The 72,089-nt window shown below is 45.4% G+C and overlaps 1 protein-coding gene across 1 annotated transcript; it reads left to right on the top strand.

Moving 5' to 3' along the window:
- Positions 1-15,700: 15,700 nt before the first annotated feature.
- Positions 15,701-56,084, top strand: LOC141100654 (5-hydroxytryptamine receptor 3A-like). The gene is made up of 6 exons (XM_073589268.1): positions 15,701-15,765; positions 23,000-23,169; positions 48,833-48,993; positions 51,195-51,405; positions 51,792-52,073; positions 55,688-56,084. The coding sequence occupies exons 2-6, from the start codon at positions 23,073-23,075 to the stop codon at positions 55,954-55,956; spliced, it is 1,020 nt and encodes a 339-aa protein (XP_073445369.1). The 5' UTR covers positions 15,701-15,765; positions 23,000-23,072; the 3' UTR covers positions 55,957-56,084.
- Positions 56,085-72,089: the final 16,005 nt, after the last annotated feature.

Genomic DNA, 72,089 nt, shown 5'->3' with positions numbered 1-72,089 from the left:
AGAATAGCTGCTACTTCTCCAAGCTTTGTCAGAGCTGCAAGGAACTCTCTCTAGCTCCTTCCACACCAGGACTCTGACTGAGCTGCCAGGAACTCTCTCTAGCTCCTTCACCAAGGATGGTTGAAATGACCAATATCACCAACAGTGATTGCAACCACCTGAAACTCTTTTATAGCAGAGCCAGAGCAAACACACCTGTTGGTGATTCCCGTGTAACTAAACTAAAGAAACCAGAGTGTAATGACCCTACCAGCCACCAGGGGCAAAACTAGAACTGAAATCACCACAGTGCAGTGACCCTAATGGCCACCGGGGGCAAAACTACCTTAAAGCCAAAGGCTTGAAGGAAAAAAAGGTTACTAGTGCATTTATCTGTCATAATCCAATCTGGATCATGACACCAATCACCTGCAACAGCTCTGGAAAAAGCCAGCCAAAAGTGGTACTGGGCAAGTCTCAGCTCTGGCTTCGGTCCCAGGCCAGATATTATAACTATAATTTCTCTGAAACATTCCAGCATTTCAGAAAAAATATACCTGCTTGCAATCGTGCAGTCATGCTCATATTCAGGCTGCTTGCAGTTTAGGCTGCATAAATACCCTGACAGTATCCCTTAGATGCCTTATGGTTAAAAGTGTAGAGAAAAATTAAAGAGTAATATTATTGATAATATATGTAAAGTGCTGTGGAATAAGACAGCGCTCTATAAGCAAGAGCATAATACTATATAATCAGTCAATCATAATTATAATATTCAATAAAAAATTCAATAGTTTTAACTCCACTTTGAATTTGAAAGGGAAACAAGGAAGTGACATACATAAAATATAATAAGCATATCAAAATGCAATCTAGGAATTAATACCGTGACGCTGAGTCACTTCTTCCGGCTAAGTTGTGAGTCAGGGTAGTCAAGTATTTCAATGTCAAAAACCAAGAGGGTACATCATAAACAGAGGGAAGAGACAAAGGAGTAGTCAGGTAACGTTCCGAGGTCAGAATACCATGAGGAAAGCGGATCAGAGCAGAAGGGGTTAAACAGAGATGGTCAGTACGAGGTCCAAGGTCAGGCAACTAAAGATCTATAAAAGAATGCAAGGCAAAGAGAGACAAACCACACAGTAGCTGAACGTACATCTGGCAGTGGTTTGGGAGAAACAGCCCAGTTAAGTAGCCCGGCAATCACCTGGGATAATGAACAGCTGAAGACAGTGCCTAGCAGTCTCAGATTGGACAGCCAAGCTGTCAGTCAACACACTGACAGTTCAGCACACCCCTGCACCAGACTGGATGACTGAGTCAGTAACAGCATCCCAGACACAATGAGGGGTGGAATTGTGACAAAAACATTGTATGTGAACAATACAACAGAATTCTAAGTGGTGTATGTTTTCAACATTTCCTTGGCCAGAGTGTGAAGAACACAATAAAGAAAAAAGAAGGATTAAAAAAGAAGACTCTCTTATAGGAATAGGAAAAATTGATTTGATAGAGAAGAGGCAACTCCACTTAACTCACCAACCAGACATCTAAAGTTTGACCATGTTATCCAAGACATTAGGCTTTTTGAGTTCTCATGTGTCAAGCAGGATGCTAGAACACTTGCACTATGAAGGCATTATTCAGGAGTGTTAAATCGTACATGAGTCATTCATACATTATGGGTCGCCCTCCCAGGGCTGTGGGGTACTCGGTACCGGGCCGGTCTCTCAGAGGGGAATGTCACAGCAGCGGTGACCCGGTCCGTGGCCCTGGGCACCCATGTAAAAGGGATTAAGCGATGGAATAAAGTTTATGAGTGAATGATTCGTGACGCCACCTGTGGTGTTCGGCAATGAAGATGTTAAGCCGACGCTGTGGACAGATCCCCTGGGACAGATGGTGTGGTGCAGCTATGATGTTGTGGCCCTCCACAGGTAGGGCAGTAATCCCAGGGCAGTGAGGATAGGTGTTGAGGAAGAGGGTGCAGTGTTTGGCACAGAGATGTAGCAGTGCTGGAGGGTTTGCAGGAAGAAGGCAAGGACACAACAGGGTGCAGTTTCTTTACCTTTACTTTGCTTGGCAAATGCAGTCCAGGGTCCAGATTACAGATGGCATAGGAGCTGGCTAGCCTGGAAGCAACTTAGGAGTCTCTCTAGGCAGACGGGTTGTATAGTCTCCTTCCTAGCGCTTAGTTTTAGGTACTTGCAGTACTGTGTTACACTGAAGTTCCACTTGCTTATTCTCTTTAGAACTCCCTCGTATAGCAGACAGCTGTAGTCTTCCTCTTCTGGCTCACACGTTGTGCCTCCGAGTCCTATGTGGGAATAGAGCATTTCAGCTTCCTATTCCTCCGGTTTCTGTTGCAGGACCATCAGTGTCCGTACAGCTTTGGAGACCGGGCTCCAGATCATGCGCTATAGCTGGGAATGAGCTTGAACTCTCTGCTCAATCTCCAAGCTCTACTCCTCACATCCACACACGTTGCCCTCCTCACACGAACTCCTCATTCTCCCTTCCTGGACCCCAGAGAGTAGGTCGTCCCCAGTTTTGGTTCAGAGCTCCCTCTGCTGACCTGGAATGGAACTGTGTTGTGTGTTGTGGTTAACTGCCAGAGAGACCCTTTATTGCTTCCAAGCATGACATCACACTCCCTAGGAGGAAGGCAATGCCATTGTGGTGACCATACTCCTGGGGGCGCCACATTCCCCCCTGGTGCAATTCAGTACTCCCAGACTGAAGGTAAACATGTAAACATATAAACAATTATAAATATAACAAGATTTCCAAAAGTGAAAAATACAAAAAAAAACACAAAAAAGAAAAACCCAAAAGCTCAAAAATAGTCCTGATGACGATTAGTCCATGCGTGAATGTCCATGGTGCAATTCCTGAGCAAGTTGGTGAACTATTTACAAATAGAGTTTTGATCATACATAATCCTGTGGTCCAGCTGTCCATTGAAACAAAATAAAATATCCAAAAAGTCTTACAGCGTCTCTGTAGGCACAAAACTTGAAACGTTGCATATTTACAGATTAACATTTACAAAACTTATCTATATGCGGAACCTTAAGGGTGGAATACCTTGGGTACTACGGACAGACCTACGTAGCACTGGTGTTGTTAGGGATCTTACTGGATGCCTTGTGTTAACTACTACTGGTGTAGTGTGTGTTGTACTGGCTACATGACTGTTGGTTCTGCGTGGCACAGGGATACTAGATTTCCTAGGACCACTTCTACTCACTGTGGCATGACAGATTCACCACTGGCAGGGTGAGAATTCTCTTTTTCCACTGCTGGTGTGGCATCCACTGCTTGTACTTGCTGGTTTTCAGGGTGGTCTTGAATCACTTCTTCTTGCACTGCCAGTTGGGGAAAGGTCAAAACTGGCACCACTATGGCTTGATTCGCTCTAGTCCAATTTGCAGGGTATTCTCCAAGCAAAACCAAAGGAAAAAACAATGTGTGCATATACCCTAATAAAAATAAATAAGTAAAAAAGCAAGTGCATTAAATAACATAGGGTACTTGGTAAACACTATTTTGATCAAAAAAGTATAAAGCTGTCCCACCACGACAAGGTGTACCCATTTGAGACAGTAACTACACAACGGTTAAAACCTACCTAGTGTGAATAGTAGCAGAGTCTCTGGGTCCCAAACGGACACCCAGCTTCAGAGGGACTAAATAAACTACACAGCTCAGTAGAATGGAGGCCACACCCTATTTGTACTGAATACAAAAATGCTGAAGAAAAAACAAAAAAACTGAACTGAAGTAGAATTGAATGACATGCATGATGTAAAAGCATGTTCACATTGGCCATAAAAGCAAGCAAAACCAAAACACACATTGTTTTTTCCTTTGGTTTTGCTTGCTTTTAAGGCCAATGTGAACATGCTTTTACATCATGCATGTCATTCAATTCTACTTCAGTTCAGTTTTTTTGTTTTTTCTTCAGCATTTTTGTATTCAGTACAAATACGGTGTGGCCTCCATTCTACTGAGCTGTGTAGTTTATTTAGTCCCTCTGAAGCTGGGTGTCCGTTTGGGACCCAGAGACTCTGCTACTATTCACACTAGGTAGGTTTTAACCGTTAGTGTAGTTACTGTCTCAAATGGGTACACCTTGTCGTGGTGGGACAGCTTTATACTTTTTTGATCAAAATAGTGTTTACTAAGTACCCTATGTTATTTAATGCACTTGCTTTTTTACTTATTTATTTTTATTAGGGTATATGCACACATTGTTTTTTCCTTTGGTTTTGCTTGCTTTTATGGCCAATGTGAACATGCTTTTACATCATGCATGTCATTCAATTCTACTTCAGTTCAGTTTTTTTTTTGTTTGTTTTTTCTAGGGTATTCTCCAAGTACAGTGCTGACCTTTTCTTCTTCTTCTATGGGCTGAAGGTTGTTTTGCTCTTCCATTCTGTCTTATAGTTGGTCAGGGCACAATTTCAGATGATTCCTCGATACTGCTGATGAGGTTTCTCCTCCATCCTTACTGATAAGGCACACTTTAGTGTTGTCAAAGTTTGATGGTAAGACAGTGTAGGGTTCAGCTTCCCATTGGTCATCCAATTTATGCATCCTCCTTTTCCTCTTTAGGACTTGTTCTCCTGGTGACAAGGGAACTGCAGGTGCATGTGTAACAACCCTGCTGGCATCACTGCATGGTCTCCCATCCCCCGCACACCAACTTACTTTCTGCTTCAAGCCATGCTGTGAATTCTGTCTGTTGCCAGCTCTGTGCCTCTGCTCTCCATGTTTCCAGACTGTGTGTATAGGGGGGCGGCGCCTGAACTCTCTGGTTCTTATGCAGTCTGGGAGCACCTGTGTAATCTGTCCCTGACCAATCACCTGGAGCCCTTGACTATTTAGTTTCGCCACTCCCACTGAAACATTGCCTGTGCAATGTCTAAACTCAGTTAGCTCCTTGCTGCTGAGCCAGCCAGGCTCTGTTCTGTGTCTTGCCCTCTCTGAAGGCTCTTACTGTGTACTCTTGTGTCTTGGTACCTTGCCTAGCATTTCTCTGTCCGCCTGCCAGGAGGCAGAATATCCTGGCCCTTGAGTCTTGTTCCCAGTGCCTTGTCTGTTCTCTGTCCGCCTGCCAGGAGGCTGAATATCCTGGTCCTTGTGTCTTTGTCTGTGTCTCTGTCTGAACTCTGTCTATCAGACTCCCTTTCTCCTTGTCCGTGTCTCCCTTCCTTGCTGTGTCTTTCCTTGTGTCCTCCCTGTCTGTTTATCTGTGCATCTGCACTCTCGCAGCTTTATCTGTGCATCTGCACTCTCGCAGCTTTATCTGTGCATCTGCACTCTCGCAGCTTTATCTGTGCATCTGCACTCTCGCAGCTCTGTCTGCACGGCTCCTGCTGCCGCTGCAGAACCTCTTGCTGCAGCTTCTCTCCAGACCTTGTGGTTCAGCTTTGCTCCATTCCTGCTGCCACTGCAGAACCTCTTGCTGCAGCTTCTCTCCACAGACCTTGTGGTTCAGCTTTGCTCCATTCCTGCTCCTGCTGCTGCTGCAGAACCCCTTGCTGCAGCTTCTCCACAGACCTTGTGGTTCTGCTTTGCTCCAGTCCTGCTGCCGCTGCAGAACCTCTTTCTGCAGCTTCTCTCTCCACTCCTGCCTTCACCTGCACCTCCTGTGTGAACAGGTCCAAACCTGTTCCTTCATATTCCACGCCTGCATCCATACCTGCACCTCCTGTGTGAACAGGTCCAAACCTGTTCCTTCTTATTTCACTCTTGCCTGCATCCATACCTGCACCTCCTGTGTGAACAGGTCCAAACCTGTTCCTTCATATTCCACTCCTGCCTGCCTGCATCCATACCTGCACCTCCTGTGTGAACAGGTCCAGACCTGTTCCTTCTCAAGCCGTGCCCGCCTGTCCTGTGTCTCAAGCCGTGCCCGCCTGTCCTGTGTCTCAAGCCGTGCCCGCCTGTCCTGTGTCTCAAGCCTTGCCCGCCTGTCCTGTGTCTCAAGCCGTGCCCGCCTGTCCTGTGTCTTAAGCCGTGCCCGCCTGTCCTGTGTCTCAAGCCACGCCTGTTTGCCCAGTATCTCCAAGCCACGCCTGCTTGCACTGAATCTGTCTTACCTTCTTGCCCTGTGTCTCAGTCTGCCTGTCAGTCACATCTGTCCAAGTGACTCGTCTCCAAGTGGGATCAGCAGCCACAGCCAGACACCACCCTGGAGTGGCACCCGATAGCTATCTGCCGCACAAGCCTGACCTCACCATCAGAGGCTCCAGTGAAGACCAAGGTAGCTGTCGCAGTCACGCCCCTTCCAGGGTAGTCTGGTCTGTGGCACAGTGGGGCTACAACCCCCGGCTCACGCCATTCAGCCAAGGCGCGGGCGTGACAGCATGTTGATTGTAGTTCTTCTCTTGTTTTTGTCTCGCCTGAGCTAGACTCCTTTCTACGCACTCTTGTACTCTACGGTACTGCTGCTGCCGTTCTGTATCCCAGTCAGCATCTGATGATGTCACCTTAGGTGTCAGGACTCCCATATCCAAATCAATAGGCAGCTTACCAGGCCTCGCTCTCATTAGGTAGGCTGGAGTGCAGTTGGTGGAATTCACAGGAATGTGATTGTAGAGGTCAACCAAATCTGACAACTTCTCTGGCCACAGATTCCTCTCTTCCAAAGGCAAGGTCTTCAGTAGATCGATCACCACCTGATTCATCTTTTCACACATGCCATTGGTCTGTGGAGTGTACAGTGTTGTCCTGATCTTCTTGCAACCATACAAGTTACAGAATTCCTGGAACACTTCTGCCTCAAAGGCTGGACCTTGATCTGTAAGCACTCGCTCGGGATATCCGTGTGGTCGACAAAAGTGCTGTTGGAATGCTCTGGCTGCTGTTCTGGCTGATTGATCCTTGACAGGCACGACTACCAAGAATCTCGAGTAGTGGTCAACAATGGTAAGAACATAAATGTAGCCTGAACGGCTTGGAACCAGCTTCACATGGTCCAGGGCAACCAACTCAAGTGGCTGTTTGGTTATTATTGGCTGCAAAGGAGCTCATTGGCTGTTGTGGTCCTTCCTGCGCATGTTGCATTGTCCACACTCCCGGCACCAATTTTCAATGGCTTTCCTCATACCAGCCCAGTAGAATCTCTCCCGGAGCAAGGCCTCCAACTTCTTCCATCCGAAGTGTCCAGCTCCATTGTGGTATGCTTCCAAGACCATGGATGCCTCCCTCTTTGGGACTACCACCTGCCAGACCAACTCATGAGTGCGGGCATTGATACTCCTCCGGCACAGCTTTCCCTTATAGATGAACAGCCTGCCTCTTTCCTTCCACAACTGCTGGGTTTCTTCAGGAGCATCTGGATCTGGACGTGAGTCAGCTTGTGACAGTAGCTCCTTTACCAGGTGGACTGCGGGGTGGCTATCCTGGGTTTCTGCCCAGTCATGATGAGGCAATGGATTTAGGGTGGCCTCTTTCATGACAGACCGTCTGTTTCTCACTCCTTGGGCACGTTGAGCCGCAATTGGCCGGTGGAAGGCAGGTAACTCTATTTCTTCGAATGCCTCAGAGTCTTCTCCTGCATCTGGCAGATTTGGCATTCTGGACAGCGCATCAGCATTGGCATTCTTGTGCCCCGCTCGGTACTTGATGGTAAATTCATAGTTAGACAGCCGGGCCATCCATCTCTGCTCCAGTGCACCTAGTTTTGCAGTTTCCAAGTGAGTCAACGGGTTGTTGTCCGTGAAGATGGTAAACTTGGCTGAAGCTAGGTAATGCTTGAATCATTCAGTCACAGCCCAGACTATGGCGAGGAACTCCAGTTTGAAGGAGCTGTAGTTGTCAGGGTTCCTTTCAGTGGGACGAAGCTTCCTGCTGGCGTAGGAGATCACTCTTTCTTTGCCATTCTGTACCTGTGACAGTACTGCTCCAAGTCCCACGTTGCTGGCATCAGTATACAGAACAAATGGTTGGTCCAAATCTGGGTAGGCCAGAACTTCATCTCCTATGAGAGCCATCTTCAGTTGAGTGAAGGACCTCTCCAGTTCCTCATTCCATTCAAATGTAGGACTCTTCTTTCTGGCTTTCTTGGGCTGGCCCACCAGAAGATTTTGCATAGGCGTGGCTATCTCAGTGAAGCCTTTGATGAACCTTCGGTAGTAGCCTACCAACCCGAGGAATTGACGTACCTCATGGAGGTTGCTGGGCTTCTGCCAGTCTCGGATGACAGTGACTTTGTCTGGATCCGGTGCCACACCTTCTGCACTCACTACATGACCGAGGTACTGTACCTTGGGCTTCAGGAGGTGGCATTTGGATGGCTTCACTTTCAGGCCAAAGTTGGACAGGGCTTCAAACACCTCAGCCAGGTGCTTCAGATGGTCTTCATATGTCTTGGAGAAAAAATGACATCATCAAAGTATAACAGAACTGTCTCGAAGTTCTTTTGTCCAAGACTGCACTCCATCAGCCGTTGAAATGTCCCAGGGACGGTGCAGAGCCCAAACGGCATGTAGTTGAACTTGCAGAGACACATTGGTGTGGTAAACGCTGTTTTCTCCTTATCTGCCTCTGCCACGGGAATCTGCTAATACCCACTAGTGAGATCTAAGGTGGAAAAATAGTTAGCAGTTTTAAGGGCAGCTAATGACTTCTCAATTCTGGGTAATGGGTAGGCATCCTTATGTGTAATGCTGTTAGTTTTTCGGTAATCAACACACATTCTCATAGTACCATCTTTCTTTTTCACAAAGACTATTGGAGCTACCCAGGGGCTACAACTGTCTCTGATCACCCCAGCCTCCTTCATTTCCTGCAACATACTTTTGGCACATTGATATTGTGTTGGGGGTATAGGCTGGTACCTTTCTTTAATGGGTGTATGATCTCCAGTGGGGATATGATGTTGAACCCCTTTTGCCTTCCCAAAGTCTAGAGGGTGTTTACTGACTACCCGCTCATACTCCTGAGTCACTCGGTAAACCCCACTCTTTTGGTATGAAGGGGTGGAGTCAGTTCCCACCTGCAGCTGCTGACACCACTCCTCCAGCTGCTTTACAGAGCCATTGTCCTCCACCTGGTCGGATGAGACCAAGGGCTCTGCGGCCTGTATAGCGTTGTTACTGACAGTAAGCAGCTTAGTAACTGTGGCATACCGAGATATTGAGGCCTCCTCATCCCCACAATTCAAGAGGCGTACAGGTACTCTCCCCTTGCGGACATCAACTACCCCTCTGGCTGTCAGGACAGTGGGCCGGCTATCAGAGTACACTGGCTCTACCAATGCTTGGTAATCTTTTCCTCTGAGGCCTATGGCTGCCCGACACCAAATTAACATTTCACATCTGGGGGGTATCGCAATGGGGAAAGAATCACTCACTCTGATGCTGCCAATTTCTCCGCCAGTGAGTTCTATCTGCTGTCTTTGCATCAGGGCCTTGATCTCCTTCTGCAGGACTCGTTCACTGGAACCAGCAGTCTCAGCCACCTGTTACAACAAAACAATAACCTCGGCAAGACAATTTTCAATCACATTAGTACAAGGGTCATCATTGGGTTACGTTCTCGTCGATCAATGTCTACAACTATCAGACCTTGATATTTTAACTCTACTCGCCCCACTTTAATAGTAATCTCTTTACATCCTACTTGCGGCAAAGACTGACCATTGCTGGCAACTACTGTCAGTTCATCACTTGGGCCACGGGTAAGTTCAGAGTCAGCCCAATACCGCTTGTAAAGGATATATGGCATAGTTGTCACCTGAGAGCCAGTGTCCAGCAAAGCGTTCATGGGGATGCCGTCAATCACCACTGGAAGGACCGGTTGCCCTCCAACATACTTGGCTTGCCAGTTCTTTGGGCCTTGTGGTCCTACTCCTGGGGGTTGGCCCTCTGCCCCAGGGGTTGCTCGTTTAAATAACTGAACCTTGCAATGTGGCCTGCCTTGTGGCAGTGACGACAGATGGGACGTCCGTCCGGGTCATAACGATCATTGTCTCTCCCTGGCGTGGCGGGATCCTCTTCTTCCGTAGCCATGGGACATCCTCTGGACTGGAGGCCAGCTGGATCTTCTCCTTGGAGGACACCTGCAGGGACTGCACAGTTTTGGCAAGAGCAGCCATATTTTTGGTCAGCTCCTGGACCTGAAGACGCAGTTCGGCAGATGGGTCTTTGTCCAGAGTCTGTGCATCAGCCTCCACAGGGCTGAGAGGGAAAGATGCTGCTTCTTGATGGTATGTGATCGCTGGGCGCCTAGGGGGCGCTGGACAGCAGACATTTGGTTCATGCAGCACCCGAATAGCTCTGTCTTTGAAATCTGCAAAGTCTAGGTCAGGGTTTTGTAGGGCTATGATGCGCAGCTGTGCTCTGTGGGTACTGGATAGGAGGCCCTCAATAAATTGCTCCTTTAACAGTCTGTCTCCATCTTTCACAGTGTCTGGATCAATCTGCTTGATGGCTCGCAGCGCCTCCTGCAGGTTAAGAGCATAGTCCCGTATACTGTCCTGCACTCTTTGCTTACACCCAAAGAATCTCATTTTTATTTCAACTGCAGTATGGGTGTCAAAAGGTGCTTCTTAGCTTAGCCAGGATCTTTTTAACAGTCTCTTTATCAGTGTCCTGCCAGTCTTTTACTTCCCTTTGCGCTGCACCAGTTAGCTGCCCAATAAGGATGTTCACTTTCTGGCTTTCAGACAGAGGATACACCTCAAACAAACTGCACAGTCTCTCTTTAAATTCACTCAGGGTATGTGACTCCCCTGAGTACTGCGGTAGCTAGGCTGCTCCCGGTATATAGGGCATGGACAGCGGCATTATGGGGACCGCTGCGATGGGAGCTGATTCTTGCGGTGCTGTGGAGGCAGCGCTGGCTGCTGGATGCAGCGGCGCTATGGGAGCCGCAGCTGCACTGGGCCCTGCAGCTTGCGGCACTATGGGGTTTGCAGTGGCGTCCGCCACTGCGTCTGCTCTTTCTTCAGACATTCTCTTCCCCCCCTAGTTAACGTTTGCCAGGCCCTGGGTTGCACTGGCTTACCGGTTACCACTCCACCGGCTGGACGATCGGGAGACGCTGGGACTGCAGGCCTCGTCTTCTCACTTCTCGAGGGGCACTTCACTTTTCGCGCTCACCGGCTGGATCCGCCCATGATGGCCCACCCCTTTTGCTTCCCGCGCGCGCCAAGCAGCGTGGCAATGGCGGCAATTGCACAGATAGTCTATAGCACAAAACACAGTCTCTGGCACACAGGACCCGGGGGTACCAGGCTCCGTAAATCCTGTTCGTAATGCCAAAATGGGTCACCCTCCCAGGGCTGTGGGGTACTCGGTACCGGGCCGGTCTCTTAGAGGGGAATGTCACAGCAGCGGTGACCTGGGCACCCATGTAAAAGGGATTAAGTGATAGAATAAAGTTTATGAGTGAATGATTCGTGACGCCACCTGTGGTGTTCGGCAATGAAGATGTTAAGCCGACGCTGCGGACAGATCCCCTGGGACAGATGGTGTGGTGCAGCTAAGATGTTGTGGCCCTCCACAGGTAGGGCAGTAATCCCAGGGCAGTGAGGATAGGTGTTGAGGAAGAGGGTGCAGTGCTTGGCACAGAGATGTAGCAGTGCTGGAGGGTTTGCAGAAAGAAGACAAGGACACAACACAGTGCAGTTTCTTTACCTTTACTTTGCTTGGCAAATGCAGTCCAGGGTCCAGATTACAGATGGCACAGGAGCTGGCTAGCCTGGAAGCAACTTAGGAGTCTCTCTAGGTAGATAGGTTGTGTAGTCTCCTTCCTAGCGCTTAGTTTTATGTACTTGCAGTACTGTGTTACACTGAAGTTCCACTTGCTTATTCTCTTTAGAACTCCCTCGTATGGCAGACAGCTGTAGCCTTCCTCTTCTGGCTCACACGTCGCTGTTGTGCCTCTGAGTCTTATGTGGGAATAGAGCATTTTCAGCTTCCTATTCCTCTGGTTTCTGCTGCAGGTCCATCAGTGTCCGTACAGCCTTGGAGACCGGGCTCCAGATCATGCGCTATAGCTGGGAATGAGCTTGAACTCTCTGCTCAATCTCCAAGCTCTACTCCTCACGTCCACACACGTTGCCCTCCTCACACAAACTCCTCATTCTCCCTTCCTGGCCCCCAGAGAGTAGGTCCTCCCCAGTTTTGGTTCAGAGCTCCCTCTGCTGACCTGGAATGGAACTGTGTTGTGTGTTGTGGTTAACTGCCAGAGAGACCCTTTATTGCTTCCAAGCATGACATCACACTCCCTAGAAGGAAGGCAATGCCATTGTGGCGACCATACTCCTGGGGGCGCCACATTTACATAGAGAGTCATTCATCTGAATGGCCTACATGTAATGCTTCATTTTCTTTGAAGTAACCAAAGTGAATGTGTAGCTGGTTGAAATGTCTGCTGGAAATATAAGCTTTTTTTGCCAGGAGAAGGGTCTCAATTTAAACACAAGATAGACTTCAGAGTTAATTTTGCAGTCCTAGGTTCAAGAAAGATGGGTTCGTCTCTCAAAGTACAGGTGTATTGCTTAAAGGGAACCTGTCACAAGGTTTTGGCAATATATAGTACGGTCACCAACTTTAAGGCCCCTTTTACAGCAGTAACCTGGATGTAAGTCCCCTATCCCCTCTGCATAGCACAAAAATTAGCATTTATTATACCCCTATACGGTGTGGTCCAGTCCGATGAGTTTCACTGGTCTTGATCTTGGTCTTGGCACCGCCTCTTTTGTCTCAAGCAATATCCTCCTGTCCTTCTTCATGTGGAAGATACTGTCACAACAGGTAACCTGGGACCAAGGGCTCCTTCTCTGTCCCTAACCACTAGGGGGCACCCTATAACAGAGCAATGCACCGGGGCATGGAGGTAGGAGAATAAACCAAAATAGAGAAGGATAGGGAAATACCACATATACAAACCAAGCAACAGTCACAGATAACGCCTCCAGTTCTCCTTCTCATATGTACTCTTCTCCCACCATTAGACATGCAGCAAATGATTGCTCTGACAAGGATTTGTAACAAGAGTCCAGATTATAAAGGGGAAAGGAGTGGCTAACTGAGCTCAGCTGTGAGCACAGGGATTTCCAACATGGCCGATTAACCTGTTCTGCCAGAAGAAATAAACACCATTAAAATGAAGGAAAACTGCTTGTTCTCAGTGCCGGAGTAGGAGCAATCAGACACTGCGGTCTACTCGCTCCACACTGTCAACCCCATGACAGATGCATCCTACATCATCCACACAGTGTCCCACATTTGTGCTCCTGCACAGGCGTACTTCAATTTAGCCTACAAAGGACAGATCAAAGTACTGCATTGTTCATACTAAATACTTTGCTCTGCACTCAGTAGGGTAGAGCAAAGCACACCTGCATAGAAGTGTGATTTAGGGACACTGTGTGGATGATGTAGAACATGACATCCACAAGAAGCAAGCAGGAGAATGGCAAATGTGACAACAGAGGAGCCACGGGATCAAGACCAGCGACGTCCATGGGACGGGACCACACCTTATGTGGGTATAATAGAAGGTATTTTTTGTGCTATACAACCACCTCTTGTTTCTTCTTTTTCAAACTTCTATTTCTCTATTTCTTCACTTTAGAATGAAAAGACTCAGATCCTAACCACTTTCCTTTGGCTACGGCTGGTAAGTTGCCATACCCATTTTAATTTAGATATATTAGTTATTACATGTTTCATGAAATTTGTAGTAATCAGGTGGTCCTGTTTTCAAAACACAGTAGTAATTGGAAGCTCCCACTTAAGGAATTGCACACGGGAGGTAAACCCACTTTAGTATGTTTGGAGGACCACATATTTGGTTTTAATCTAAAAAATATATATAGATACATACTTTATCTTCAAAAGTGTGGAACCTGACTAGGTAAGCACCTGACTTTTCATTAGAGCCCCTGATGGTGGGGTTAGGCTTTGTTTCCGATGAACACCAGATGTGTCATGATCCAGGACGGGATTTCGCTTTGACCCGTCCTGGTTAGACTATGGGTTAATTGTGCTGCCTCTCTCTGGCAGCAGGAGGCTACTTAGTGCTCACTGGACCTGGGTCCGGTGTCAGTTATACTCCTGCCCTCGGCTGAGTTAAGTGACCTCTTGTATACGTGTGCCTTGTGCCTGATATCTTGCTTGCTTGTTCGGTTGTGATCTGGTTCTGTCCCTGTTACGAGTTCTGCCTGACCCTCTTGTACTGCGCTACCTCTCGTGTATGACTCTCTGCTTATGACCCAACTCCTCTCTGCTCTTCCCTTTGGTACCACATCGCCCTCTTGTGTATGACCTTTGGCTCTGTCTGACTACCCGTCTGTTTGTCGCTCCTGTGCCTCGTTTGCCCGTACTGCTGTGACCTCTGTTTTGCCTGACTCTGAGTTGTTGTATGGTGTCCTGTCCTATCTGAATACAGGACGCTAAGCCCCGCCCCCTTGCAGTCACATGACCATAGGTCCCGTGCAGACTATTCAGTTTCAGTGTCCGCAGGTCCTATACATCTTTACTTTCCAGCACTGACTGGACCCTGACACTATTAGCCTGAAGCACGCCTGGTCACCTCTGCTGCCCTGCTCCCCAGGTAACTTTTAGCACTGCTTCTGTACTCAGGACACGCGCACTGGCTCTATGAGCAAGTACAGTGCGGTGTCTTTGACAAGATGCTAGTCCAAGACAGACTTCGGACGAGCGGCAGCTGACCTCAGATGAGCGACAGCTGACCTGCAGGGGACAGGGAGCTGGAACAGCTCACCAGAAGAGTACAGCTGATACAGGCTGGCACAGCTGGAACACATGAACCACGGATGCTGACAGGTATGGCTAGTATACAGATAAGCACTGGCAGGTGCAGACTGATTCGGCTGATATACAGATATCCAATGGCAGGTGTGGACTGGTTCGGCTGGTATACAGATAAGCACTGGCATGTGCCAGTTATTTCAGGCTGGTATACAGATAAGCACTGGCAGATGCGGACTGGTTTGGCTGGTATACAGATAAACACTGGCAGGTGCAGACTGGTTCGGCTGGTATACAGATAAGCACTGGCAAGTACGTGCACACAGACACTGGACAGGCAGATTGACTGGCAGGTATTGGGGACCTGACAATTAGCAAGTATGCAAGGACTAACACTACACATTGCTCACGCACCTTCATTCAGGGGGAAGTGCCTTAAATAATAAGTATCTCCCAGCCATTGACTGAGGACATTATATGACCGCATGCGCAGCCCCTTCAAAAGGGGCACAGTGCCTGAGGATCTGCATGGCATGCCTGCTGGGGGAGGAGAGAAGCGTGCAGGTATGCCGGCGCTACAGGCATATATGGTTTTAAACACTTCCATATTATTGTGTTTTACTAATGAAAAATCACATAGGGTATGACCGAATGCCAAATTTTTGTTGCAACTCTATAACACAGCCTGCATTTTTTTTTTAGAACTGTTGAACATTTTGCAGAACGTAATGAAAAAAAAAAAAATAGGAACCTGGCAAAGTTGTAATAACAGACACAGCACATCAGCACGCATAGGGCTAATTTAAGGAAAACAAAAATCAGATCATCTTTTTGCTCCCATACATGCATATCATTTTGTGAATTCTAAACTAAAAAAGAGAAATAAAAAACAAACATTTTACTGTTTTAATTTTTAATATTTTTTTTCTCATTTTGTCCAGTTTTGGCAGCATGAGTTTTTGACTTGGACCCCAGCAAAATGTGGATCAGTTGAGAAAATTTCACTGCCAGTAGAGGACATCTGGACACCTGACATAATTGTCTATGAGTTGTATGTGTTGTTAGTCATGTATTTCATTGTACTTGCATGTGTATATTCTGCGACTAATACCAGCTACTATAGCAGGATACCCATTGATTCCCATTGATATTAAATTTAGAAGGTAGCAGGGAATAAACTTGGATAAATAGCACTAGAAAGAAGGGCAAAATACCCAAGGGGTATATTTAACCCAATAAAAACATTTGGTATTTTGAACAAAATTAAAATACACGAAATTGAACTAGTAGAGAGGCTGCTGTCTCAAAGAAAGGACTTACATAGCAGTTTTACCAGTGGTACCATGTGCCCAATGGTAGATAAACAGGTGGCCCTACTATTCTTAAAAACTATGGGATACACTTTTCCCCTTATAAAATACATGTACTGACCACTTGTTTACGTGATGTCCCCGCCGCCCCAATGCAAGTTTCGCTCTTTCTTCGTCAGGCCATTTTTGGAGTTGTGTGTGAAATTATGTTTGCCTTTTTTCTCTGTTTTTTGGTGTTAATCCAATACACACAAATGAAACACGTGTATAACAAAATATAGTAATTGCAATCATTTTCTGGGAGAAATACTTCATTTTCTGGAATAATTTCATGGGTGCTAACACTTTTGACCATGACTTTATATAAACACACACACATATATATATATATATATATATATATAAAAATTGTCAAGCGGTGACTAGGGACTGTGGTCACCTAACCAATATCTCAAACTAGGAGTGCCCTAGTCAGGGGTAGAGTAAGAGTAGCCAGGACCCCGGGCAGTTTAGAAGACATGGGCCACCCCCATCCCAGGGACCTGATGTATCAGGTGACATGTTACGTGATCCCCTGATTGATCATGTGATGGATCATGTGAGTAATACACAGGTACTCTGGGGCACATTCGTACACAGAAAACTTCGGAATTAGTAGCCCGCATAATGCATTGCACAAATGTTTCCCTTTATGTACGACAATATACATAACATAGCGCTATACAAAATAAAGCAGGGGTGGGAGATTCATTTTCCAGAGAGGTCACATGACAGACCGTGACTATTGTGGAGGCCGAACTAACAGGTTGAAATTAATTCTGTTCAATATTAATATAAAGTAAAAAAAATTGTAATAATTGTATGACTTCATATTGAGCAGTATTAAGTATGCCAATATCCACCTGTATACAATATGACACATAACATAACCCCCTACATATAATATGAGCCCCACACAGCCCCCTTAGTCACCAACCAAAGCAATAAACCTATGGGGCCCTTGTACATGTAAACCATAACAAAACAAAAAAATTTAAAAAAATCTCTCTTTTAGTTAGTTTAAAAACCCAATACATAAATGCACACACATCTGCACAGAAAACCAGTGAAATAAAAAAGAGCAGAAATGAGGGGAGATAGGGGCTAATTTTGCCCTTCACAATTCCCTTTCTGACAGCGGATATTGGCACCTTAAGTTGAAAAGGTATGGCGCCCCTATCAACTGCCTCTATGTAGCTCGACCACTACTCTGGCTGATCAGGCCTCCGCAATAGGTGATCAGATAATGTGGAATGAACGTATATAAATATATACAATATAGATACTAATGGGTTGAGGGGTGTGTATATATCCTCAATATTTTTCAACAATTTGACCAGAAAAAAAACCCTAACAAAGTCCAAGAAGAAACATACATGATGTCCTTGTCAAACAAAGAATAATCCTTCAGATCAAAAAAAGCCTGTCAAGTATCAGGAACCGTACTGGTAGTAGTTCACCTGCTAGTTTATTATGAACAGCATAAACTTCAGCAGGGCTCAGGAAAAATAAACAGAGCCTTTCTGGCATAACGGTAAAACAAAAACCAAAGGATGAAGTTTAAACAGAGTCCTTGCCCTGAATTTAGAGTTCTCAGTGGTTGATAACTTTTGATGGCCAACTGAAAAGTTGGTAAGAAATAGCACGCTTTTGAAACTACTCAGATTTTTTCATGAGGCATAGTATAACACAAAATCTGAAGAGTCACATATTTATATACAACAGGACACAGCAATAGTGATGTGAAGCAGACCTATCAATGTGGGACAGAGAGAAAGCAGTTGTGGCAGTAAATGTTGGAGGAGTTCATAGATAAGAAGCGTTAAAAAGGTTTTGTCCTCTGATAGATGTTTGGTCCAGGGTAGTGATGCCCCCACAAAGTCTGTCGAGCACATTACGGTATGTTTCCACGGTCAGTAAACGCTGTGGATTGGACGATTCATACAACTGCAGCATCCAATCCCCAGCAGGCAGATGTTACAGTAATAGTGGATAGGATTTCATGAAATCTCATCTCCACTATGCCTGCAGAAACACCTCTGGCTTTCCTGCGTAACCAGACATGCGGCACTTCTTTTTAGACCGCAGCATGTCTATTTACCTTGCGGAGACGATCAGTCTCCGCAAGATAAATATCACAGTATAAGTATAGGATGCGGTGATTCTGCATGGTTCAATGAAAACAAGCGGAATCACCGCGCATACAAAAGCCGGCAGCGCTTTGGACGGAGCTGCGTCCAAAGCCCTGCCAATACTGACATTGGAAACATACCATTTAAAGACATAAATCCATGTGACACATTCATTCCTGCTCTCAATGTGTCAAAGGTCATAATAAGTTTGAATTCCAAGATTCTTCTCTCTTGGATGAGAAGTTACCTTTCAATACTGTGACAACGGTGTCACATCCACTTGAAAGACCTCGAGTTATACAGTCACGTCAGGTAATAAATTGTAGGTCTTCTTTAGAGATGGTGGGATTTGTGTCCCATATTAAATGGATTTAGTTTCCTCTGGTGCTGAAGAGGTTAACAAACCTTTCTATGCTGGTCAGAAACATACAGCTGCATTTCAGCTTCTGATCTGGTCATTACCTCTTCCTATAAAAACTGGTGAGACCTTCTTGTCCCTCCCAGTGAAAGATTCATCCTGTGCTGTGTGCTAAAGCTAAGTGGTTGGAGTAGAGTTGTTGTAGTAGTGTTCTGTGTGTGGTTTGCTCTAGTATGTGTGTTTATCTCCTTGGCCCTGTTCCCATTTAGTTCATTCCTCCTTGTCCCTATCCCCCTCCCTATTGTTGGTTAGTACTTTTGTATAATAGAGGTTTTCTGTTATCCCTGTTTTGTATTTTTGTCCTGTGTAAATATCATTTCTGTCCCATGCTTCATGGGGTGGGAGACGGGGCAGATCAGGGATTAACATGAGCATTGTAAGGTCAGAGACTCGGGCCTCTCTACCTTCAAGATTACCCCTGGGACCTCCTGACAAAGCCACGTGTGTAGGTGGTAAAACGCGCGGCGAGGTTGTTTAGCACCCAGCTCTGCACACATTATGACTGCAGGTAATCTACTACTCAAATCGTGTCTAATTCATTCATAATTTACTAACAATATAGTGTATGTTTGGGTTTAAAATTATCCGTGACGGTGGTATGTGTTTTCTATTGGCTGAGGAGAGCATTATTACTGTATTCTACTGTGTATTAACGTTCATTACTAGTATATTGCTTTTCCGGATATATGTAGGCTATTGAGATATGTATGTCTGTCGTCCATTTACCTTACCTATGATCTTCTACATAATTTCTATTACATATGCATGTAGAATAAATGGGTAATTAGATTATTTGCTGCTTTTGTTATCTGGTAATTATTATTTATTGTTTATCTTTATGGACACCTATGTAGGTATACTATTATATTTATAACCTGAAAAGGTTGCACCATTAATTACCAAGAATGATTACTCTAGAACACTGACTGCCATAGAAAATGGGAAAAAAATTCTAAATAATGTACCGTATTTTTCAGATTATAAGGCACACTTTTTTCCCCCAAAATTTGGGGGGAAAATGGGGGTGTGTCTTATAAGGAGTATAAACCTTATCGGCGTGCCTCTGCGGCTGTCCGATGCTGCCATGCCCTGTGTCCAGCGGTGCTGTGGGGGACTCTGCCAACATTTTGTGAAAGGTCAGAGCCCCCGGCAGTTCCATGGTTTCCTCCTGTGCAGTGGACTCCGGGAAAATGACCGCCGGGGGAGGTGCATGCGCAGATGGAGATCTCGGCACCAAGATGAGATTTCAGCGCCGACACAGGGCAGGGCAGGGCAGTGGCAGCATCGGACACAGGGCAGCGGCAGCACCGGACACAGGGCAGCGGGAGCACTGGACACCCGCAGTGGCGTGCCACACATTGGAGCACCCCTCATCCCAGCCTGCGGCCTGCAGCAACGCTCCACTCTTGCCTCCTCCAGCTGTAACCCTGGGACCCTGCTTCACCGCAGCCACCACCCTCGGAAAGCAATAAGACGCATGGATTATAGGAAGCACCACCATTTTATTATAAAAAAAGTTTTTTTTCCTATTTTTCTCCTCAAAATTTGGGGAGCGCCTTATAATCTGAAAAATACGATATATATGAAATATTCATCTGCAAAATTTCTATGAAAACTACAGTAAAAATGAAAGTAATTAGTGCATACATTGGCCAATATATGTGAGCCCATTTGCCACGTCAAGGCGTCCTTGAAAGTTTGGTCCCTGTCCTCATGTCACCTCTCCTTGGCAAAAAACCCCTACAATTTATGGGATAGGAATGGACCAGCTAGCTACCGTATATACTCGTGTATAAGTTGAGATTTTCAGCACTTTTTTTGTGCTGAAAACGCCCCACTCGGCTTATACACGAGTCATGGTCCAGAAAGCCGGCCGACCGGGGAGGGGGAGCGGTGGAGCAGCGGCAGGAGCCAGCGGCTGCGGTTGTAACTGTGCCACTGCTAAAGAGAAATGAATATTCATTTCTCTTATAGCAGTGACAGCTGCAGCCGCCGACTTCCAGAAGACATCATACTCACCCTCCTCATGCCGTCGCTGTCGCTGCATCTCCATTCTTCCCGGTGCTGGCAGCTCTTACTGTTTTGAGCGATCACGTGGCACCGCTCATTGAGGTAATGAATTTGCACTGCTTTCCTCTCCCATAGGCGTGGAGTGCATATTTATTACCTTAATGAGCGGTGCCAAGTGAACGCTCAGCACAGGAAACGCTGCTGGAAGCCAGATCGAGGTGCTGCTCCTGCAATGGCACGCTGGAGGAGGGTGAGTAAGATTTTTTTTAGTTTTTTTTTAAGCTTGCCTACCAGGTAAGGAGGGGGTGAGCCATGCATACAACATGGAACCGGGGGCGCCATGCATAAAACTACAGGACTGGGGGGCCATACATACAACGAGTGGATAGGGGTAGCCACGCATAGCAGGACAGCAACGGGTGGATCAGGGGACAATGCATAACCGGCTTATACTCGAGTCAATAAGCTTTCCCAGTTTTCGTGGTAGAATTAGGTGCTGCAGCTTATACTCGGGTCGGCTTATACTCGAGTATATACGGTACTTAAAATCACCTGTGGCTGATAGGAATGGGAGTGCACATGTTCAAAAAGGGTTTGATCTAAATAGAGAAAAAGAACCAGCACATCCAAGCTAATGTGAACAGGTGCCAACCAAAAAATGTATAACTTTAAAAACTATAAGGTTGCACCATGAATTACCAAGAATGATTTCTCTAGAACACTGAAACTACATTACTGCCAAATTGTGCTGGTCCTTTTTCTCTATTTGTATCAAACCCTTTTAACCCCTTAACGATCAGAGGTATTTTTGGTTTTGCATTTTCATTTTTTGCTCCCCTTCTTCTTAGAGTCATAACGTTTTTATTTTTTGGTGAAAATGGCCATTTGAGGGCTTTTTTCTTGCAGGACAAGTTGAACTTTTGAACGACACCATTGGTTTTAACATATCTTGTACTGGAAAACGGGAAAAAAATTCCAAGTGCAGTGAAATTGCAAAAAAAAGTGCAATCCCACAGTTCTTTTTTGCTTTTTTTTTCCATGTTCATTAAATGCTAAAACTGACCTTCCTTTATAATTCTCCAGGTCTTTATGAGTTCATAGACACCAAACATGTCTAGGGTTTTTTTTAATTACTATAAGTGGTGAAAAAAAATTCCAAAGCTTGTTAAAAAAATTTCCGACTCCCGTAGCGTCTCCATTTTTCGGGATCTCAGTTTGGGTGAAGACTTATTTTTTGCATGCTGAGCTGATATTTTTAATTATACCATTTTGGTGCAGATACGATCTTTTGATCTCCCGTTATTGCATTTTAAAATTAAATTCTCCAATATTTATTGTCACAACGGTTTATCCCCTTCCCACAATGATAGTTCTGCTTCCCGTCACTTGTCTTATTTACTGCATTATTCCTGTGTCCTGTTATGTATAAATACAGTATGAGACTTCAGATTTTGTGTTATACTATGCCTGATGAAGAGACCTGAGTAGTTTTGAAAGCTTACAATTTGTTACCATCTTTTCTGTTAGCCATTAAAAAGGTATCAACCTCTGAGGGTTCTCAAATTGTAATGTTTTCCTGATTTCTTTAGCACTGTGCCCTTTTCAGGCATGTGTCTTATTTTAAAATATGGTGTTTTCTTGACAAATTGGGCAGTGTCCACAACCAAAATGGAAAAAATGGAAGCAGCACTGGAAAAATAGTGCAAATTAAAGGACTTTAATGACCCCTGGGGTCTGAGAAAGATTCATACTATGATCTGAAACTACCATATAGTCTAGAGAGCTGATAGCCATAGTTTTGTAGAGTAGCCATGAAGCTCCAAGGTAAAGGTCAGGTTGTGAGGAACTGCTGCTGAAATTATAGCCCCATCGCCCCTGAAGCCAGTGTGAAGTATTGTATTGAGATACTAGAGGAACCACTATTGATAACTCGCAGTTTGGGCATTTCTATGTTTTACCATGAAGTGACTTTCACCAGGGGAAATGTTATGTTATTTTCCCGTGACTAGCTGTTCTTTCTATATATAGCCAAATTCTGAAGTAAAGGCCATTTCTATATTTTATGCAAAACCCTTTGTTCTTGCAAGCCTCCCCGCTTACACAGAAAGCTAAAATGACAAAACACCTTTTGATGAATACAGTCTACAGTTTCGTAAAGTACTATTCTTGGGAAAAAGATCAGGCAGCTGAAAAAACTATGTGTGGATTTGACAAATAAGAATGTTTTAAATAGAGATGAAAATGTTCTCACAAGGCAGTAGATAAAGAAAATGTAGCGACGCTAATAATGGGAAGGACGAAAATAATGGAAAAATGTATTGTAAGTAAAAGTATTGCTTTTATGGTATGATTATATGTACTTTATCTTTTCTGCAGCATAGATGAGGATAAATCACAGCGTACTCCCTTTGTATATGTCAATCACACTGGACGTGTGCGATATGACAGAATGCTTCGAGTGGTCAGCTCATGTAACCTAGGCATCTTCAACTTCCCATTTGATGTTCAAAACTGCTCTTTGACCTTTGGTTCATACATGCACACAGGTTTGTACTACAGGATCATATATTCAAATAAGACTTACTGCTCAAACCTATGAATGCGGGAAATGGCACAAGTAATACATACATGCATAAATGAAAATGTAGCACACAGTTTAAAAAAATATGTCAAAAAGAAAGAACACATCAAGCTAAATAACGTAGTATAGGTCACCAAATTTACTTTCCCTGTGTTAAAAGGGTTATCAGTGTATATCATACTGATGGTCTATCTACAGGATAGGTCATAAATATCAAATTGAGGGTAGGATGGGGAGAGGGGTCAGATGCCCGGCACAACCGCTAATCATTGGTTGCTAGCTCCAGAGGATATTGGGTGTTAACGCTAAATGGTGCTGAAAAAACACAACTCCATTCAATGTGTAGCAGGCTGCAGCTACAACTGAAAATGGCAGATCAGCTTCTATTCTTCAGACCCTGGAGCTAAAGCAGCTGATCGTGGATTTGTCGGAATCCAACTTCCACTGGTTATGGTCAGAGCAGTATGACAATTAATCTTATTGTCTCACCACAGACAACCCCCTTTATATGGCAGCTGTGGGTCCTGCGTTTATCTCTACCCTTAACCAACAGGTGATTCTGCCATTGCAAGCGCCATCCTTTCTAACACAAGAGAAAAAAAATCTCGGCTGGTAAATATACTCTATCACTCCTGAAGGATACACTGCGGTTACACTGTGTATCATATTAAATTATTGGGCAAAACTAGTGGCTTCTTTTCAGGCTTACAGTGGCTTGCCAAAGTATTGACCCCTTGACTTTTTACCTATTTTGTTACATTATAACCTGTGTTTAAATATTTTGTAATCTGATTTGTGCGTGATGCACCAGCACTAAATCGTCTAAGCCGGTAAAATAACTAAAAATTAACATGTGCATATGTATTCATCACTTTGAGTTGAAGCCCCTAAATTTTTTCTGGTGCAAGCAATTACCTAATGCTAATGCTGCACCGCTTTGTGGCATGATGCCGTATCAGCGGGTGTCAAAGTCACCGGAGTGATATTACCCCAATAAGCTGGTTCTGACTCTCCTGAAGAATCTCAATGAGAGGAAAGGCGTTGGGATTAGCGTAACCCCTTCATTCAAAAATCTTATGAATCTACACCACCTTCTCTTATATTGGTGGATTGGGTGAGACTGTTCCTAACTTTATTCTTCCATAATGATGGTTGCTTAATCACTTATTGCTAAACCAATTATTGGCCTATGAATTGTCGTGTGTTAGCACTCAGCCAAATGTGAGATTTGTTGGCATCTTCATTAAAACGTATTAACCTGGTCCATTCAGGGTTGCCAGAGTTTATATTATCTTTCCTGTTTTGCCACTACTGATGGATTATTGTTATGTTTCTTATGTGGCGCTTCACTAGCTTCTACTTTTTTAACAAATTTATGTTTCTTTTGAAATTTTAATAATGATGTATTTATTAAAAGTTAAGTTTTAGTTCCACTTTTTGCTAAATAATCCCTCAGGGGTCTAGTTTCCAAAATGGTGTCACTTGTTGTGGGTTTCCATTGTTTAGGCACATCAGGGGCTCTCCAAACGCGACATGGCAACTGCTAATTATTCCAGCATATTTTACATTCAAAAAGTCAAACGGCGCTCCTTTCCTTTCAAGCCCTGCTATGCACGCAAACAATTGTTTTCCTCCACATACTGGGTATTAGCATACTCAGGAGCAATTGCACAACAAATTGTATGGAGCAATTTATCTTGTTACCCTTATGAAAATGCAAAATTTGGAGCTAAAAAAAGATTTATCTGTGAAAAATTTGTTTTTTTTATTTTAACGTCTCTATGTTATAAACTTTTGTGAAGCACTTGTAGGTTCAAGGTGCTCAATACACATCTAGATAATTTTCCTAAGGGCTCATACTCATTTGCAAGAGACTCACATGATTCTCTCGCATGAAAACCTGGCACTGCTACCGGCACTCGGACCGGAGCGTGCGGCTACATATATTTCTAAGCAGCTGCATGCTCCGCTCTGAGTGCCAGCGGCAGTGCCAGGTTTTCATGCAAGAGGCTCGCATGAGAATCGTGCGAGTCTCTCGCAAATGAGTATGAGCCCTTAAGGATCTAGTTTCCAAAATGGTGTCACTTGTGGAGGTTTCCAATGTTTAGGCACATCAGGGGCTCTTCAAACGCGACATGGCGTCCGCTAACTATTCCAGCATATTTTACATTCAAAAAGTCAAATGGCGCTCCTTCCCTTCCAAGCCCTGCCGTGCGCCCAAACAGTAGATTTTCCCACATATGGAGTATCGGCATGCTCAGGAGAAATTGCCCAACAAAATGTATGGTCCATTTTCTCCTGTTAACCTCGTGAAAGTAAAAAAAATTAGGTCTAAAAGAAAATTTTTGCTATAGTAAAGTAAATGTTTATTTTTTCCTTCAACATTCCAAAAATTCCAGTGAAGCACCTGAAGGATTAATAAACTTTTTGAATGTGGTTTTGAGCACCTTGATGGGTGCAGTTTTAGAATGGTGTCATTTTGGGGTATTTTCTGTCATATAAGCCCCTCAAAGTCACTTCAAATGTGAGGTGGACCCTAAAAAAATGGTTTTGCAAATTTTGTTGTAAAAATGAGAAATCGCTGGTCAACTTTTAACCCTTATAACCTCCTAACAAAAACAATTGTTTTAAAAATTGTGCTGATGTAAAGTAGACATGTGGGAAATGTTATTTATTAACTATTTTGTGCGATATGACTCTCTGATTTAAGGGTATAAAAATGAAAAATTTGAAAATTGCGAAATTTTCACAATTTTTGCCAAATTTCTTTTTTTTTCGCAAATAGACACAAGTCATATCAATGAAATTTTACTACTATCATAAAGTACAATATGTCATGAGAAAACATTCTCAAAATCACTGGGATCCATTTAAGCGTTGCAGAGTTATGACCTCATAAATTGACAGTGGTCAGAATTGTAAAAATTGGCCTGGTTAGGAAGGTGAAAACAGACTTCTGGGTGACGAGGTTAATCAAAATGGCGCCAGAGACACCTGCAGTGTAGCATAATATATGCCTAATATGCATATATGCTTTAGTCCTATACTATCATTGGAAAAAAAAATTATCTTCATCAAAGTGGCGGCAGCGCCTGCGCAGTAGCATCGATAGTGGTCCGATAGATGCTGCTGCGAAAGCGCCGCCGACGGTGCCATTTTGCTGGAGAAAATTTATAAGACTAAAGCATAAATGCATGTATCATGCAACAGCTCAGGTGCCGCCACCAGTGCCATTTTGATGAATGTAAATATTTTTTTGTAACTCCACAATATGATATGCAACATGTAAATTCAGGGGCAGGTCAGTGAAGGATCAGTGACCTGTCATAAGCTATAAGGATGAATATGTAGTCAAAGCACCACATTAAGACCCCCCACAGGCCGCCCCTGAGCTTGAGAATCTCATTAATTGAAAACTACAAATACAGATTAAGCAACCACAAGACAGATTTCATCAACCCAGGTATCATTTTAATCAATATAAAAGCGCCAACCTGACACTATCTGTAGGTTACTGTACACAATCCTGCTGCCAGGTTGCCTTTAAAGCATTTTCTATGTTCATGAGATGTTAAAACTTAAAATGTATTTTTTCAGGTGCTTTTGATCTTGGTGTACAGTAAAATGTCATTTCTCACAATGAGTATTTGCTGTGTATTTTCATTGCACAAAAAATGCACCAGCAAAGTGGATGGGATTTATAGACATCTCATGCCCCCTGTTCCTTTTTCTTATGGTGCATAAATTGACCTGTGGTCCATTTTTTAATATCCGTAACATGTCATTTTCTGTTTTAAATATGCGTTTTATTTGCGGATTTTTCCCATTGATTTGAATGAGATGAGGAAAATCCACAGATAAAAATGCATATGCATTACTAGTGTCACGCTCGCGCCTTGGCTGAATGGCGCGAGCCGGGGGGTTGTGGCCCCACTGTGCCACAAACCAGACTACCCTGGAAGGGGCGTGACTACGACAGCTACCTCAGTCTTCACTGGAGCCTCTGATAGTGAGGTCAGGCTTGTGCGGCAGGTAGCAGTCGGGTGCCACTCCAGGGTGGTGTCTGGCTGTGGCTGCTGATCCCATTCGGGGACAAGTCACCTGGACAGGTGTGACTAACAGGCAGGCTGAGACACTGGGCAAGCGGGCACGGCTTGGTACACTGGCAGGCAGGCACGGCTTGGAGACACACGGCTTGGAGACACTGGGCAAGCGGGCACGGCTTGGAGACACTGGGCAAGGGGGCACGGCTTGGAGACACTGGGCAAGCGGGCACGGCTTGGAGACACTGGGCAAGCGGGCACAGCTTGGAGACACTGGGCAAGCGGGCACGGCTTGGAGACACTGGGCAAGCGGGCACGGCTTGGAGACACTGGGCAAGCGGGTGTGGTATATGAGAGAACAGGTTTGGACCTGTTCACACAGGAGGTGCAGGTATGGATATAGGCAGGAAAGAGTGGAATATGAAGGAACAGGTTAGGACCTGTTCACACAAGAGGTGCAGGTATGGATATAGGCAGGAAGGAGTGGAGTATGAAGGAACAGGTTTGGACCTGTTCACACAAGAGGTGCAGGTATGGATATAGGCAGGAAGGAGTGGAATATGAAGGAACAGGTTTGGACCTGTTCACACAGGAGGTGCAGGTAGGCAGAGCCACAGGAGTGCGGAGTAGGCAGAGCCGCAGGAGTGCGGAGTAGGCAGAGCCGCAGGAGTGCGGAGTAGGCAGGGCCGCAGGAGTGCGGAGTAGGCAGGGCCGCAGGAGTGCGGAGTAGGCAGAGCCGCAGGAGTGCGGAGCAGGCAGAGCGGCTAAGGAGCCGAGCAGGCAGAGCGGCTAAGGAGCCGAGCAGGCAGAGCGGCTAAGGAGCCGAGCAGGCAGAGCGGCTAGGGAGCCGAGCAGGCAGAGCGGCTAGGGAGCCGAGCAGGCAGAGCGGCTAGGGAGCCGTGCAGGCAGAGCGGCTAGGGAGCCGTGCAGGCAGAGCGGCTAGGGAGCCGTGCAGGCAGAGCGGCTAGGGAGCCGTGCAGGCAGAGCGGCTAGGGAGCCGTGCAGACAGAGCGGCTAGGGAGCCGTGCAGACAGAGCGGCTAGGGAGCCGTGCAGACAGAGCGGCTAGGGAGCCGTGCAGACACACAGATAGGGAGGACACAAGGAAAGACACGGCAGAGAAGGAACCACAGACAAGAAGACAGATAGACAGAGGTAAGACTGAGTTCAGACAGAGACACAAGGACCAGGATATTCTGCCTCCTGGCAGGCGGACAAGGTACAAAGCGAGACAAATAGTATTCTTACAGTGAAGGAGATACACAGAACAGGGCCTGGCTTCCTCAGCAGCAAGATGCTAACTGAGTATACACATTGCACAGGCCATGTTTCAGTGGCTGTGGCATGGTTAAATAGTCCAGGGCTCTAGGTAATTGGTCAGGGACCCATTAGCCAGGTGCACCCTGACTGCATAAGAACCAGAGAGTTCAGGCGCCGTCCCCCTATACACACAGTCAGGAAACATGGAGAGCAAGCAGGAAAACAAGAGGCATAGCACATGGAGCTCAGGGCTGGTAACAGACATAATTCACAGCATGGCTTGAAGCAGAAAGTAAGTTGGTGTGCGGGGGATGGGAGGCCATGCAGTGATGCCAGCAGGGTTGTTACAGTACCCCCCCTTTACGGCCCCTCTTCCTCAAGCCTGCCAGAATGACCAGAATAAGGAGTACTGGACCGCACACAGTCCAAGCTGACAGGGCATCCTTCTGGTACGATGAAGTAGGTGTGCCATCTGGAATCACCGAGTGCCAAGTTTCTTGGTGCCCAACAGCTTCCCACACAGAGGGTACAAAGACTTCTTCCTCCTGATTGTCTGAAAGTAGGGACCTGGAAGCTTCAGACTTGATCCCTACATCAGCCGGCCAGCTGGAAACTGAAGACACATTCACTAAGTCCAATTTCAGCCCGTTATCAAAAGAAAATTTGACCTCCTCCAGGAGGGTGAGAAACGGAGTTACGTAGGTCATTGTTCCAACCTCTTCATCCACCTGCCATATGGAAGCTGGAGGCATACATATAGGGAGCCATTTCAGCCTGTTACCCTGAAAAAACTGGACCACATCTTCCTGGTTAGAGGATTAGTGAAGCTCTGTCTCGGGACCTTCACCCCTAGGCCACAGGGGGCTGAAGGCATACACTCAGGATCCATATTCAGCACTTTATCCTGAGGAATACAATCAAGAGGCAGCAGTGCTCTTGGGAGCAGAACACTGGTATAGTCACTGGGGATGTGTGAGGAGACTGAGATCGCCTCCCCCTCTTCAGAGGCATCCTCACACCTTGACTCGGTGACTAGCAAACCAGGTGAAGAAGACGACTTTGCTGACTGAATGCGACGCACGGGAACCAGACACCTCTTGTCACTTGGTTGTTTCAAGTGTGGTGCCTTGCTGGGTCTCCAAACATAAATGGGCATCAGGATCTCTGGTTCAGAATGACCCATGGGAATACCAGACAGCCAATGGAAGACGAACTTCTTTGTATACAAAGCTCCGACCTGGAGCTGTAGTTGTCCTTGCAGGACTCGACTGTTCTCAAAGAGGGCTCGGCCACCTTTAGATAATGCCCACGCCGGGTTCTGGAGCTGAAGAATGGAGATCACACACTGACTCTGTATGGCTGGTGGCTCGAACACCCCAAACCTCCCAGAAGGCAACGAAACAGTCATAGGCTTTAATGGAGAGGGAGGACTCTCGCCTGGGACAGCCTCCCCTACTGGCCCAGGGTTCTGGAGTACAGACTTCACAGGGCAGAGGCCAGACTCTGGCTGCAACTTGGCCCGCTTCTTCTTTTTAGACCTCTTGGATCCTGCACGATAGGTCGCATCGGCAGACTTGGGAACAGATGATGGCTGGACGGTCATAGGTGGTTGAGATGTTTTACCCACAGGTTCCTCTTGTCTGGTCTGTCTCTGGAAGCTTGGAGGGGAAGACTTTTCAGGAGCAGCTGGACGAGGCACATCAAAGACTTTACGGAAGGCCACCAGGAAGGCCCCTAGGTTCATGACGATAGGATCCCCTGCTTCCCAGAGGGGAGTAATCCATATCAGAGCATCTCCTGCTAGGTAGGACATGATGTATCCCACCTTGAACCGGTCAGAGGGGAACCAGGCTGCATTCTGCAGGATCTGGTGCAGGCACTTTTTCAGGAACCCTTGGCACTCAGTAGGATTCCCATAGAACCTGGGCGGGTCTGCTGGGTCGTGCTCTTCATAGGCCAGGAGCTGATTGTAGAGGGCATTGGAGATGATGATTGGTTCAGAGGTCTCCACAATCGGAACCACGCAGGACGGAACAAATTCCTCTGGTTGCTCATACTGGCGGAACACAGGTTCATGACGCTCTGTTAGCGGAAGGACATGGGACTCAGCCGGGACCATGGCCTGTGCAAACTGTCACGCTCGCACCTTGGCTGAATGGCGCGAGCCGGGGGGTTGTGGCCCCACTGTGCCACAAACCAGACTACCCTGGAAGGAGCGTGACTACGACAGCTACCTCGGTCTTCACTGGAGCCTCTGATGGTGAGGTCAGGCTTGTGCGGCAGGTAGCTGTCGGGTGCCACTCCAGGGTGGTGTCTGGCTGTGGCTGCTGATCCCACTCGGGGACAAGTCACCTGGACAGGTGTGACTAACAGGCAGGCTGAGACACTGGGCAAGCGGGCACGGCTTGGTACACTGGCAGGCAGGCACGGCTTGGAGACACTGGGCAAGTGGGCACGGCTTGGAGACACTGGGCAAGCGGGCACGGCTTGGAGACACTGGGCAAGCGGGCACGGCTTGGAGACACTGGGCAAGCGGGCACGGCTTGGAGACACTGGGCAAGCGGGCACGGCACGGCTTGGAGACACTGGGCAAGCGGGCACGGTATATGAGAGAACAGGTTTGGACCTGTTCACACAGGAGGTGCAGGTATGGATATAGGCAGGAAGGAGTGGAATATGAAGGAACAGGTTAGGACCTGTTCACACAAGAGGTGCAGGTATGGATATAGGCAGGAAGGAGTGGAGTATGAAGGAACAGGTTTGGACCTGTTCACACAAGAGGTGCAGGTATGGATATAGGCAGGAAGGAGTGGAATATGAAGGAACAGGTTTGGACCTGTTCACACAGGAGGTGCAGGTAGGCAGAGCCGCAGAAGTGCGGAGTAGGCAGAGCCGCAGGAGTGCGGAGTAGGCAGAGCCGCTGGAGTGCGGAGTAGGCAGGGCCGCAGGAGTGCGGAGTAGGCAGGGCCGCAGGAGTGCGGAGTAGGCAGGGCTGCAGGAGTGCGGAGTAAGCAGAGCCGCAGGAGTGCGGAGCAGGCAGAGCGGCTAAGGAGCCGAAAAGGCAGAGCGGCTAAGGAGCCGAGCAGGCAGAGCGGCTAAGGAGCCGAGCAGGCAGAGCGGCTAGGGAGTCGTGCAGGCAGAGCGGCTAGGGAGCCGTGCAGGCAGAGCGGCTAGGGAGCCGTGCAGACAGAGCGGCTAGGGAGCCGTGCAGACAGAGCGGCTAGGGAGCCGTGCAGACAGAGCGGCAAGGGAGCCGTGCAGACAGAGCGGCTAGGGAGCCGTGCAGACACACAGATAGGGAGGACACAAGGAAAGACACGGCAGAGAAGGAACCACAGACAAGGAGACAGATAGACAGAGGTAAGACTGAGTTCAGACAGAGACACAAGGACAAGGATATTCTGCCTCCTGGCAGGCAGACAGAGAACAGACAACGCACTGGAAACAAGACTCGGGGACCAGGATATTCTGTCTCCTGGCAGGCGGACAAGGTACAAAGCGAGACAAATAGTATTCCTACAGAGAAAGAGATACACAGAACAGGGCCTGGCTTCCTCAGCAGCAAGATGCTAACTGAGTATACACATTGCACAGGCCATGTTTTAGTGGCTGTGGCAGGGTTAAATAGTCCAGGGCTCTAGGTAATTGGTCAGGACCCATTAGCCAGGTGCACCCTGACTGCATAAGAACCAGAGAGTTCAGGCGCCGTCCCCCTATACACACAGTCAGGAAACATGGAGATCAAGCAGGAAAACAAGAGGCATAGCACATGGAGCTCAGGGCTGGTAACAGACAGAACTCACAGCATGGCTTGAAGCAGAAAGTAAGTTGGTGTGCGGGGGATGGGAGGCCATGCAGTGATGCCAGCAGGGTTGTTACAACTAGTGTATTTTTCGCCATGGAAAAGCATTAAAAATTCATATAATTCATACACATGTTGTCAAAATTGTTGGTACCCCTCGTTTAATGACAGAAAAACTCACAATGGTGACAGAAATAACTTGAATCTGACAAAAGTAATAATAAATCAAAGGTCTATGAACATGAACAAATGAAAGTCACACATTGGTTTTCAACCATGCTTTCAAAAAAAATCATGAAATAGGCATGGACAGAAAGGATGGTACCCCTGAAAATAATGTGACAAAAGGGACAAGTTAAATCAAGGCATGTCCACAAATTAGCATCACAGGTGTCTTCAATCTTGTAATCAGTGAGTGGGCCTGTATATAGGGCTACAGATACTCATTGTGCATGGTGTGTATCATACTCAACATGGACCAGAGGAAGTGAAGGAAAGAGTTGTCTCAGGAGATTAGAAAGAAAATTATAGACAAACATGTTAAAGGTAAAAGTTATAAGACCATCTCAAAGCAGCTTGATGTTCCTGTGACTACAGTTGCACATATTATTCAGAAATTATAAGATCCATGGGACTGTAGCCAACCTCCCTGGATGTGGCCGCAGGAGGAAAATTGATGACAAATCAAAGAGACACATAATATGAATGACAATAAAAGAGCCCAGGAAAACTTCTAAACAGATTAAAGGTGAACGTCAAGCTCCAGGAACATCATTGTCAGATCGCACCATCCGTCCTTGTATGAGCCAAAGTGGACTTCATGGGAGACGACCAAGGAGGGCACCATTGTTGAAAAAAAATCATTAAAAGCCAGACTGGAATGTGTCAAACTACATGTTGACAAGCCACAATGCTTCTGGGAGAATGTCGTATGGACAGATGAGACAAAAATGGAACTTTTTGGCAAGGCATATCTGTTGTGAACACTTTTGACCTGGCTTCTGAGTTCGGGCTCCCTCTGGTGGTTGCTGCTGGTAATGGAGCTGGTCTGGCTGACAGAAGTCAATCACCTGAGGAGGATGATTGGAGGTCAGGTGTTACAGACTGGAGAGATTTAAGTGAGCAACCTTCCCTCAGTTGTTGCTGGTGATGTGGTTTTCTTCCTGAGCATTTTGGAAGTCTGCTTGCCTCCTGCTTTGTCCTGCATCTTTCAGATAAGTTATTTGTCTGCTTGAATCTTTTTGCATTTGATCCATTTTTTGCTTTCCTCTGATTTCTTCTTTGCTGGTGTGAGCTCAGCCTTATTCCCTGCTGGGACCTGTGCTGGACTCTGTTCCATATGTCACAACTCATGTCAGTCTTTTCAGTATTTCTAATCCCCTGTTATATCAGTATCTTTTGTTTTGCGTCCAGTTCACACCAGAGTTCTGATTTAGTGGGGGAGAGGTCATGTGGCCTCAGTATTTTTGCATATCAGATGTGTTGGATTTTTTCTTAGGGTTTTTTTGCGTGATTGCAGACAGTATCCTTTCCTGTCCTGTTCTATGTAGACAGTTTGCGCCCCATCATTTGCTTACTCTATTTTCTGCCTTTTGTTTTGTGCTTCATCTTGTCTCACCGGCAATATATGTGTGGGGGCTATCTATTCCTTTGGGGTTCTACTCCAGGGTAGTTTAGCTTTCCCTTTTCTCTCTTTAGGCTTAGTTAATTCTTTGGCTGTGCCGAGGCGTATAGGGCATCGTAGGTACGTCCCATGGCTAATTCTAGCTGTGTTGTTAGTTAAGGGGTCTGCAATCCGCTAAGTTACCAACCTCTCTGGTTATCTGGTTGCCTAGTCTATTCCCCTGCTATCCTCCTCGGTTACCTAATCATAACACACATCAGCTCTTTGTTCACAGATGGAAAAATGAAGCATATCAAGAAAAGGTCACTGTCCCTACTGTGAAACATGGAGGAGGCTCTGTTATGTTCTGTTACTGCTTTGCTGCATCTGGCACAGGGTGTCTAGAATCTGTGCAGGGTACAATGAAAGCTCAAGACTATCAAGGGATTCTAGAGAGAAATGTGCTGCCCAGTGTCAGAAAGCTTTGTCTAAGTCACAGGTCATGGGTCTTGCAACAGGATAATGACCCAAAACACACAGCTAAAAACACCCAAGAATCATTGAGATGGATTGGGGGCAAATCTCCTTCAATTCGGCAGTGGAAAAAGTTAGTGAATTATGTGATTCCAAATGAAAATATATTATATAGGCATAGAGGGTGCCCCCAGAAATTTCACAGGATTTGGGAAAGATGGTGTGACTCACCCTTGACACATCTGGCCCCTGATGCTATAACCTCATCAATTTTGCGGTATAACCCCTGAAGCATACCTTCTTCAGTGTATGAAAGTGATGTTATGAGTGATCTAAAGAATAAGTGTCTATTATAATCTGAATAAACACAAACTCAAACTCTGATAGAGAACCTGTTGGTTTGATGGTGCAATGCTTGGTAGAAATGTTATACTTTATTTCTATTGCTTGTTTATTCTATTATTAAAAGTATTCTTCCATATCTACTTTGGATGGTAATTATATATTGATCCGAATTCTAAACTCCATTGTTATATGCTTGTTGTATTAATTTGTGGAATCTTTCAATAAAAAATGTCAATAAAAAGAGTTAAAAAAAAAAAACACCCAAGAATGGCTAAGAGGAAAACATTTGACTACTCTGAAGTGACCTTCTATTGAGCCCTGACCTAAATCATATTGAGAATCTTTGGAAAGAGCTGAAACATGCCATCTGGAAAAGGTAACCTTCAAACACGAGACAACTGGAGCAGTTTGCTCTTGATGAGTGGGCCAAAATACCTGTCGAGAGGTGCAGAAGTCTCATTGACAGTTACAGGAATGGTTTGATTGCAGAGATTGCCTCAAAAGGTTGTGGAACAAAATATTAGGTTAAGGGTACCATCATTTCTGTCCAGGCCTATTTCATGAGTTTTATTTTTTATTTTTATTCTGTGGAAGCATGGTTGAATAGCAATGTCTGACTTTCATTTGTTCAGTTTCATAGATTTTTTATATTACTTATGTCAGATTCAATTTATTTCTGTGACCATTGTGGTTTTTCTGTCATTAAATGATAGGTACCAACAATTTTAACCACATGTTTACATGATTTTATCGATAGAGTTTTATTAAATCAAAATAACAAGACATTTCCAAAGCAAAGATTTATTTAAAACATGAAGGCCCAGATTCATCATTTGCATTTTTTTAAGTCATTTTTCTTTTTTGTCTATTTGGTGATGTTTGTTGTGCCAAGTTCATCAAATTGGCAAACTCCCTTCATAAATTTTGCACAAAGTAAAAAATGGTCATTAACTATTTTTCTGCAACTTTTTGAGCAAAGAGCAGCAAAAAAAGGACTTTTTTTCTTGACGTGAAGAAAATTTCTGGGAATACCGAAGTGGATTTACGACAAATGTAACTTTTTGAAATGTCGCACATAGATAATCTGTCAAAAGTATCTGAAATCACAAAACTTCTGTCACAAAGTAGAAAACAAAAAAATAAAGAAAACAGGTGAGCACATATAAAATAGACTTAAAAAATATACAGTACAAATAGAATAATTAATTAGGTGAAAACAAAGTAAAAAATGCAAAACACACATAGCTAGAAAATAAACACGTGCAAATGGGATGATGAATTGGTGGCAATAAATCAAAAAGATCCAAAAACAGCAGTAGAAAAACCATGATAAAAATGCAAATGAAAAAAAATGAAAGCAACCTAATTTTGTTAATTGATGTAAAAATGCTGCAAAAAAATCTGCAACATCAAAACCTCCTACACACTGCACATATACCATCTCATGATCTGGCTCAATTCTTTGGCTTTCCTGAGTAATTTATTTCAGCTGGAGATTAACCTCCTCTGAGGTGTTGCTGGTAGCTCCTCCTCTCCATTCAGAGCACATGCACACTTATGTGAACTGGAAATTCATGTCTATGGAGGTATGGTAACTAGCAGGTACGCAGAAAGCAGTGATGAGCAGGAGGCAGAGCAAGGGTTAAACCCAAGTTTTATATATAGAAATATACAGTCATGGCCAAAAGTATTGACACCCCTGCAATTCTGTCAGATAATACTCAGTTTCTTCCTGAAAATGATTGCAAACACAAATTCTTTGGTATTATTATCTTCATTTAATTTGTCTTAAATAAAAAAACACAAAAAGAATTGTCCTAAAGCCAAATTGGATATAATTCCACACCAAACATAACAAAGAGGGTGGACAAAAGTATTGGCACTGTTCGAAAAATCATGTGATGCTTCTCTAATTTGTGTAATTAACAGCACCTATAACTTACCTGTGGCACCTAACAGGTGTTGGCAATAACTAAATCACACTTGCAGCCAGTTGACATGGATTAAAGTTGACTCAACCTCTGTCTTGTGTCCTTGTGTGTACCACATTGAGCATGGAGAAAAGAAAGAAGACCAAAGAACTGTCTGAGGACTTGAGAAACCAAATTGTGAGGAAGCATGAGCAATCTCAAGGCTACAAGTCCATCTCCAAAGACCTGAATGTTCCTGTGTCTACTGTGCGCAGTGTCATCAAGAAGTTTAAAGCCCATGGCACTGTGGCTAACCTCCCTAGATGTGGCCGGAAATGAAAAATTGACAAGAGATTTCAACGCAAGATTGTGCGGATGTTGGATAAAGAACCTCCACTAACATCCAAACAAGTTCAAGCTGCCCTGCAGTCCGAGGGTACAACGGTGTCAACCCGTACTATCCGTCGGCATCTGAATGAAAAGGGACTGTACGGTAGGAGACCCAGGAAGACTCCACTTCTTACCCCGAGACATAAAAAAGCCAGGCTGGAGTTTGCCAAAACTTACCTAAAAAAGCCTAAAACATTTTGGAAGAATGTTCTTTGGTCAGATGAGACAAAAGTAGAGCTTTTAGGGCAAAAGCATCAACATAGAATTTACAGGAGAAAAAAGAGGCATTCAAAGAAAAGTACATGGTCCCTACAGTCAAACATGGCGGAGGTTCCCTGATGTTTTGGGGTTGCTTTGCTGCCTCTGGCACTGGACTGCTTGACCGTGTGCATGGCATTATGAAGTCAGAAGACTACCAACAAATTTTGCAGCATAATTTAGGGCCCAGTGTGAGAAAGCTGGGTCTACCTCAGAGGTCATGGGTCTTCCAGCAGGACAATAACCCAAAACACACTTCAAAAAGCACTAGAAAATGGTTTGAGAGAAAGCACTGGAGACTTCTAAGGTGGCCAGCAATGAGTCCAGACCTGAATCCCATAGAACACCTGTGGAGAGATCTAAAAATGGCAGTTTGGAGAAGGCACCCTTCAGATATCAGGGACCTGGAGTAGTTTGCCAAAGAAGAATGGTCTAAAATTCCAGCAGAGCATTGTAAGAAACTCATTGATGGTTACCGGAAGCGGTTGGTCGCAGTTATTTTGGCTAAAGGTTGTGCAACCAAGTATTAGGCTGAGGGTGCCAATACTTTTGTCCGGCCCATTTTTGGGTTTTGTGTGAAATGATCAATGTTTTGCTTCATTCTCTTTTGCGTTTTTTCATTTAAGACAAATTAAATGAAGATAATAATACCAAAGAATTTGTGTTTGCAATCATTTTCAGGAAGAAACTGAATATTATCTGACAGAATTGCAGGGGTGTCAATACTTTTGGCCATGACTGTAGGTTAAAGCTGACAACGAGTTTTCCATGCAGGGAAGTAAAACACAAATACATAATCTCACACAGAATAAACAATACGGGGCGAGAAGTGACCGTTATGCGGCCACGGACAGGGCAACTAAGGACCCTTGGGGGATAGAACGGGGGAACGAACAACGGAGAGTCACTTATCGGTCTCTGACGTCCTGCAGAGCTGGTGTATGCGGGATGTCCTGGCGGCGCCTCAGTCGACGTGTCCAGTCGAGAAAGCGTTGCTGGAGTGTCTGGAAGTCCTTGCGCTCCGATATTGCGGGGTGTACACGGGCCCCGTGTAGCCCTCCTAACGCTGGGCCTTCCGCAGTGGGGAGCGTAGCAGAAGCGGCCACAGGTCCTGATGTGGAGGCCGCAGCCATGGTGTGGAGAGGAGCAGAGGCGGCTGCGGGTCCCGATGTGGAACCCGCAGCCACGGTGTGGAGAGGAGCAGAGGCGGCCGCAAGTCCCGATGACGGGGTCGATGGTGGCAGGCGGACTGCCCGAGGAGAAGAGCCGCCTAATGCACGGGGGCTGCCGCACCTGAGGGTGCACAAGGGCCCGAATGCTGTAGCGGCTCGGGGAGAGGCTTCTGCTCCGGCACGCAGTTGGGGCCCTCTGCTCGGTCAGGTCAGGTGCTGTCTCTTCTCGCTTGGAAGTGCTGACGCACGTCTGAGGAGAGAGGTCCGCTCGGCTCCTCCCTCCTGTGTCTCGTCTCTCTTCCCTCCCAATCTCCCTTGTTTACCTGCTCGTTTTATAGTGGACCCGCCCCCTGTTTGCCTGGTCAAAGGTCGGTCCTGGCCTGCAATCATACCCCCGGGAACATGGGTGACAGCCCTCTTAGTTCCGGCCCAGAAACAAGGTTGGTCCTCCTTCCTGGACCCACTCCCCTACAGAGGAGTCAGGAAGAGAGAGCCGTTGGCTGATAGCTCTCTAACATGTGGGCTTCTTAAAATAAAATGAACCTATCACAAAGATTTTACTACTAAAACTAGTAGTATAGCTGTTTAGTTCCTACTACAGCAATAAAAATTATATCTGTTTGTAGTAATGTCACGAGGGTGTCATGTCCCCCTGGAAGACCTGGAGTTAGACGTTCACGTCAGGTACTGAATCGTAGATCTTCTTTAGAGATTGTGCAATTTGTGTCCCATATTAAATTCTATGCTGGTTAGAAACATGCAGCTCCATTTCAGCTGTCGTCATTACCTCTTCCTATAAAAACTGGTCATACATTCTTGTCCCTGCTGGTGAAATATTCGTCATCCTGTGTCGGGTGCTAAAGCTAAGTGGTCGGAGAAGAATTGTTGTAGAACTGTTCTGTGGTTTGCTGCAGTATGTGTGTTTATCTCCTGATCCATGTTACTATTTAGTTTATTCGTCTTGTCCCTATCCTCCTATTGTTGGTTAGTGCTTTTGCACGTATGATAGAGGTGTTTTTTTTTTTTTATTTAGGAACTAAACAAAAACACAGCATATATACAACTCTGGCAAAAATTAAGAGACCACCACATCAAAACCCTGTCATGGGGAGCCCATTCTCCAGACCTGAACCCCATTGAAAACCTCTGGAATGTAATCAAGAGGATGATGGATAGCCATAAGCCATTAAACAAAGAAGAACTGCTTAAATTTTTGCACCTGAAGCAGTGTGAAAGACTGGTGGAAAGCATGCCCAGACGCATGACAGCTGATTTTAAAATTCATCGTTATTCCACAAAATATTGATTTCTGAACTCTTCCTGACTTAAAATGTTAGTATTGTTGTTTCTAAATGATTATTAACTTGTTTTCTTTGCATTATTTGTGGTCTGAAAGCACTGGGTTTTTTAAAAAATTTTGACCATTTTTCTGTGTCAGAAAAAATATACAAAATTTATTGCTTGAAAATTCGGAGACATGTTGTCAGAAGTTTGTAGACTAAAAGAACAATTTACACTTTACTCAAAAATATACCTATAAAGAGAAAAATCAGACAAACTGAACATTTGAAAGTGGTCTCTTAACTTTTACCAGAGCTTTATAGATAAAGTTATAGATTAGACATATTTTTCAAAACATCTGTAACGTGAACAAGAATCCACATTTTGATATTGACATAGGAAAGAGAAGGATAGCGAAGACAGTAGAACTTCAAACATGAAGACACAGACAAAAAGAGATGAGTAGACAGGGGGAGAAATGAAAGTGTGAAGTAAGGGGAAAAAAAAGGGAGGGGTGAATGAGAGGATGGAGAGAGCCAAGCCAATCCAGGCATCCATTCGAACAAAAACCCAAATGACATTTAAGTCTGAGTTGCACAAGGCTACCATATTCACTGGAGTGCTTCAAATCCATCCAATAGTACCATGTTTTATAGAAGACCTCATATCTACTGTAGAGAGAAGCCGTCAAGTCCTCCATGTACATTATATCATTGACCCAGAGGGACGGTTCAGGTGGGTTAGCTGTCTTTCATAACAGTGGAATACAAGCTCTTGCAGCCATCACCAAAAATCTTAAGAGACATTTTGTAGGAGGAAACAAAAGTCTCACAGAGCAGTAGAAAGATAGAGGTTTTCTGTTACCCCTGTTATGTCTGGTTTACATTTCATTTCTGTCTCATGCCTCATGGGGTTGGGGAGGGGACAGATCAGGGTTTAACAGGAGCATAGCAAGGTCAGAGGAGACTTGGTCCTCTCTACCTTCAAGAGTACCCCCGGGACAAGGATAGTTAGGGTCCCTGTTCCAGGGACAGTTTGAGGCCCCCATTCCTTACCAAAGACCAACACAGCGTGACAAGTAATCTGGTGTACCTGAAATAAGAAAACAAGCTTTGAAGCCTCATGCAGATTAACGTAGAAATGCAGTGGGGAGGTGTCAATGTACATGTGTTTTGATACACCCAATGCACTATAAAGCTAATTTGCATGTTGCTTGCAAGCTTTTTTTCTGGCCACAGGAACATTGGATTCAGCATCAGACTGAGGCACCGGGACACCGGAGAATCGTCCTGTAGGCCCTGCCCCCAGCCCCAGCTCCTGCCTCCTTCATTAGTCCTGCCAGGGTCGGTCTGGCCTGGCAGGATACCAGTTAAATGCGCTGTGGTGGGCCCCAATGTGAGAGACAATAGGTTGCACCGTCGTGGGGGCCCTTTAAAAGCGTGGCTCCCTTAAAAGCATGGGGCCGCGGGCCCTTTAAAAGCGTGTCCGAAGAGTTAATGCAGGCGCGCCCACATACCTTGCTTCAAGCCCCCCACCCTGGTCCCTGACCACAGCGACTCTCCCACTGTCTCTGGAATCAGGAGCAGTGGACGGTGTCAGCACGCTGTGCTCTCCTCCTCTGCTGTCCTCACCTGTGAAATGCCAGCTGTGTGGTGACATGCTCCCTGGAAGTGCTGGCTTCAGCTCTCTCTCGGTTTGGGCAGCTGGGCTGCTGATAAAGTGCAATACATTTTTTTCTGGGTGAGTGTTAAGCAAATGTGTATGTGTGTGTATATCTGCCTATGGGGGGCCAGTGTCTGTCCATTACTGTATATGGGGGCCAGTGTCTGTCCGTTACTGTATATGGGGGTCCCGTGTCCGTCCGTCACTGTGTATGGGGGTCCCGTGTTCGTCCCCATCCATCAATGTGTATGGGGGCCCCCGTGTCTGTCCATCACTGTGTATTGGGGCCCCGTGTTCGTCCATCACTGTGTATGGGGGCCCGTATCCGTCCGTCACTGTGTATGGGGGTCCCGTGTCCATCCATCACTTTGTAAAGGGGCCCCGTGTCCCTCCGTAACTGTGTATGGGGCCCCCGTGTCTGTCCTTCACTGTGTATGGGGGCCCCCATGTCTGTCCGTCACTGTGTATGGGGGAGCCAGTCCAGTACACCACATCAGCAGGCACACTGGATGAGGGGAAGTTTATGTGTGGATGTAGCACAGCTGTGCGTTTACGAGGTGTACGGAGCGGAGCCGCGTGTTTAGGAGGTGTATGGAGTGGAGCCTCGTGTGTAGGAGGTGTATGGAGCGGTGCCTCATGTGTAGGAGGTGTACGGAGCGGAGCCTCATGTGAAGGAGGTGTACGGAGCGGAGCCGCGTGTGTAGGAGGTGTACGGAGCGGAGCCGCGTGTGTAGGAGGTGTGACATTCCATCGGAAGTGACGTGCTGGAAGCTGACCGCAAATGAGGTAATTTCAGGAGGAGATTGTGATGGAACCATGGAGGTACTTCAGGGAATGCTTCAGATCCATCACCGGTGTCCTCCTCTGACAGCACGGACAGCGGGATCGCCTTGGAATCGGGGATGTCGGCAATGTGAGCGGATCATGATATGTCCTGCATCGGGAGGCTCAGGTGGGCACTACAATGGGAGGTGGGCTGCTATAGTATCTTTATAGAATATTTCTTTCTTTCTCTCTCTCTGTTTCTTTCTCTCTCTCTGCTCTTTCTTTCTCTTTCTAATCTTTCTCTCTCTCTGTTCATTCTTTCCCTCTCTAATCTTTCTTTATTTGGTCGTCCATGACAGCACCACCTGAGAGAGGGGATCCGCCTTTCAGGAACAGGAAACCTACAGATACAAAAAGGGCGGCACCTCTCCCACGCATCAGTTGGTTTCCTGTTCCTAGACGACGGGACTTCCTTCAGATCGTCCGTCATGGAGTCGTCGAGGGATTCCCAGGCTGGCTGACCGACCCAGGTAGCGGGGGGGATCTCCTACCTCGGTTAAGCTCGGGGTCCCTGGAAGCGCCACGGTGGGGCCGAGTAGGTCGCCACGGCAGTGGTTGGAGCAGGTGGAGCAGAGGGTTCGGTGGTCAGCCGCCTCCAGAGTGCTGGCACCAGGAGGTATGTATGCCCCGGGCCCCTCCTGGTGCGCTCCCCCCGGGGTCCGGTCTCCCTTTCAGTCCGGGCCGGCGGTTGCGCCCGGTCGGCGGGCGCAGGGCTGCGGGCATGTCTGAGCCGGGGGCGCCGTGCCAGCTCCTTTCCGCGCGCTCCCGCGGTCTCAGACGAGCGGCGGAAGGGGCGGGGCTGGGAACGCCAAAACCGGAAGTCGGGTGTCGGCCGGCTTTCCGGTGTGCGCGACTGTCCGGGGTGGCGCGCGGCGCCCAGGGCGGGGAGGGGGGGCCGGAACATGAGCGGGGGGGGGTCACGGGGGGATCCCGGGTGGGAGGTGCCGTGGCCAGAACCCTGCTGACCAGGACACCGGAAGGCCTTATAAGGCAGGAGGTGACTGCTGGGGTGCTTCTGAAGGCCCAGCAATGGATACGACAGAAGCCCCCATAGAGCAGCAGGATGAGGTGCAGGAGTGCCCACAGAAACAGGCCACGGTGAAGCCTCATGTGAGTGGTCAGCAGAAGAAACAGAGACGAACGAGCGGACAGAGCCGCAGTTCCTCCAGACTAAAGGACCCTCCTGCCTCCCTCCATGATCCGGTACCTGCCTCATCTGCATGGGTAAGAGATCTCCGTGAATGTACCCTGATGAAGTGTTCCCTTATGTTTTTTCGCAGGGGAGGAAAACTACGGGAAAACAGAAGCACAGGGAATGTGCCCTCTGTAGTTGCCCCTTACCAGATGGCCACCCTAAAAAGCTGTGTAAGCCATGCGTGCGACAAACGGTAGGGGTTGAAAGGGGACGTTGGCCCAGGGGTAGATTGACAGGCCCTCACACTCTCCCCCGTCCATACAGGTAGCGGAAGAAACGCCGGACTTCACCAAAAGCCTGAGGGAGATAATCAGGACAGAGATGAAGGCCCTATCTAAAGGGGATTCTTCTAGGAGGAGAGAAATTAGTTTCTCGGGTTCGGAGTCCTCGGCCACCCCTAGGAATGATGAATCCTCAGATTCCCCGGCCTCCACTTCGTCTTCTTCGGAGGAAGACTCTAGCCGATTCTGCTTCCTCTTAGACCAAATGGATAGGCTAGTTAAAGCTATAAGGTCCACCATGGGTGTAGCAGACGCAAAGCCAGAACTTTCGGCACAAGACATGATGTTCGGGGGTCTAGATCCCAGAAAGCGCAGGGCCTTTCCATTAAATGACAAAGTCCAGAGCCTGATAAATAGGGAATGGAAAAGACCTGAAAAAAGGGGCTCCTTGCCACCTGCCTTCAAGCGGAGGTACCCTTTTGATGACCCAGTGGTAAGCAGATGGGATAAGGCCCCTAAGCTGGACGCGGCAGTAGCCCAAGTCTCCAAAAAATCCTCCATACCTTTCAACGACATGGCCTCCTTAAAAGACCCGCTGGATAAAAAGGCGGATTCTTTTCTAAAGGGAACATGGGAGATGTCAGCAGGTGCTCTAAGACCAGAGATAGCTGCCACATGTACGGCCAGATCCATGATGGTCTGGCTGGATCAACTGGATTCCCAGCTGAAGGACGGAGCCTCAAGAGCATCCATTCGAAAAACTCTACCGATCATCCAAAGTGCTGCTGCTTTTTTGGCTGATGCTTCGGCAGACTCTGCGAGGATGGCGGCTAGGACCGCGGGTTTATCCAACGCAGCTCAAAGGGCTCTCTGGTTAAAATGCTGGCCAGGAGATATCCAGGCCAGGTCACGACTCTGCTCCATTCCGTGTGAGGGGGAATATCTGTTTGGCCCGGTCCTGGATGAACTTTTAGAGAAAGCCGGGGATGATAAAAAGAAGTTCCCCAGTCTGCCGAACCCTTCTTATAGACGTCCCTTTACCAGGAAAGGATATTTCTGTAGAAGGCCGTCCAGGGATCAGGGCAGATGGGATGACAAAAGAAGGAAAAGTACACGATTCATGTTCGGAGTAGGGGGGCGCCAGGAAGGTCCAGCACGTGACACTAAAAAGCCGCCCCAATGACTAGTTGCTCCGGTAGGGGGGAGACTAGCTGCCTTCTACCTAGCCTGGTCCATGATTTCTAGTAGTAACTGGATACTGGGGGTGATAGCTGCGGGTCTACGACTAGAATTGGCCCGGGTTCCCCAAGATCGATTTAAGGTCACCCCACTCAGGTCTTCCACATCAGAACAAGCTGCCCTGGAGGCCGAAGTGCATGATCTTTGCCGCAACAAGGTCCTAACTATGGTTCCAGAGGGAGAAAGGGGGAAAGGTTTCTACTCCCCTCTGTTCCTGGTCCGCAAGCCAGACCGCTCCTTTAGGACTATAATAAATCTTAAGTCCCTCAACGAATTCCTGGTCATACGTCCGTTTAAGATGGAGACAATTAATTCAACAATAAAATTGCTGTTTCAAAATTGCTTTATGGTGGTGTTAGATTTAAAAGATGCCTACTACCATATACCCATTCATGCAGCTCATTAGCGTTTCCTCAGAGTGGCGGTTCAGTTAGATGGGTCAGTTCAACATTTCCAATATGCGGCCCTCCCCTTTGGGGTGGCAGTCGTTCCCTGTGTGTTTACTAAAGTGCTAGCGGAAGTTATGGCCCATCTACGTGAATCAGACATTCTAGTAGTCCCCTACTTAGATGACTTCCTGATTGTAGGGAAAACGGCGAAACATTGTTTGGAACAGCTACAAAGGGCAATGTCTGCCCTAGAGTGGTTAGGATGGCTGCTTAACATCAAAAAATCTCGGTTACAGCCGATGAGAGTCCAACAATTCTTGGGCCTGATCCTGGATTCTGAGAAACGGGAATGCCGTCTGTCTCCGGAGAAGCTTGTTCGCCTACATTGTCAGGTTCTGAATGCTTCCAATAACCCTACCATGTCCCTCAGGAAAGCCATGTCCCTTCTGGGTTCTCTTTCGTCCTGTATCCCGGCGGTCCAGTGGGCCCAGTTTCATGCAAGAACACTACAGGGCGAGGTTTTAGTGCATCGAAGAATCCTTGGGGGTTACTTAGAGGGCCAGCTAACCTTGTCCCAAAACACAAGGGAGTCCCTAGAGTGGTGGCTAGACAAGGATAATTTATCCAGAGGGGTTCCCTGGGAGTATGACATATCCCGCATAGTCACCACGGATGCTAGCCCTTCCGGTTGGGGGGCTCATATGGGTGAGATCCTGGTCCAGGGCCTATGTGAGCATCATCAGATAGAAATGTCATCTAACCTGAAAGAGTTGACATCAGTAGAGCAGGCAGCTAAGAAGCTACTTGTGTATCTACAGGGCCATCATGTGCGAGTGTTCTCCGACAATCAGGTCACCGTGGCTTATATCAACTACCAAGGTGGGACTCGTTCCAAACCCCTGATGAATGTGGCAGAATGGTTGTTTCGGCTAGCAGAGCAACATTTTCTATCTTTAACAGCTCTACATATAAAAGGGAAAGAAAACATCACAGCAGACTTCTTAAGCTGCAATCTGCTAAAGCAAGGAGAATGGTCCCTAAAAACCTCCATCTTCGACCTGATTGTACAAAAGTGGGGACAACCAGAGGTAGATCTCTTCGCCACCATGGAAAACAGAAAATTAAGACAATTCTGCTCCCTTAATTCCAGAGAGAACCCCCTGGCGGTAGATGCCTTTCTGATAAAGTGGGACTTCAGACTAGCCTACGCCTTCCCTCCCCTATCGCTACTACCCCTGGTGATGAGGAAAATCAGGAGAGACAGAGCAAGGGTTATAGTTATCGCTCCATTTTGGCCCAGGAGGGCATGGTTCTCATGCCTCAGGACCATGTCGGTGTCCGATCCTTGGGTTCTTCCGGACATCCCGGATCTCCTATCCCAGGGCCCAGTCTTCCATCCTCAGGTGGCTGGACTACATATGACGGCGTGTAGTTTGAACGGACACTGCTAAAAGATAAAGGCTTCTCCCCAAACCTGATTAGCACCCTACTTAAAAGTAGGAAAACCATTACTACCAAAATTTATGTCAGAATTTGGAAGAAATTCCTTCAGAACTCTGGGATAATCGCTGGGGGTTCAGCGCCTATAAATCAAATCTTAGCGTTTCTATAGAAAGGTCTGGACATGGGGCGTTCCACTAGTACCCTTAAAATACAAGTATCAGCCTTGGGGGCCCTCTTTAGCTGCAACATCGCGGGTAATTACTGGGTCAGTAGATTCATTAAGGCAGCAGGTAGATCCAGGCCAATAGTGAAGGATAGGTTCATGCCGTGGGACTTGAACCTAGTCCTCATGGCTATGACAGAAGCTCCATTTGAACCCATCTCATCAGCTTCCATAAAAAACCTGTCCCTCAAAATAGCCTTCCTGGTAGCTCTAACCTCAGCGCGTAGAGTAAGCGACATCCAGGCATTATCTAGGCGTCCTCCTTATATACAGTTCAAGGTAATACTCAGACCTGATCCAGCGTACTTACCTAAGGTAGTTTCTAGCTTTCACAGGACACAGGAAATAGTCCTTCCATCCTTCCTCCCTAATCCAACTAACGAGAAGGAGGAGAAACTACTTACCCTAGATGTTAAGAGATGTCTCATAGAATATCTTGCAGTTACCGATCCCTGGAAGAAAGATAATGCCCTGTTTGTCTCCCATCAAGGCCCTAGGAAAGGGCTTAGAGTGTCAAAAAATACACTAGCCAGGTGGATTAGAGAAGCGATTTCAATAGCATACACCTCAAAAGGCAGACCGGCACCTGGGAAGCTGAGGGCGCATTCCACCAGAGCCATGGCGACCTCGTGGGCCGAGAGATCAGAAGTCTCCATTGACTAGATATGTAAGGCGGCTACTTGGTCCTCTCCGAGCACCTATTATAGTCATTATAGGCTAGACTTGGGTGCTTCCACAGACCTCTCTTTTGTTATAAGGGTGCTGCAGGCTGTACTCCCTCCCTAAAGTAGTTATTACTCTCTGTAATTCTCTCAGGTGGTGCTGTCATGGACGACCGAATAAAGTCTTAGTTACTCACCGGTTAACGGTATTTTTCGGCGTCCATGACAGCGCCCGTATATTCCCTCCCTTTAGTTTAATTTGGGTGTGCACGTCTTCCTCTTGTATATACCCACTGGTGATAAATAATTAAGTAGTGATAGTATTGTACATAAATCATGCCATTAACCTTGGATGTCCTCTTGTGCTCTGTAATCCAACTGATGCGTGGGAGAGGTGCCGCCCTTTTTGTATCTGTAGGTTTCCTATTCCTGAAGGGCGGATCCCCTCTCTCAGGTGGTGTTGTCATGGACTCCGAAAAATACCGTTAACCGGTGAGTAACTAAGACTTTCTCTCTCTGTTCTTTCTTTCCCTCTCTAATCTTTCTTTCTCTGTTCGTTCTCTCTGTCTGTTCTTTCTTTCTCGCTCTTCTTTCTTTATCTCTCTCTCCTTTTTATTTCTCTTTCTCTCTGCTTTCTTTTTTCTCTCTGTTTTCTTTTTTCTCTCTGTTCTTTCTTTTCTGTTTTTCTTTTTTCTCGCTCTCTGTTCTTTCTTTCTTCTGTTATCTTTTTTCTCTCTCTCTGTTCTTTCTTTCTTTCTTTTCCTCAGTACCAGCCACTGTGTCCTCAGTGCCAGCCAGTGTGATCAGCAGTGCTAAATGGGTGTGGCTGGGGCATGGATATGGGTGTGACTAGTTGTGAAATGGGTGTGTTCGGGACGCGGCCTAAAATTTGCTGCGGCACGCTATGCGCGCCACAGTCTTTGTCCCTCTTTCCCTTCTTCAAAAGTTGCGAGGTATGATGGTGGGCCCCAAGAATGATTTTTCTCTGGTGGGCCCAAGGTACTCCAGTCCGACGCTGATTGGATTACTACAAATCAGGTGTCATTTTTATTGCTGTTTTACAGATAAATATAACCAACAAGCTAAGAAATAATGTTTATTACAGGAAACATCCCGATGTAGAAGCTTGGATGAGTGCTTCAGTTTTTATATTCAAGCTCGGTACTTGAGAGATAGTTACAGGGCCATCTTATTGTAATGCAATGCAAATGTGTTCTTTGTTCATCTTGCAGTACGGGATGTGCGCCTAGGTTTGGCCCTTCCTGTGGAACAGATCCTTCAGAACTCTCTACAATACTTGGAGACAAGCGGAGAGTGGGAGCTTCTTAGAATTGAAGGCGGCCCTGATATTCTGAAATTTGGCATTGATGAATGGGATATAATTACATTCTGGGTGAGCATGCTTTTTAAACAAGATGACTGTTTAGACAGAAGGAAGAGTTCTTGGAATATAAAAATGACAATGTTTACAGGCTTCCAAAAAAGCCTGCCTGTCTGCTAAATTTAACACTGTGACTTCTTGGGTCATACAGAACTGTATATATGCTGCAGTGTTCTATTCTATTTGTCCATCAGTGCCTAAATTTCTGCCTATGCAAACAGATTATCTTCTTTTAAAAATACATAACTATTTTCCAAAAATAAAATATTACAGGGGTTGTTTGGTCAGCAAGATTCAAATACTATATTAAAAAGCCATTTCTATCTCATGCATTTATGGTATGTCAAAATGGTGATGGGAAGTGTGACCTCCTCTCTCTCTTTCTACTGATGTCAAAGAAATCTGTCAGCATAATTTCACCCCCCAACAGTAATTATATGTTCAAGTGGCTTTTAGGCTATGTGCCCACGTTGCAGAAATGCTGCAGAATTTTCCGCAGCATTTCTGCAACTCCCTGCCGTAGTTAAAACGCATGCGGAATTCACATGTGTTTTCCCGCAAAACACTAGCATTTTGCAAGCGTTTTTAGCTTGCAGAATGCTAGCGCTTTCTAAGCGATTTGAAGCAGCGCTTGGGTTGGTAAAACTTGTCAAGCATAACGCTTGACAAATGTGACCAACTTTTTACTACTGATGCTGCCTATGCAGCATCAATAGTAAAAGACAGAATGTAAAAAATAACAAAAAAAATAAGGATACACTTACCTTCTGGTGGCCCCTGGGCCTCAGCGACGCTGCCGGCAAGCTCCGTTCCCAGGGATGCATTGCGAGAATCACCTCAGATGACGTAGTGGTCACGCGACCGTGACGTCATCTGGGGTGATTCGCGCAATGCATCCCTAGGAATGGAAGATGCTGGCAGCGTGGCTGAGAGTTGGGAGGCTTCCAGGGGCCGACAGAGGGTAAGTATATCCCGATTTTTTATTTTAATTCTATTTTTAACAGGAATATGGTACCCAGGGCATGGAGGAGAGTCTGCTCTCTTCCAGACTCTGGGTACCATCCGCATATGAAGCGCTCACTTTATGGATGTGGTGGGCATAGCCACATGCGTAAAGTGAGCGTTTCAATGCAATCCTATGGCTGCGGAATCGCTGCGATTCTGCAAAATTAATGGACATGCTGCGGCTTTTACCGCTATGTGATTCCACAGCGGAAAAATCCGCAGCATTGGGACAGCAACTGCGGAATCCCATAGGATTGCATGGGAATGCGTTTTGTTAGCGTTTTTTAAGCACTTCCGCAGCGGAAAAAAGGGGCAAAAACGCTTAAAAAATGCAAAATGGGCACACAGCCTTACAAAAACATGTCCAGCAAAACCTTTACATTGCTTGTCTGTTCCTCAGTTATTAAAAATCAGCATTTGAAATAATATGCAAATAAGGCTGAGGAACTATTTGTAGATCTGAAGCCTATGTCACTCCAGCTCTATTCCCTGCCCAGTGCTACTTCATTCTGCTTGCCTGACAGGCTGTATGCTGTGACTTCAGGCAAAGACACTGACAGGCAAGCAGGAGGAGGCCGCACCAGACAGGAAATAGAGCTGGAGTGATAGTGGCTTCAGATCTACAAATAGATCTTTAGCCTCATTTGCATATAATTCAAATAATTGGATGTATTGTGTATTTGCAATCTGATAAATTGCACAAATAAATAACAGGAAATGGGCAACCAACACAACTAGATGAATGGCACATTAGATTACAGGACAGTATTTATTATCATTCATCACCAAGGAAGAAGGTTGCAGTGGAGTCCAAAATGATTGCCCATGTTTTCCCATAATGGAAACTGTAGACTGTGAGCCCTTGCAGGCAGGGTCCTCTCTCCTCCTGTACTTGTGTGTCTTGTATTGCTCAAGTTTATTGTACTTGTCCATATTTGCCCCTTTTCACATGTAAAGCGCCATTGAACATACGGCGCTATAAAAATGTATAATAATAATGTGAAACCAGACGTTTAACCCCCTAAAATGCAATAATTAAAAAAATACTCCGTATCCTCTGATGATTACATCAGAATAAGATACAAATGGGATGTAAAAAAAAAGCTACAGGGGGAAAAAGATATGTATATTTTTTATTAATAAACGTTGTCCTTTAAATATCAACAAAACTTTAACATTCGGATTGTGCTCCCTTCTATTTCTTGCAGGTGGTGATTAGACGTCGTCCTGTCCTCTATGTGGTGAATCTTATTATCCCTAGTGCCTTCCTGATGCTGATTGACATTCTGAGCTTCTTCCTTCCACCACACAGCACTGACCGTGCATCCTTCAAGATGACCTTGCTCTTAGGATACACAGTGTTCCTACTTATTATGAATGACTTACTCCCTAGTACAGCCAATGGGACTCCTCTGATTGGTAAGACTCTTCTTACAATTTTTCAGATATACTGGTAGTCACTTTGTAGACTTCGTGTTATTGGTTGACACCACAAGTATTACATTTCTGCTTTTCTTTACCTGTTGTAAAGCCAGTTTCTACAATTCTCTTTATATCCCTGTCCCCGTGAAGCTCACACTCTCATTTTCCTATCTCCTATGTATGCACACATGGTACATTCTTTTTCTGAGGAAGCATATTGATCTAAGCAAATATATCAGCAGGAAGGATATTGATCTAAATTAGCAGTTTCTATGTACTTTGTAACTAATTGACTGATACTTCAATGCTTATACTTTTGCTTGACTTATATACATATGTGATATATATAGCATGGTTTATTTACCGTATTTTACCATCTACAGGTATTTACTTCTCTGTTTGCCTTGCGCTACTTGTACTCAGTTTATTGGAGACGGTAATAATCACCCATGTGCTACATAGAGGGACTCTGCAGAGTGGCACGATGCCCCTCTGGGTCCGAAAATTTGCCCTGTGTTTTTTAGCCCAGCTGATATGTTACAGTGATCCAAATGTCAATCATGATAGCACATCCTCCAATAATCATGATACTGTGCCTCCAATCAACAAAGATGCATCAAGACCGCCACCACCAAGCCCCTCTCATGACAAAGCTGACATCACAGGTAATATCCATTTTTCCAGAAACGTAACCTTCACATGATATGACAGAATGGTAGCTTTACAATCATTTTGTTATCATGGGCAACAAGAAGCACAATTTACAATCCATTTTTGGGACTTTAATTCAAATATGTCAACTAATATACCAGCACTTCTTTTTGTTAATTTTGCAAAACTGGCTGCCTCACCTGAATACAGAAGTGTCGCTAAGTAAGGCTATGTGCACACATTGCGGATTTTGCTGCGGATCCGCAGCGTTTTTGGCTCTGTGGAACCGCAGCAGATTTAGCTGTGTTGTATAGTACCATTGTTTTCAATGGTAAAATGAAAAACGCTGTGCACATGCTGCCGATTTTTCCGCGCAGATTTGCTGCGGGTTACAATCTGCAGCATGTGCGGAATCCACAGCGGTTTCACACCTTCTCCATTGTAGACGTGTGAAACCGCAGGCTAATCTGCAGGTAAACCGCAGGTCTTTTGACCTGTGGATTTACCTGCGTATTTTTCCAAATCCGCGCGCAAAAATCTGCAGCACCTTTCACTACGTGTGCACATAGCCTAAAGTACAGTTGTGGCCAAAATTATTGACACCCCTGCAATTCTGTCACATAATACTCAGTTTCTTCCTGAAAATGATTGCAAACACAAATTCTTTGGTATTATTATCTTCATTTAATTTGTCTTAAATGAAAAAACACAAAAAGAATTGTCCTAAATCCAAATTGGATATAATTCCACACCAAACATAAAAAAGAGGGTGGACAAAAGTATTGGCACTGTTCGAAAAATCATGTGATGCTTCTCTAATTTGTGTAATTAACAGCACCTGTAACTTACCTGTGGCACCTAACAGGTGTTGGCAATAACTAAATCACACTTGCAGCCACTTGACATGGATTAAAGTTGACTCAACCTCTGTCCTGTGTCCTTGTGTGTACCACATTGAGCATGGAGAAAAGAAAAGACCAAAGAACTGTCTGAGGACTTGAGAAACCAAATTGTGAGGAAGCATGAGCAATCTCAAGGCTACAAGTCCATCTCCAAAGACCTGAATGTTCCTGTGTCTACCGTGCGCAGTGTCATCAAGAAGTTTAAAGCCCATGGCACTGTGGCTAACCTCCCTAAATGTGGACGGAAAAGAAAAATTGACAAGAGATTTCAACGCAAGATTGTGCGGATGTTGGATAAAGAACCTCGACTAACATCCAAACAAGTTCAAGCTGCCCTGCAGTCCGAGGGTACAACGGTGTCAACCCGTACTATCCGTTGGCATCTGAATGAAAAGGGACTGTATGGTAGGAGACCCAGGAAGACCCCACTTCTTACCCCGAGACATAAAAAAGCCAGGCTGGAGTTTGCCAAAACTTACCTGAAAAAGCCTAAAACGTTTTGGAAGAATGTTCTCTGGTCAGATGAGACAAAAGTAGAGCTTTTTGGGCAAAGGCATCAGCATAGAGTTTACAGGAGAAAAAAAGAGGTATTCAAAGAAAAGAACACGGTCCCTACAGTCAAACATGGCGGAGGTTCCCTGATGTTTTGGGGTTGCTTTGCTGCCTCTGGCACTGGACTGCTTGACCGTGTGCATGGCATTATGAAGTCTGAAGACTACCAACAAATTTTGCAGCATAATGTAGGGCCCAGTGTGAGAAAGCTGGGTCTCCCTCAGAGGTCATGGGTCTTCCAGCAGGACAATGACCCAAAACACACTTCAAAAAGCACTAGAAAATGGTTTGAGAGAAAGCACTGGAGACTTCCAAGGTGGCCAGCAATGAGTCCAGACCTGAATCTTATAGAACACCTGTGGAGAGATCAAAAAATGGCAGTTTGGAGAAGGCACCCTTCAAATATCAGGGACCTGGAGCAGTTTGCCAAAGAAGAATGGTCGAAAATTCAAGCAGAGCATTGTAAGAAACTCATTGATGGTTACCGGAAGCGGTTGGTTGCAGTTATTTTGGCTAAAGGTTGTGCAACCAAGTATTAGGCTGAGGGTGCCAATACTTTTGTCTGGCCCATTTTTGGAGTTTTGTGTGAAATGATCAATGTTTTGCTTTTTGCTTCATTCTCTTTTGTGTTTTTATCATTTAAGACAAATGAAATGAAGATAATAATACCAAAGAATTTGTGTTTGCAATCATTTTCAGGAAGAAACTGAGTATTATCTGACAGAATTGCAGGGGTGTCAATACTTTTGGCCACAACTGTATAATGGTACCCAAGAAAGTACCTACTGCTTGAACATCTGATTATATAGCAAACATTTTGCATTTTGGTTAGAAATCTTTATGGCTAAGAAGAGGCAGGGATTTAAAGAGTAGCTAAACATTTTTTTTATTATTTAGATATCCTCCAAGCATCGCAAAGTCATGGATATTTGTAATCAAATTCATTACCATATTTTGCTTCTTTTTCTTTAACAAACCGTGCTGTAGTGCTGTTTCACATGGCCAATTCATGCTTCTTTAGAAGCTGCTTTCAACTGCAGCTCAGCCAAGATCCCTTCTCTATTTACAAACAATTAGTAAGGAAATTCCTTTCCTGAGAGTTCCCCAATTCACTGTTTATAAATAGAGATGGGTCATGGCTGTTTATAACTAGACATGGGGGAGAATAGTGGACTACCCAACTTAGCAGCTTCTAAAGGTGCATGAACTGGCCATGTGAAACAGCACTGCAGCATAATTTTTGAGACAGAACAAAGCAATATATGATAATGAAGTACTGTATATTACAAAAATATAGAACTTTGAATGGATAACTAAACAAAATAAAATTGTCTTCATCCTGGTTTTTTATTTCAACTTAATCACTGGCCTTGTATACAGTATACCATAGCTGCTAACGAGACAATAAAACACTTCTATTCATTTACTTCTTAGTATAAAAGTTCTGTCTACTAATATAAAGAACATTTATTAACAATTCTCCACCACATAAAAAAGCTCCAGTGATCGCACGGTAAATAAGATGCTAACTTTAGAATACATATTTGATAGACAAATTACATCCATAAATCATATTAAAAAACATTTATAGTTTTGTTTACCCCATTTTAATAATTCCATGCGTGTAGTTTAATAAAGCGATAAAGCTATGTCTTAGGGCAGTTTCACACGTCAGTGTCTCCGGTACGTGTAGTGACAGTTTTCTCACGTACCGGAGACACTGACACACGTAGACACAGTCTCATGAATGTGTCTATGCAGGTGTCAGCGGGTTTTCACGGACCGTGTGTCTGTGGGCAAAACACGCTGACATGTCCGTTTTTGTGCAACAGCACGGATCACACAGACCCATACAAGTCAATGGGTCCGTGTAAAAACGTACTGCACATGGATGGCGTCCGTGTGCTGTCCGTGTGCGATCAGTGTGCGTTTTTAAAAGTCAAAGGGTTAACATTAAAAATAATTTTTCAAAAACACAGACACGGACACACGGACAGCATATGGATGGTACACACGGACATACTGATAGCACACGGATGTCACACGGATGACCTCCGTATGCACACGGGCACACGGACACGGATAGCTCCGGTACCGGTTTTTCCGGTACCGAATTATCTGGACGTGTGAAACTGCCCTTAATTACAAATCATGTGTTATATATATTCTCTTAGAAACAAAGGAGTTTGTACCGTCAGGCCTGGAGCTTCTTCCCCCAGAGGCCTTGTGTCCAGGTGCAGAGAGACAACTCGCCCTTATCAGTCAAGACCTGCGTCTGGTGAGGGAAATGCTGGAGAATAGGAAGCAGCTGCGGGCACAAGAAGAAGAGTGGGTTCAAGTTGGCTACATCCTGGACTCACTGTTGTATCGTCTGTACTTGATTTTCATTGGATCCTATGCCATTATAATCATTAGTGTGTGGTGCGTTTGGTACAACATATAGACTTGGGATGGTAGCTTTGCATTGAGCTAAAATAAAACAAGTTAATTGTTAAAGAAATTATTCATCTTTCATCAATAGAGAAATTGTGCAAATCAATTTTAATTGCGCTGCAATCTTTGATGTTGTAAACAGAGCAGATATAATAAAAAGGATATCATAGGTTATTAGTGAGTGAACCTATAAGAAATAGACCCAGATTTAGACTCGTTCACACAAGCATAGATTCTCCCATTCTAGAGAATCGGATCGATTATGATAATGATGCTCAGATCAAACTCTGATCTGAGTTTGCTCATGTGTCAGCTTACTGTGATCTGATATTCCCGGAACAGAGAATCATAGCACGGGTGAAGAGAATTTGGAGATCACATTTTCTCCATCTTCTCCATTGTGTGAGTCCGTGGAAATCGAGTGCATTCTGATGATTTCCATGCACCCATAGACTTGAATGGGTGCATGACATCCAATTTGTGCTGCAAATGACAGCATGCTGCAATTTCTTCTCATGTCGAATTGGTATGAGAAAAAAATCACAGATCTGCATTGCCCCATAGTATAGCATTGGTCCGAGTGCTTTCTGACAAAACATCGGATTCCACTTGTCTCCTGTATACACTCGTGTGAGCGAGCCCTTAATCTCAATGTCAATCACTTAGGCCCAAATGATTGAGTTCCAATATGCTTGCCTCTTTTCTGCGACTTTGGGGGCCTTGATGTATTAGGCCTCATTCACACGTCCGTGAAAATATGGGACCGGTGTCATCCGTGTACAGTCCATGTGTCCGTTTTTACCATCAGTGTCATCAGTGTTCTTCACCGACAGATAAAGAAAAAGCTTCTCTTATACTTTGCAATGTTAAATACGGACGGCAATGTTAAATACGGACAGTACATGCCTGCCATCGATGTTCTGTACATTTGTTTCACAGACCCACAGACTTACATTAGCCTTTGTCATCCGTGTTGCCGGAAAAAAGCAGACATGTCTCCATGTGTTTCGCACGGACACAAGGTCCATGAAAAACATGGAAATGTGAACAGCACCATAGATTATAATTGGTTGTATCCGCGAAAAAAAAAAAAAGAAACAATGCATACGTGCAATACAGACATCTGAACGAGGCCTTAGATATATCAGAGTCTGGGTCTTTTGAAGTGCGAAAAACCTTTGATTTTCTAAGGTATGCATTGTCTTTTACATAAAAACATAAAAGATCTCTGTTCTTAAAGTTTCTAAAATAATACTTTACATTATGCAGGTGTAACATATGAAAAAAATAAAGCACAGATACATAAGAATTTATCTTCTTTTATTTACAGTACATGGAATAGCCAAATATATTTTTCTGCTGAGCTTATGATGAAAACACATCTGATTATCATTAGCATGCACGCACAACACATATGATTTATACTGTAGAGACAACTAATGAGAAGCAGCACAGCTGTACCTTACCTTGGTGTGAGCTCAGGGACAGCGCTACACACTGACTTTGGCATAGTGTGACACATAGTGACAATTGATTCATTATCACATTATACTCACTTTTCTAGAAGAGCTTAAAGAGTAACCATTATTTTAATTTATATTTCACAAATCAATAGTACACATGAAAATAAGAGACTTTGTACTATATCTTATCACAAAAATAAGCATCTTTCACCTCCGGGACCTGATCATTTACTCTTAATTTATAGATACAATTTGCATATAGGCAGATTTACCCATTATTGAGATAGGAAATGACATTTTTATAATTGTATGGAAAAGGGAGGTACAGGTCTCCATAGAACTTTACAAGCACCAACTGTCATATCCTACCTCAATAATGGGGAAATCTATTTTCACTGAAGACATATTGTACCCATGAATTGTGATTTTTAAGAATAAATTATCACTCCAGGAAAAAAGGCATCAATGCAAAAACTGTAACAAGGCCCCTTTGTATCATATGCTCTATATCACATTGGTGTCTTTAGATGTTATTAGGGCCTTAGGGCACCCGTGGCACTATGGCTTTTTCAATATGAATCTGGAAGCAATAGGACAAAAATAAAAGTGAGAGATTGTGTAGTAATTCTTAAATCTAACCCAGATTTACAGGAAGTCACCATTTTCAGCCTCCCTTACCAGGCCACGCGGTTTATGGGGTCTCATAAATCCGCAGGGTGCCAACAGTTTAGGAAGAGACCCCTCACTATACACCCACGGCTCCGGTGATGATGCAGTGCAGCGGTGCCAGCCAGTGCACGATGGAACCTTTCTGCCATTGATCTTTATTTGCAGGTTGCTGGTCAGAATGACACTAGTCATGGAGATCTCACTTCAGTAGTAAAAACCTATGGAGGACGTCATGTACAAGACATGGACAATATGCTGTGGATACTGAGCGGGGATGAAGAAATGTCAAGAGTGAGGGTTCCAACTGTTCTATAAACCTTGTTGGAGGGTGCGGTAGTTTTAATTGCCTCGTATGCTGCATAATATGATGTAGAGATAGTAATAAAATTGTATTTTCATATATAGAGGATTGAGGCCATATTGTTTGGTCTTAGTTTTAAAACTATTCACTTATATTTTCACAACGGAAGCAGAAGACTTTAGCTGTGCTATCCTGACCATTAAGCACGACAGATTAATGGGTATGACTAAAGTTCAGCAAAACGATTTGCAGGACTCTGGTACAACAGTCACATTGATACTCCGTGGCTATTGGATCAGTACACTGCAAACTTTCTACTACCTGCCAGCATCATGGGCGCCTCTTCTGATTAGGAGGCTACCAAGACGTCATGATTACAGATGGGCGAATTTGATCGGGTCAGGACTTATTCGGCAAGCTAACGCGCTTACTGAATAAGCTGCAGAAGGAACCCGCATTCCTGGATCGCTCCTGCTGATCAGCTGTTCGGCTCCACAGCTGCATGTGTCGCAGCTGTGTGACAGTCACAAAACATGCATGGAGAGCCTGATCTGCTTACTTGGCATTTTTGGTGGCCTGGTGCACATCAGGATGTCCGGGAGTATGTAGCCAACTGCAGTGTCTGTGCGCGTTCTAAGACCTCTTATACTCGCCCGTCGAGGGCTCTCCCACCGTTGGAGATTCCCAGTAGACCTTGGACTCATTTGTCGGTCAATTTTATCACAGATCTTCCTGTGTTGGTAGGGAATACTGTAATACTGGTGGTGGTAGATAGATTCAGTAAAATGTCTCATTTTATCGCTTTACCAGCTTTACCGAACGCCAAATCCATGGTGCAAATTTTCATAACGGAAATAACTAGATTATATGGGATCCCAACCGATAATTGTTTCTGATCAGGAGGTGCAGTTTGTCTCCAAGTTTTCAAGGGCATATTGCACCTGTCTGGGGATCAATTAGTCATTTTCTTCCGCATTTCACCCACAGTCTATGAGCAGACTGAACGGGTTAACCAGAATCTGGAGACGTATCTCAGGTGTTTTGTATCTGAAAATCAGGAGGACCTATTTCCTGTTAGCCGAATTCGCTGTAAATAATCGTTGTCAGGAATCTACTGGTAAGTCCTTGTTTTTCAGGGCATATGGGTTCCATCCTCAGTTTAGTTAATTTAATAGTAATCGCCCTTCTGGATTACCGGAAGAGGAACGGTTTTCATCTTCTATTACTACCATATGACAGAGAGTTACAAATAATTTAAAGAAGATGGGATCCAAATATTAAGTGTGGCTGATCGGAGACATTTGGTGGGTCTGGTCCTGTGTGTTGGTGACTTGGTGTGGCTGTCCTCTAGGACCTTTAAGCTGAAGTTTCCACTTTGGAAACTTGGTCCCAGATTTATCGCTCCTTATAAGATTGTAACCACCATCAATCCCATAGCATTTCGCCTTGCTTTACCGCCTACCTTTAGGATCCATAATGTATTTCATCGATCTCTCCTCAAGAAATACGTTGCATTTTCAGTACCATTACCTCTACCACCATCTCCTGTCACTGTCGATGGAAACTTGGAGTTTCAGATTGCGGAGATTTTGGATTCTCGTTTATTCATTTTAATGGTGTTTATTCCTTCTGGCATAACGGGGGTTAATCGGTCATTTTGGAAATTTCTGCGCTTGCAGCTGAGCCAAGTTAGCCACTCCTTTCCCCTTTATAATCTGGACTGTGATACAAATAATTTTCAGAGCTCCGCCTAGGCTCCACCCCCAGTTCCGCCTCCACCCTAGCTCCTCCTCCACCATGCAAACCTTCCAAAATCCCTCCGCCCTTTCACTTCTAAGCTAATGGATTATCCTGAGCACTGCTGCCTTATGTTATCATTGGGCATTTGGTTTTCCAGCAGGTCAGGATCATCCAGTAGCTTATATATACATTGCTATTGGGGAGTCGAAGGGGGAGGGGGAAGGAATCATTATACAATCATTACACAATCATTCCTTCCCCCTCCCCCTTCGACTCCCCAATAGCAATGAATATATACGGTAAGTACAATCACATACTGAAATTGTGGACAAATACATGGACTTGTTATTTACTCACACAGCCGGTGTTGCCGCCACACCCACCACCCAGTCAAGAAGAATCTAATGGTTGTCTCAGCCTGCCCACCGCTACCGCCTCAGCTTGCTCACCAAATAATTGGAAAATGTATATTATTGCATATATGATCACTGATTATACACTACAAAAAAAATATCTTTATTGGTAATTATTACAAACTGATAAATTATAGAACGTAAATACACCTCAAAGCATATCTCTAAGTGATTATGTACAAAAAACAAAAAAAATTAAATATGAGTCAAGAGTAAATGGCTGATCACCCCATTTATTTAGTTTACTAACTTTTATACAGTCATAATTCCAAAACTCTTTAGGGTATGTTCCCACGGTCAGTAAATGCTGCGGTAAAGTAGACCCCTTAAGGAACTTATCTAGATGTGTGGTGAGCACTTTGAACCCCCAAGTGCTTGACAGTTTATAATGTAGAGCCATAAAAATAAAAAATCTAATTTTTCCCAAGAGTAACATGAGAAATTGGACCCTAACAGTTGTTGTGCAATTTGTCCTGAGTAGGCTGATCCCCCATATGGGACTACAGGCTGAGCTGCAGGTGGAGACAGTCAACATACTGGTACTGTGCAGCACAGTCTGTGATGACGAAAAGGATAGGACAACGGGCTGAGCTGCAGGTGGAGACAGTCAACGTGCTGGTACTGGTCAGCACAGTCTGTGCTGACTAAAAGGTTAGGACAACGGGCTGAGCTGCAGGTGGAGACAGTCAACGTGCTGGTACTGGTCAGCACAGTCTGTGCTGACTAAAAGGATAGGACTATGGGCTGAGCTGCAGGTGGAGACAGTCAACAATGTGCCTACTAATCATGGACACTGGAGATTTGTCCCCCTGGGCCCTGGCTCACGCCATCAGCCCCCTGGCTCACTCCATCATCAGCCGGGCCCCCTGGCTCCCCCCATCATCAGCCAGGCCCCTGGCTCCCCCAGACCCCCATCATCAGCCGGGCCCCTGGTTCCTGGGTTCCCCAGACCTCCATCATCAGCCAGGCCCCTGGCTCCCCCAGACCCCCATCAACAGCCAGGCCCCTGGCTCCTGAGTCCCCCAGACCTCCATCATCAGCCAGGCCCCTGGCTCCCCAGACCCCCATCATCAGCCGAGCCCCTGGCTCCTGGGTCCCCCAGACCTCCATCATCAGTTGGGCCCCTGGCTCCCCCAGACCCGGGACCCCCATCATCATCCATGCCCCTGGCTCCCCCAGACCTTACTTGCTCACTCGCCGCCGTCTTGCCGTCCATCATCAGACGTCTTCTGCGGCAGAAGCAGCCTCTCCCCTGTCCCACGCCACGTGGCACGCGCAGGCACACCGCTTTTCTTGCTCCGGAATGAGGAAGAGCAGCGAGCAGAGGCCAGAGTGTGACGTCACGTGAGGGGCCGGTGCTGGACCATGGTGGGGGGAGGAGGGGAGGAGGGGCCCAGCAGGCGCTGCGCCGCTGAGACACATGATCCTCCATGATGTAGGGGGCCCATACACCTGTAAGGGCTGTCATGCCCTGATGGCAGCCCTGGTTATATGTGAGTGAATATTTTTTATGCCTGGAGTTTTCTGTTAACCCTTGTTTGTCGAGTTGGTGTACTACGTTGCACAGTAGCGCCCCTCTTCCCTGGGTGGGGGAAGAGAACAGACGGAGGGCTAATTCAGGAGATATGGCAAGGGTGGAGGCCCCGGCATCTTCCCATTCAGAAGTATCCCAGGAAAAAGGGCGAGCTAGGGCGCCCCCTAGTGTTAGGGACAGGGAAGGAGCCCCTGGTCCCGGGTCACCAGACAGCTGTTTCATAACACTCGCATTTTAGTATGATCGCGCAGATTTAGTGCAGTTTTTGTGCGGATTTCCCCTGCAGTTTTCACCTGAAGATTTCTATAATGGAGCAGGTGGAAAACTGCAGCAAAACCGCACAAAAGAAGCGACATGCTGCTTCTTAAGGCTATGTGCACGCGGTGCGGATTCTGCTGTGGAATTTTCCACGCAGATTTTGCTAAATCTGCAGGTAAAATGACCTGCAGTTTTAGTGCAGTTTTAGTGCAGATTTCCCCTGCAGATTTCTATAAGGAGCAGGTGGAAAACTGCAGCAAAACCGCACAAAGAAGCGACATGCTGCTTCTTAGGCTATGTGCACACGCTGCGGTTTTGGCCCTGCGGAACCGCAGCAGTTCCGCAGACATGGTACAGTACCATGTAACCCTATGGGTTTTCAAAACCGCAGTGCTCACGCTGCGGTTTTTTCCACGGGGTTTTGCTGCGTTTTTTTTTTCCCACAGCATGTCAATTGTTTCTGCCGATTCTAACATAGTAGAGGTGTGAAACCGCAGGGCAAAACCGCAGGCCAAACCGCAGCAAAACCGCAGGTAACTTTACCTGCGGTTTTACCTGCGGTTCCGCGGGAAAAAACCCGCAGGTGAATCTGCAGTGTGTGCACATAGCCTTATTCTGCACCAAATCTGCGCGGAAAAATCTGCAGCATGTGCACAGCGTTTTTTGTTTTACATAGCCTTAAATGGTACTGTACATCACGTGCAGTTCTGCTGCAGTTCTGCATGGCCAAATCTGCTGCAGAACTGCACAGAATCTGCACCTTGTGCACAGGGCCTATACTACTTACCCTCGGTTCTTCTGGCTCTCACTTCATCCATCACTTTACAGCAAAACCTGCAGGTAAAACGCAGGTCATTTTACCTGCAGATTTAGCAAAATCTGCGTGGAAAATTCCAAAGCAGAATGCGCACCGTTTGCACATAGCCTAAGGCTGGGTTCACACGTAGTGGAACTCTCGCGGAAATTACCGTGAGAATTCCGGAACTTCATTCCGTGGGAAAATCGCATTTTAAATTCCCGCGATTTTCCCGCGGAAAAACTAGCATTTTGCAAGCGTAATTAGCTTGCAGAATTGCTAGCGTTTTCCAAGCGATCTGGAGCATCGCTTGGAGAACTGATTGAGAGGTTGGTCACACTCGTCAAACATAGTGTTTGACGAGTGTGACCAACTTTTTACTATTTAGACTGCCTATGTGGTCTCAATAGTAAAAGATAGAAAGTAAAAAATAATAATAAAAAAAAAATATTGTTATTCTCACCTTCCGACGTCCCGCGCAGCCTTCCCGCCTCTCTCCATGCTCCCGGTCCCAGTAATCCTTTGCGACAATTACCGCAATGACGTCTGTTCTCGCGGGATCGCGACGTCTCGCGGTCATTCGCGATGACCGCGAGACTTCGCGATCCCGCGAGAACGGACGTCATCGCTCGCAAAGGCTTACTGGGACCGGGAGCGTGGAGAGAGGCGAGAAGGCTGCGCGGGACGTCGGAAGTTGAGAATAACAATATTTTTTATTTTAAATTCTATTTTTAACAGGGATATGGTACCCAAAGCCCGGAGGACAGTCTCCTCTCCTCCGGACCGTAGGTACCATCAGCAAATGTTCTGCTTACTTTTCGCATGGTGTGCACAGCCACATGTGGAAAGTAAGCAGAACAATGCATTCCTATGGGTGTGGGATCGCCGCGATTCCGCAAAATTAATGAGCATGCTGCGTTTTTTACCGCGAAGCGATTCCGCCGCATTGCGGAATCCCATAGGAATGCATGGGATGCTTATTTTTCGCGTTTTCGTTAAAACCGCCGCGGAAATGCAAAGAAAAGCCACGTGTGAACTCAGCCTTAGGGTATGTGCACACGCTGCGGACTGGGGTGCGGATTTGGCGGCGCCAAAATTCTTTCTGCGGTTTAGAAACCGCAGGAAAACGGCGCGGAAAAATCTGCACCGTCTGCACTGCGGTTTTTAATATCCATAGCATATTATGGTACTGTACACAACGCAGCAAAAACTGCTGCGGATCCGCAGCGGCCATATCCGCTGCGGAACGGCAGCAGAATCTGCAGCGTGTGCACACACCCTAAGTCTAAATTATTACACTCGCGCAGTTTGGTACAGTGTAGTGCCTTTCTCAGGTACTGCAGATCAGCTCCTATTCACTTTAGTTTACACTATTTACATCCAGCAGATGCAGGAGAAGCAGACAGCTAATCGGTAAGTGCCAAATGTCTGAACCCCATTGTTCTGATATTGATGATTTGTCCAAAGGAGAGGTCATCAGTACAACCTCTGAAAAATCTACCAATGATCTACCTCTTTGGAAACGATATCACCTCCTTACTAACCAGAATTCCACGTTTGTCCGCTATCTCATCCTTCTTCTCTGCTAGATTTCTAAAACTTATGTTAAGTTTTAGAAATCTAGCAGAGAAGAAGGATGAGATAGCGGACAAAACAGAATTGATCATGCTTCCCTCATCTCACCACGCAAGTTCACTGTGTCAGGAATCGAACCCACCTCTACCTCCTGAGCTATTCAAGTCAGCTGGACAGCTCCTTGCTAAAACCCAGATACAAGTGACTGTTGTTCCTGATCGGCTCCACCCTGTGTTCTCTAATTTGCCCTCTGATTGCTAATTGCACGCCCTATATAAACCTGGCCTTGAGATTGTTGCAGTGCAAGATTATTGTGCATCCAGCCTGTAGTCAAGCGCTTCCTTCTGCTGATCCGCTGCTACCGAACTGCCTCTCCAGTGTACCGACCCCTGGCTGTCATCTGACATGTTATCTGCTTGATCCTCTGCTACCGAACTGCCTCTCCAGTGTACCGACCCCGGCTGTCATCTGACTACGTTATCTGCCTCTGTGCCCCCTAGTGGTTGCAATAATATAGACTCCAATTCAGTACAGACTGTGACAGAAAAATCTCGTTCTAAAATGGAGTCTGTTGTAACAACCTTGAGGCAGCAAGTTGCTGAACTTCAAAACTTTGGTACCACCTACCAAGAAAAATTTTATAAGTTACAAACCGTGGTATCGGGTCAAAAGCAGGAAATAATTGAGTTACAAAGGCAACTCCTGGATGTGCGCAATTCAAGCTCAGACTCAAATGCACGGATGCTGCTGCCTGCCAAGTTCAGTGGGAATCGTCAGCATTATCGAGGATTCCTCAAGCAATGCTGGATTTACTTCCAAATGCAACCTGCTCCTTTTACCAGTGACAGGAAAAAAGTGCTGTTCATGATTAACCTCCTGACTGATGAAGCACTTGATTGGGCCTCACCATATATGGAAAAGAACTGTGACCTCCTCAATAACTTAGATTCCTTCATCACAGCTATGGATCAAGTTTTTGATGACCCAAATCGCTGTGCCACAGCAGAAACCAGATTGCATAATTTACGTCAAGGACGACGTTCGGTTGCTGAATACACATAAGAATTCTGCCGCTGGGTGGCCGACACCACATGGAATCCAGCAGCCCAGAGGAGTCAATTTCGTCGAGGATTATCAGAGCTAGTGAAGGACGAGCTTGCCAGGGTCGGAACCCCAGATCATTTGGAGGACTTTATTCAATTATGCATCCGAATTGATCAGAGACTTACTGAACGCAGAAAGGAAAGACTGCGGGTCCTTGAAAATAATCCGGCGTTCTCCTTTTCAGCAGCAAACCATCAACAAGGAACGGAAAATGCGTCTGAACCCATGCAAATTGATGTCATCCGAAAACCTCTCCCAGCCCAAGAGAAGGAGAGGCGACATGCGGAGAACCTATGCCTCTATTGTGGGGGCTCTGGATATTTTGCCATTAATTTTCCTAACAAGAGGACTATAGACTTCACAAACACCAGGTCTGCAAGCAATTTGGACCTTTTTCAACAGCCAGATCCAGTTATGCAGACCATCTCATCGGTAACACAAAATAAAGAAAAAATACCTTCGTCATCATCTCATTTTGTCATCCCCATTCAGGTCATAATGGGCACCCAAAAATACATTGTTCTGCCTTGTTAGATTCCGGAGCAGGAGGAAATTTTATGGACTAAAATTCACACTCGACAATAATATTTCAAGTAGGACCAAATTCATGCCTATTAAAATGGAAACAGTGGACGGTTCACCCTTATCTTCTGGACCTGTTACGCATGAGACAATTGATCTTGAGATTTCTATTGAACCTAACCATCATGAAGCTGTCAGTTTTCACCATATTTCGTCTCCGAAATTTCCAGTGATTCTAGGAATCCCCTGGTTTTCTGTTCATAATCCTTCTATCAATTGGGCATCAAGGACCATTAGTTTTCCATCTGAGTACTGTAAGAACAATTGCCATAGTAATCCACCTGTTTTTAAACAAACCACAGTCTCAGAAATTTCTCATCGGAATGAAAATAAACTGCCACCTCAGTATCAACAGTTCTCTGATGTTTGCAGTAATAGAAAAGCTGATCAATTGCCTCCTCATCGTCCTTATGACTGCCCCATTGAATTGCTTCCTGGAACAAACATTCCATTTGGGCGGATATATAACCTTTCTGAACCAGAATTAAAAGTATTAGGGCATACCTTGATGAGAATTTGGAGAAGGGCTTCAATCAACCTTTCACATCTCCAGCCGGGGCACCTTTGTTCTTTGTAGAAAAGAAAGACTCCACTCTGCGGCCATGCATCGATTACAGAGAATTAAATAAAATTACAGTCAAAAACCGCTACCCACTTCCCTTAATTCCTGAGTTATTTGAAAGACTCCGTTCTGCAAAGATCTTTACCACGCTGGATCTAAGAGGGGCTTACAATCTCATACGGATTCGCCCAGGGGATGAGTGGAAAACTGCTTTCAGAACAAGATATGGACATTTTGAGTATCTGGTCATGCCCCTTGACCTTACCAACGCCTTGGCCACCTTTCAGCATTTCATCAATGATTTTTTACGAGATTTCTTGGACCAATTTGTTGTTGCTTATCTGGATGACATTCTTATATTTTCAGATACCTTGGAGGAACATCCCAAGCAAGTCCAATTAGTCTTGGAACGTCTACAGGAGAACCATCTCTACATCAAACTCAAAAAGTGTGAGTTTAAACAATCCAAGATTCAATTTTTAGGATATATCATCTCCCCAGAAGGTCTGTGCATGGATTCTAGCAAAATCAATGCGATAGTTGACTGGCCTACTTCAAGAAATTTAAAGGACGTTCAGCGCTTTATAGGTTTTGCCAATTTCTACAGGAGATTTATAAAAAACTTCTCAAGGATCATCTTACCAATCACCTTACAAAAAAAACCAAGGCTTTTTTTGGTCTTCTGAGGCACAGGAGACTTTTGACAAATTAAAAACTCTTTTTTACTTCTGCACCCATACTTGTCCATCCAAATCCGGAATTACCTTTTGTTGTGGAAGTGGACGCCTCAGACGCTGCGGTAGGAGCCGTGTTATCTCAGCGAGTTGGAGACAAGATGCAACTTCACCCATGTGCATTTCTATCTTACACCATGTCATCTGCAGAAAGGAACTATGATATCGGAAATAAAGAACTGTTAGCCATTAAAGCTGCCTTCTCCGAATGGAGACACCTTTTGGAAGGTGCCAATCATCCAGTGACTGTCCTCACTGACCACAAGAATCTGGAGTTCATCTGTACAGCTAAAAGATTGTCTGCAAGACAAGCACGATGGGCCTTTTTTTTCTCCAGATTTAATTTTATAATTTCCTATCGGCCTGGATCAAAAAATGTCAAGGCTGATGCACTGTCCAGGATTTTTTCTGAACCTCAGGAGAGGTCAAACTCTGACGGTACCATTCTATACCCTAAAAATTTTTGGGGAATACTGGACTCTAAAGTTTTTTATACCAAGATTAAAGATGGATACCAAGATAACCCTATTCTTGACCATCCCCCGAAGGATGTCAATCTCTCTTTTAAGGATGGGTTTTGGATGCTGAACCGCAGAATATATGTTCCTGGAGCTGTACGACTGGAAGTTCTCAAAACTAGTCCATGATTCTAAACTTGCAGGACACCCTGGAGTTAAGAAGACCCAAGAACTACTGCTTCGTTCATTTTGGTGGCCTAGTTGTACGAACGATGTGAAGAAGTATGTTTCCTCCTGCTTAACATGCGCACGAAACAAAACACCACGATCTTCTCCGCTAGGACTTCTTCAACCCCTTCCAATTCCATCCAGGCCTTGGGGATCAATCTCAATGGATTTTATCGTGGATCTACCTCCTTCTAAAGAGATGACTGTGATCCTTGCTGTGGTGGATCGACTCACAAAAATGGCCCACTTCATCCCAACTAAAGGGATTCCTACAGCGGAACAAACCGCAGAATTAATGCATACAGAAGTATTTAGGCTGCATGGAATTCCTGACATTCACATCGAGGTTTTGGAAGAGCTTCTGTACAGTTCTGGGAGTGACTGTTAATTTGTCTACTGTATTCCACCCTCAATCCAACGGTCAGATGGAAAGGACTAACCAGACTCTCGAACAATACCTCCGCTGCTTTATTTCATACCTTCAAGATGACTGGGTGGACTATTTAGCGACAGCTGAATTTGCTTATAACAATTCAAAACACAGTTCTACATCCCAAAGTCCATTTTATGCTAACTATGGCTCAGAGGCATATCTAGGCTTTCTGGCACCCGGGGCAAGAATTTGGTTCGGCGCCCCCCCCCTCAAGTACATATGCGACTTGCACAGTTAGTCATGTACCCACGAGCTGCTCTCCCTAATCCTCTCAATGTTCAGTAAAAAACTGAAAGCAGGAAGAGTAGCTTGTTGTCACAGGACCATAACTATGAAAATCACATATGAGTGAAGTGTCTATGTGATGACACTGGAACCTGCAGAGCTGAATCCTGACATTGCAGTCTTCCGAATTCTCACAACTAATGCACTGCACACTTTTAGGATTCTCCCTTGCAGATATACAGTCATGTCAGCACAAGTACAGTGGGGCAAAAAAGTATTTAGTCAGTAAGCAATAGTGCAAGTTCCACCACTTAAAAAGATGAGAGGCGTCTGTAATTTACATCATAGGTAGACCTCAACTATGGGAGACAAACTGAGAAAAAAAAATCCAGAAAATCACATTGTCTGTTTTTTTTTCATTTTATTTGCATATTATGGTGGAAAATAAGTATTTGGTCAGAAACAAGCAATCAAGATTTCTGGCTCTCACAGACCTGTAACTTCTTCTTTAAGAGTCTCCTCTTTCCTCCACTCATTACCTGTAGTAATGGCACCTGTTTAAACTTGTTATCAGTATAAAAAGACACCTGTGCACACCCTCAAACAGTCTGACTCCAAACTCCACTATGGTGAAGACCAAAGAGCTGTCAAAGGACACCAGAAACAAAATTGTAGCCCTGCACCAGGCTGGGAAGACTGAATCTGCAATAGCCAACCAGCTTGGAGTGAAAAAATCAACTGTGGGAGCAATAATTAGAAAATGGAAGACATACAAGACCACTGATAATCTCCCTCGATCTGGTGCTCCACGCAAAATCCCACCCCGTGGGGTCAGAATGATCACAAGAACGGTGAGCAAAAATCCCAGAACCACGCGGGGGGACCTAGTGAATGAACTGCAGAGAGCTGGGACCAATGTAACAAGGCCTACCATAAGTAACACACTACGCCACCATGGACTCAGATCCTGCAGTGCCAGACGTGTCCCACTGCTTATGCCTGTACATGTCCGGGCCCGTCTGAAGTTTGCTAGAGAGCATTTGGATGATCCAGAGGAGTTTTGGGAGAATGTCCTATGGTCTGATGAAACCAAACTGGAACTGTTTGGTAGAAACACAACTTGTTGTGTTTGGAGGAAAAAGAATACTGAGTTGCATCCATCAAACACCATACCTACTGTAAAGCATGGTGGTGGAAACATCATGCTTTGGGGCTGTTTCTCTGCAAAGGGGCCAGGACGACTGATCCGGGTACATAAAAGAATGAATGGGGCCATGTATCGTGAGATTTTGAGTGCAAACCTCCTTCCATCAGCAAGGGCATTGAAGATGAAACGTGGCTGGGTCTTTCAACATGACAATGATCCAAAGCACACCGCCAGGGCAATGAAGGAGTGGCTTCGTAAGAAGTATTTCAAGGTCCTGGAGTGGCCTAGCCAGTCTCCAGATCTCAACCCTATAGAAAACCTTTGGAGGGAGTTGAAAGTCTGTGTTGCCAAGCGAAAAGCCAAAAACATCACTGCTCTAGAGGAGATCTGCATGGAGGAATGGGCCAACATACCAACAACAGTGTGTGGCAACCTTGTGAAGACTTACAGAAAACGTTTGACCTCTGTCATTGCCAACAAAGGATATATCACAAAGTATTGAGATGAAATTTTGTTTCTGACCAAATACTTATTTTCCACCATAATATGCAAATAAAATGAAAAAAAAAACAGACAATGTGATTTTCTGGATTTTTTTTTCTCAGTTTGTCTCCCATAGTTGAGGTCTACCTATGATGTAAATTACAGACGCCTCTCATCTTTTTAAGTGGTGGAACTTGCACTATTGCTGACTGACTAAATACTTTTTTGCCCCACTGTATGTGATTTGTATACTTCTGGCCACATTCCAACTAGACGTGCCCGGCCTCGCTCTGTTCATTTTCATTGAGTGAGGCCACACATGTCTAGTCAGCATGTGACCGCATGTATGTAAATTACCGGCACGAGAGAATCCTGACAGCGTTCAGTGAGCACTGTGAGAATTCAGAAGTCTGCAGTCACATAGAATGACTGCAGACTCAGCACAAACCTGGACAACCCCTTTAATGTTCCTAACAAATAAAAACATGAGAATTAGTCAGTATCACAAATAATATTTACATCCAGGTACCTTATAGATGACATTGTCTCTGGAGTCGGTCTCCTTTTCTTCTTCTTGTCAAGACCCCATGATGAGTTTTCTCATCCACAGTCGTCTCTGCAGACGTCCATCTTCTCCGGTCTTCTGCAGCAAATCTCCACACGATCCCCTTAAAGATAGAAGTGTCATTATAATGCTCCTAAATAAAAATGTCTGCAATATACTGTCGCCTCACACTATTCCCCTCCCTCCTCATACTGTCTCCTCTAACATCCCTCTGTTCACCATACTGTCTCCTCATATATTTACCCCCTCACTCTCTATACTGTCTGCTCACACATACCCCCGACTCCCCATACTGTGTCTGCACACATCCCATCACCCTCACTCCCCATACTGTGTCCACAAACATTAACCCGTTCGCTCCCCATACTGTCTGTACCCATCACGCATACTGTTTCCTCATACATACTCTTCATTTTGTGTCCTCAAATCTCCCCACACACAATAAATCCCCCATCCCTCACACACATTAAATCCCCCATCCCCACTCCAAATCCCCCCACACACATTAAATCCCCCATCCCCACTCCATATCCCTCACACACATTAAATAACCCCCATCCCCACTCCGAATCCCTCACACACGTTAAATAACCCCCCATCCCCACTCCAAATCCCTCAAACACATTAAATAACCCCCCATCCCCACTCCAAATCCCCCACACATTAAATAACCCCCCATCCTCACTCCAAATCCCCCCACACATTAAATAACCCCCATCCCCACTCCAAATCCTCCCACACATTAAATAACTCCCCAACCCCACTCCAAATCCCCCCACACATTAAATAACCCCCCATCCCTACTCCCAAATCCCCCACACATTATGTACCCCCCACACATTATTCCCCATTCCCACTCATTTACCCCCCACA

This window comes from Dendrobates tinctorius, unplaced genomic scaffold (genome assembly GCF_039654945.1).
Source record: "Dendrobates tinctorius isolate UK_male_01 unplaced genomic scaffold, ASM3965494v1 ptg000107l, whole genome shotgun sequence".
In the NCBI taxonomy this organism is placed as follows: domain Eukaryota; kingdom Metazoa; phylum Chordata; class Amphibia; order Anura; family Dendrobatidae; genus Dendrobates; species Dendrobates tinctorius.
The sequence above is the reverse complement of the archived record's forward strand: the minus strand, read 5'-3'. Positions and strand labels throughout refer to the sequence as shown.

Bases quoted from the DNA above. Each gene is read 5' to 3' on its own strand.
- LOC141100654 (XM_073589268.1), top strand. From the start codon at position 23,073: ATGCTTCGAGTGGTCAGCTCATGTAACCTAGGCATCTTCAACTTCCCA. The intron at 23,170-48,832 runs GTTTGTACTACA...TTCATCTTGCAG, and splicing joins TGGTTCATACATGCACACAG to TACGGGATGTGCGCCTAGGT. The intron at 48,994-51,194 runs GTGAGCATGCTT...TATTTCTTGCAG, and splicing joins GGGATATAATTACATTCTGG to GTGGTGATTAGACGTCGTCC.